Genomic DNA, 72,089 nt, shown 5'->3' on the forward strand with positions numbered 1-72,089 from the left:
ATTATGTAGACAAGCACATAGAACCCATTATATATGTGTTTTCAAGATAAGTATAACAAGTAAGAGGACTTGATGGCATCATGAAAGATGAAATAAAATGAGTTGCTTATGTCAGTGAGTTTTAGAATGGAGCCTAGGGACCATTAAAGAATTGAGTCTTATGCATGTCCTCGCCCCGTGAACTGTGGACTTTTGGACAGGGCCAAACCACAAGTATTTTCAAGAGCTCTGCAAAAGTACCTTGCTCCATGAACAGACTTTTGCTTAGTGATATTTAGCGACCAAACACGTTTAGCCAACAGTAGCTTTCTGCCACCAATGCCAATCAAAATACTTTGAATTATGTAGATGTCCCCCTTTTTGCCTTTAAAAACTCCTGACTTTCACTTGCTTCAAATGAAACCTATTTGAGTTAGGTTTCTATGCAAATCTGGTGTACCTTGAACTGCAGTTCTTTGATCCCAAATAAATGCTTCGTCTTGAGTTTTGCCTCAGTGTTTTTATGTTGACAGCATTGTTTGTGGCACACAGTTTATCCTAACTGTACCTGATAATCGGGGTGACCATCTGTCACTTTGCTTATTGGCTTTATCTAGAGGAGAAGGCAATGGCAACCCACTGCAGTACTCTTGCCTGGCAAATCCTGTGGACGGAGGAGCCTGGTAGGCTGCAGTCTATGGGGTCGCACAGAGTCGGACACGATTGAGCGACTTCACTTTCACTTTTCACTTTCATGCATTGGAGAAGGAAATGGCAACCAACTCCAGTGTTCTTGCCTGGAGAATCCCAGGGACTGGGGAGGTCTGGTGGGCTGCCATCTATGGGGTCGCACAGAGTCGGACACAACTGAAGCGACGCAGCAGCAGCAGAGGAAACACAAACTATTCCTATCCCTGTGACAGGAATTTTTTTTTTTTTTTTTTTTTTAATTTGAGCGAGGCACCCACCAAAGTTAGGCTCTTACCCTCCCACAGAAACCTGGAGAGAGGCAAGCTAGCTGGCTCCCTTGATGTTTACATTTCCAAAAACTGGCTCTCAAGTTGTTTCCATTTTAAAGAAATGGTTCCTAGTTTTTAAGAAACTCATGAAAATGAAAAACAAAAAAGCCCAACTGACAAAAGTCCCATCTAGTCTTCAAAGTGATCCCTCTTGAAGAGATGAGGAAGTGCTTAGATTTAGCTCTAAGCTAAATGCTTTGACAAAAGGCAGGGAGAATCCCCACATTTCCTACAGGGAGAATTAAGCTCCTTATATTTCATTTGTTTTTCACACACCCAGAAACATGGAGTCTATTTAACATTCTAGCCACTGATGGATCTGCCTAAGAAAAGCCCTGAGAGTCTATGTGGTATTTGGAAGCCTATTCATAATGATTTCAGATTTATAAATTATATACATTGGATTTATGGGTCAACTAAGTTATTATTATTTCCACAAATCATTCTATTTCCTTAGTTCAGTGTCTGAACATGAAGTATCCTTCATTCTGTCCCAGACCCTCTATCTTTCCTGAATGTTCTCTCAGCTTCCCAATACCAACTTTTCTCTCTCACTGGAATACTCTGCCCAACCCTCAATATATAGTAAGTTTTTCTCAAGGTATCTTTTCTTGAGCCTTCAGACTAGGTCAAGTCCACTACTTGTATTTTTTCATAATCACCAAAACTTCACCTTTCAACATTTATAGTAATTTAGATTATGTAATAATTGGTAAGACTGTGCGCTGGCTCAACTGTCTTTTTGTTTTTTAAACCAAAGCTAAGATGCCACCAATTATAAAACAGACCATTCTTTTACAATGCGTGCGTGCTCAGTTGAGTCTGACTCTTTGTGACCCCACAGACTCCTCTGTCCATGGAATTTCCCAGGCAAGAACACTGCAGTGGGTTGCCATTTCCTTCTCCAGGGAATCTTCCCAACCCAGGCATCAAACCTGGGTCTCCTGTGGCTCCTGCATTGGCAGGAGAATTCTTTACAGTAAGCCACAGAAGCTGGGATTATGCTTTTAAATGCTCAAATGAATCCCTGCCTTTTCCTTCTTAAATTACAGCACCTACAACTACTAACATTTATAATTTTTATTCACCTTACGAAGAGGAAAATATTTTGAATTGCTGACCCTGGTTTTCCATATTGCCTATGACCCTCTCCAGCAGACCCAGAAATTCCCTTAGTCCGAGTCAGGGAGATGGTGTTTTGTTTTGAATTGTAGTTAAAAATATGTATCACATAACATTACTTTGCTATTTGTAAGTGGCATTAAGTACATCTGCATTCTTCTTGTGTTAAAACTATTAAATCAATCTTTAAAACAGCTCTAGTGGGAATTCCCTGGTGGTTCAGTGGTTAAGTTTCAACATTTTCCCCACCAGGACCCAGGTTCAATCCCTGGTCGGGGAACTAAGATCACACAAGCTGTGTAGCTCAGCATAAAAATAAAAAATAAAACACCCTGGTATCACAACTCAGTCACAGTTGGCACAAAGAGAGCACCCATCTTCATTCAGTGGTGCCATTTGTGGGGTTCAGTCATGTTTATTCATCTTCCTTTTCAGTGGGGAGGAGGGAGTGTGTGACATTCAGAAGTGTCTAGATGGTAGTGTAAATTCAAAACGACCTGCATATCAAATCAGCCATACACATTCAGAAGTCTTTCAGAGTCAGTCCCTTAGAGTCTGACCTTAGAGTCAGTCAGTCCCTTGTGGTGGAGTCCCAGTATCTATAACTAATCTCCATGTTTTTCTAACCTTCACTTTCCCTCTTTTTGCTTGATGGTCCAGTGACTAAGATTCCATGCTCCCAGTGCAGGAGCCCCAGGTTCCAGGTTCAATCCCTTGTCGGGGAACAGATCCCACATGCCACAAGTAAGACCTGACATGGCCAAGTAAATAAATAAAAAGAAATAGGTTTAAAAAAAAAAAAGAGAGAGAAGTGTTCTATTTTAAAGGGGGAATTCTGATGCTTACAGACAACTCACTGGTGTGGAATTATTGGTAGAAGAGTGGCAAAGGAGAAGGCTCTGAGTTTCTCCCTCTCTGGTTCTTGTTTGTGGGGAGTGGGGTTAGGCAAGGACTTGCAGCGGCAGAGGAGGGGGCATTCTGGACTCTCTAAATTTTACTGTGAACCTAAACTCTTTAAAAAATGCAACACAGAGTCGACCTTTTGTGAACACTTCTTTCAACACACATGCTTTCAGTATCTTCACCTAAAATCCCCATATCGCTCCCAACACTGCTCTCTCTTGCCATTGACACCAGCGACTTACTTGGTGAAGATCACAGTGCTCACTTGCCGTCTACCATTGTACTGGACTTCCTAACAGCTGCAGGGAAGGAACAATTCTCTCCCCTCTTAGTGTCTATGGCTGGGCCCAAAGTTGACGCTGACAAAAGGCAGGTTAACAGGAGGAGGGCGGGCATACACATTGTATTAAGTGCTTATGTGTCCACGGGAGCATTCATGAAAGAATGGGCCCTTTCTGGATGGGCCACAGGCTGAGCCGTGTCTGAATGGATTCCGCCACTCTGCACCTAGTGACTGTTCTAGACCCTGGAAGCGTTCCCTCAACCTGTATTTCCACATGATACAGACAACCCATTGCCCAGTCCTGTCCATTCTCCCTTCCATTTGTATCTCCAAACACTTCTAGTTCCTCAACAACCCCCTTGTGTTGTTGTTCAGTCACTAAGTTGTGTCCGGCTTCTGGCGGACAATATTGGGTGTAGCACTTAATACAGCAGCATCTTAGGATTTGCAATAGCTCACCTGGAATTCCGTCACCTCCACTAGCTTTGTTCCTAGTAATGCTTCCTAAGGCCCACTTGACTTCACAGCTACCCCTGCCACCAACTAATTTATTTAACTACTCATTCCTTGAAGGAATCCATGTTTGTTTCCAGTTTGGCACTCTGATGAACAAGAGGTGCTAAGGCCAGGCAAGTTCAAGATTTTGGGAGACTATAAATGTTATTTGTTGAGGAGGGATTGAGGGGACTCCTCCAGACCACCCTCTTGTTTGATGCCTCACTCCCTAGGAGAACTCACATGATCCCACAAAGCTGACTTCTTTCCTGCAGGCGAAATTGCTACCCCATGGCCCATGGCCCAAGGCCCTGCAAGTTATTAACCTCAACTATACAAGAACCCTCATCAGGTATTCCAAGGGCTTCCTGGGTGCCAGGCAAGGCCAGACGTTTGTTTGGAATGTGCCCAGGTTTTGAACATTGTAGACCTGCTGAGTCAATCATTTACTACACGGTCTATTTTAATTTTTCTGGGGTTGAGTTTCTGGATTTTATGATACTTGGAAAGTTTTTTGTTGTTTGTGTTTGTAAGCCAACACTGTTTTCCACAGTGGCTGTTCCGCTTTACATCACCACTCAGATGAATGACTGGATTTTCCCTTGACCTCCTCATCATTTTGCTACTGTTCTCTATTTTCTTTGAGGCGTTCTGAGGGATCTGCCTAGATATATCCCTACGATTTTCATTTGCATTCCCAGGAAATGCCTCATATCTTTTCATATGCTTATTTGCCATTTAATGGTATCTCCTTCTCTTGGGTAAAATATATTGTGTATTTTGTCTATTGTATATTTGGATTTTTTTAAGGATAATACCATGATGTTTTGAGAATTTTTCATATTTGTATCTGACGTGTGGTTTGCACATATTTTCTCTCCTGGCCTCTGTCCTTGGTCCTTTCATCCTCTTCACAAGGTGCTTCAAAGTGTAGGTTTTTTATTTTGACAGCTTTCAGTGTCTCCATTTCTTTTTATGGATCACACTTCTGGTGTCAAATTTTAAAATCACTGTACCTGACCCTGGGCTTCTCCGGTGGCCCAGTGGTAAAGAATCCGCCTGTGATGCAGGAGTCTGTCCCTGGGTCAGGAAGATCCCCTCAAGGAGGAAATGGCAACCCACTCCAGTATTCTTGCCTGGAGAATCCTATGGACAGAGGAGCCTGGTGGGCTACATTCTATAGGGCTGCAAAGACTTGGACATGACTGAAGTGACAGCACGCATGCACAGCTGACCCTAGAGCCCCAGTTTTTCTCTTGGGATTTTTTTTTCCTCTAAAGTGGAAAACTACAACTAGAGAAGCCTGTGTGCAGCAAGGAAAACCAGCACAACCAAAAAAACAGAAAACCTCTGCTCAAAATGATAGAATTCAAACATTCACCAGGAGATCCCCGGTAGTTCAGTGGTTAGGATGCGGTGCTTTTACTGCTGAAGACATGGATTCAGTTCCTGGTTGGGAAACGAAGATCCTGCAAGTCACGTGGCTCTGCCAAAGTAAACAAACCTCACCTTCCCACAAATGAAACCATTAATTCATTGTTTTCTGTGCATCCTTATATGCTTTTTTAAAAAATCAGGATCTATTTCTTTATTTTTATTTTACTTTTTGGCTGTGATGGAACTTAGTTACCCTTCATGCTAGAGTGAGGGCTTCTCAATGCTGTGGCTTCTCTTGTTGCAGAGCATGAGCTCCAGCCCAGGGGGCTTCCGTAGTTGCAGCACATCTGGTCAGTAGCTGGTGCCTCATTGTGCTTAGTTGCCCTGTGGTGTCTTCCTGGACGAGGAGTCCAAGCCTTGTTCTCTGCACTGGCAGGCAGACTCTATCACTAGACCACCAGGGAAGCCCCCTTGGAAGCTGTTAGCTGTACACTGCCTGCGGCAGAGTTTATTTAAGCCCTTTGGGGAGCCTGGGAACTCTCTGGTCCCACTCTGGGCAGCCCGCCTGAGGGTCCAGGGCTGAGGTGGGCCCGGAGGAGGCCAGGGATCCCCAGTGCCCGCGGTGCGCCCCCACTGCGCCAGGACCTGGGTCTGTCCCATTGACGTTCCTGCCGGTTGTCGGGCGCCACCTGACAGCCTCTTTCATATCGTCCCTTCCCTCTACAGCAGCGGTCCCCAGCCTTCGTGGCACCAGGGACCGGTTCTATGGAAGAGAATTTTCCCATGGAAAAGGTGGGGCTGGGGGTGGTTCAGGCGGTGGGTCCCAGGTAAGCATTCGAGATTCACTCCCTGCGGACTGAAACTCAAGATGAGACTAGCCGGACAACTTAGGGAGGAGGCTGGGCCCTGCCCAGACCACAGATTTCTCAGGAGGCCTGACCACATGTGCACAGAAAGTCTCCTTGGAAGTCAAGGGGAGTGACGTTAACTAATGCCAGGCTGCCCACCGGCCTCTTGGCTGGAACCGGTCCTGGCTGAGCGCGCACATCCGGGAGAATCCTGAGATGCACCCACTGCGGCCTGTGAAGCAGGCAAATCAAAAAGACCCGCCGAAGGAAACCCGGAAGCCACGCCCCAGTTCAGTCAGCCAAACTGCCACGAGGGTCCGACTCAGCGACTGCGTTTCCCTCAGTCGGCCGGAGTGTTTGTCCGCGCGCCCGGTCCTCTCTCCTCTTAGTAAATACTCGCTTCCTTCTGTCTTCTCTGCGAAGCGGCAGGGTTGGGCCCCTCGTCGCCGAGCGCTGGTCTGCGCCGTGGCCGGTGCTTTCACCGCGGCGGCCGCCCTGTCTCTGGCTGGGGCCGACGCCCGCAGGACGCCGGGGCGGGCGAATCGGCTGGCTGTTGCTGGGCGGCGGGCCTCCTCCCCTCTCCGAGGCTGTGCCGGCAGCTTCCCGGGGCGGAGGCCGAGACCGGCCCCTCAGTCCAGGCCTGGGTGTGGAGCCGCCCGCCGATCGACCAGCCTCCACCGGAGCCGCTCCAGACGCCGCAGGGAGCGGGAGAGGGTTTCCCGGGAGCAGAGGTGGGAACCAGGCCAGGCCTGGCTGGAGGCCCGCGGCGAGCCGGGCTGCAGACTCGCCGGTCCCGGTCCGTGGACTCCGTCCCCCGCAGCCACGACTCCGGGCGCTGGGCCTCCTGGGCCCCGCGCCTCCGGGGAGGCAGTGACCCCCTGGAGCCCGGGGGGCTGTTTGGTTCGCTCCTGAGACGGTGCGGCCCACGGGGTTTCAAACCTTGTGACGGCTCAGAGCTGGGCCTCTTTGCATGTTGGCATCCGCTGGGGATGTGCCAGTGAGGGGGTCCTCCGCCCACAGAATTTGTCTTGGTATTTGGCGAGGGGACTTCCGGTGCATGGATGAGGAAGGCAACTCACTGCGTGGGCTCTAGGGCGTGCCCCTCCCCTGGCGGTGTGTCCACACCTACCGCGAAGGGGCTGGGGCTTACCTGTGGCCTGGCGACACCTCTGCACTGCCCTGAGACTTTCCCCCCAAGTATTGAAAGTGTACTCTGGCCTCAGACGTTTCAGTGGTGTTTCCTCTCATCCCCTAAATCTCATGCCTGCCCTTTCGTCACATCTAGACTGGAGTATGCTCTTACCCGTTTTTAGTTTATATAACTTATAACCCACACCCCTGCACTATTTATTACACTTAACTACCCTTTCTCCTTGGAAATTTCCATCCTATTCTTTTCTTCATTCTCTGTCTTCCTGACTCCCCGCCCCCCACCTCAGGGTTTGCACAGACTTCACTGTGACAAAGGAGGCCCTATAGGGCAGGGCCAACGCATGTGATCCAAAGATGTCACTGTGGAGAAAAACCGAGGTCATGATGGCAGGTGACTGAAGGACATGATCCAGAGGAGGCCGGCCAGCCAGGGACACAGCAGGCACAGTAAGCAAAGGCCAAGGGGGCCAGGGTACACGGTGGCCAGGTCATGGGGCGAGGGAGGCCAGTGCCCATCCCTCCTGCTTCTTGCAGCTCCCCAGGTGTAAAGGGACCCAGCCTCGTGGCAGGAGGAAGCACAGGAAGCCAAGTGAGCCCAGTGAGGACACCCCATTGGCTGGAGCTGCTCCCTGGAAGCATGGAATGGACATGGGGACGCAGCGCTGGGAGCTGCCAGCCTGGCCTCCCAAGCCTCCCAGTAGCAGCAGGGACACAGTCGCACGGAGCGGACTGCAGGACGCAGGCAGCTGGAGCCCAAGGTTGTGAGGTCAGAGTCCTCCCTCACCTATTAACCACAGAGGCCTCCTTGTTTTTCTGTCTTCTGCACACCACACGCTTGGACTAATGTGTGGCACACAGTGGTGACTGTAGTGTGTGCTAAGTCACTTCAGTAGTGTCTGATTCTTTGCAAATTCATGTATTGTGTAGCACACCAGTCTCCTCTGTCCATGGGATTCTCCAGCAAATACTGCAGTGGGTTGCCTTGCCCTCCTACAGGGGATCTTTGTGACCCAGGGATCGAAGCTGCATCTCTTACGTCTCCTTTGTTGTCTAGTGCCACCTGGGAAGCCCGGTGATTCTAATAGATGTGTTCAAAAGCAACAAATGCATTCTCTAATGTTCCAACTGCTGTTTTGGCTGGTTTTAAGTTGGCTTTTTTTTTTTTTTTCCCTGTTGTGGAAGTTGATAAGTTTTGAGAGGGGACTTCCCAGTGGTCCACTGGCTAAGACCTCATGCTCCCAATGCAGAGGGCCAGGGTTTGATATCTGGTCAGGGAACTAAGATCCCACATGCTGCAACTAAAGATCCTGCATGCCACAGCGAAGACTGAAGATTCCCCCTGTGCTGCAATTGACACCTGGTGCAGCTCAAGAAAGTTAAGTCCCCAGGCCACTTAAAAGCGTAAGTGTTTTCTTCCCAAATCCCCTTCCTTCCCATTTAAGTACTTTGCTGGAGTTAAGCTCTGTCTTATTTCTGTATCCTTCCCAAATTGTTGTGATGTGCAAAGGATTAATTCTTAATTTCGTTTTCAAAATTCCAACTTTCCCAAACAAGTGACTTACTTCAGTAGAGTCCATAAGCAGTTTTTCCATTCTTAGGCGGGATTCTCATTATAAGGAAGTCCACCTTACTACTAGAGTGACCTTAAAAGTCTTGCCAAAATCAGCACTCAACTCTCTTTCCCTTGGTGTTTCACTTAGTATGTCTGGCAAAAAATGACAAGTTTTGACTTTTTCCTGTGATAATGTGCAGGGACATCATCCAAGTCTTAATTCACATTGTAATTACAGTGATTATTTACAGCGAAGTAACTTTTGGTACTTTTTAACACCACACGAAAATGATACCCGGATTTTTCTCTCTCTACTCCTTTGAAGAGCTAGTAATATTGAATTGGCACAAAACTTTGTTTAGGTTTTGCTATGACGATGTTATGCGGAAGCCTGAATGAACTTTTTGGACAGCTCACTATGTGCTGTGGGTCCCAGCCGCTGGTAGCAGTGATGGATGCTCTCGGCTGGGATGCCCAGGCACTCACTCCAAGACCTTATCATTTCATTGAGTCCTACTGCCACCCCCCTGCACCAGGTGCAGTACCTGTGGTTCTTACTATAGGAAGAACTTACTACAGTTCTTACTGTAAGAAGAACTTCAACAAAATCTGATTGGAAACTTGAGGAACAAGACATTATTGAGAGACTGTGGAGGGTGTCCTGGGGGCCTGCCACAGCGAGGTGGTGAAGGGAAAGGAAGGGAACAGACTTGAAGCTCTGTCTTTATTAGTTTCCAAGGGTGGTGTTTCTAGGGTTTCATGGTTTTCACTTGTCCTGAGTAGGTTTACAGAACTCAAGGGTGTACTAGGGTGCAGGAAACTGGAAGGGAGGGTTTCTTACACTGGGGCACATACAAGTACTTGAATGCTTTCCACGCTATGCTGAGTGGGGGATAGTAAAACGGATAAATCATCAGCAACTTCCAAAACACCTAGCTTACAAGCATGGGGCCTGGGTGCAGTCAGTATGTTTAAACAGCTTCAGAGAGACCAAATGAACCACATCTAGAACGTGGTAAATTCTACTGGAATGATGGAGGAAACTTATGAAACATAGAAGCTTTTATTTAAAGATGTATTTTGCAAGCAGCTTGGGATACCTCAGCACTGTATTTTGTGTGAAAGTTACTTGGAGCAATGAAGATTCTTTGTCTTAGAGTGGTCCTGAGATGTTAGGTGTTACAATCCACTATTACAGTGGGCCTAGTGGAGCTAGGTGAAAGCTTCAGAAAGCTGAAGCTCCCGTCACCCATTCCAAAGATGTAACAGCCAAAACTGGGAACAAGCCAATGTCCAATTAGGTGGGGAAGCAAACTGGGGTACATCTATAGAGGAATACTCAGCTGTGAAATGGTCACTTGCATAAGCAACATTGTGAACTGCATGGGGAAGAAAGCACAATATCATTTTAAAAGTGAACAGTTTAATGATTCCAACAATATAAAATTTTATAAAACAAGCTAATTTACTGTGAAAGAGTAAAATCAATAGTGGCTATAAGGGCAGAAGGGAGAGTTTTTAAAAGGGTACAAGTGAGTATCCTGGTAGCTTAGAGGCTAGAATCCTGGGCTTCACTGCCACAGCCCCAGATCAGCCTCTGGTTGAGTTGAGATATCCCAGAAGCTATGCAGTGTGGCTTAAAAAAAAAAAAAAAGGGAACAAGTAAACTATTTGTTGTAGATATGTTTTTTAATAGTTTTATGGGTGTACAAGTAAACAGTATCATATTGTACAATTTTAATCAATTATATTTCAATAAAACTTTGTAGAAATTTGTTTTACATAGAAATTTTCCTAATTTTTTTTTCATAACCAGAGCTTTAGAAACCTGTCTTTCCCTGGCAGGCCCTCCATCAGGGAAAAAATATACTGGTAAAGACTGTTTTTGAGTCAGCAGGAAACTGGTCACAAAAGCTATATCCCTGGGCTCCAGCATCTCGCTTCACCCCCGTCTGTCACTGTCTGTGCAGCATGAGGCTCAGGGTGAAGAGTCCAGAGGTTAAGAGAATAAGCAAAGCTTTATTTGCTCTGACACTGACCTCAACTAAAGGAAGAACACATAATGGGAGTGTCCACACTCATCTAACACATCACAGCCACCGGGACATTTGCGGAGGTGCCTTTACAACAGGCACTTCCTTTCATTGCCAGAGCCTCCTCCAGTGCATATAACCACATCCAGCATTTCCGTGTGAAGTTTCTGGCTTCACCCTTGAAACTGCTCAGTAACACCAAAAAACCCAGCTTGAGACCTGAAGGCACATGATTTTTGCAGTACCTGGAGCTTCTCCACAACAGTGCTCAGGATTATGTGTAATACTGGGGAAAAGGGAACTGATTTCTATGCTTCTCACAGAAGCACCAGAGGTGCTTCTTACAGGTGACCTCTGGGTCCACCAAATTCCTTGCATCCAGGCCATAAATTAGGACCCTTTACTAAAGCCTTCTTTCCTAGGAGACTTTTGGCAGCTATGCAAGCTGGACCTCTAGTGGAAGGTGGTAAGCCTACTGCTGCCAATGTTACCCACACTTTACTAAAATTGGATTGAGCCCTAATTTGTCAGAGGGGAAGGAATATGAGGTAACCCTGAAAATTATTCATACTGTTCTGTAAAGAATGGGACAGAGATGAGACATCTCCCTCCCCTGATCAAACTGCCAGGACTGATACAAAGTGTTGGAACCTGGAAACTACTGGCTGGTTAGGGATGAGGCTTCTGCCACAGAAACCAGAAGGGATGTAACTGAGGAAACAGAGCCAGCAGTGAAATATGCAGAAAGGTTCCTAAAAGCTCCCCACCAACCTACAAACTCAAAGGGAATGTTTCTGCTGTGTATGTTCAGCTGTATAATGCTCAACTTCTAGAAGATGGCCCCTTCACAAAGAAACCCATGTTCCCTGTTGGGCTTAGACCTTTAAGATGGTTTCTCCAAATCTGCTGCATAATTTTCTAGTTGAATATAGACATTGGCTGTGACTGGTATTCTCACAGTCATTGCATTTGTGAGGTTATCTGGTGTGCAGTTTTCTGTGTTGAATGATGTGGGAGCTTTGACTGAAGGATTTCCCACATTCCCCACATTCATAAGGCTTTTCTCCTGTGTGAACTCTCCGGTGCTGAATGAGATTGGACTTTTGGCTGAAGGATTTCTCACATTCATCACACTTGTAAGGTCTGGCTCCAGTGTGAATTCTCTGGTGTTGATTGAGGGTGGAGCTGTGGCTAAAGGATTTCCCACATTCTCCACACTCATAAGGCCTCTCTCCAGTGTGAATGCGCAGGTGCTGCACAAGTTTACATTTGTAGCTGAAGGATTTTCCACATTCAGTGCATTTATAAGGCCTTGCCCCACTGTGGATCTTCTGGTGTTGAATGAGATTGGAGCTTTGGCTAAAGGAATTCCCGCACTCACCACACTTATAAGGCCTGGCTCCAGTGTGAACTCTCTGGTGTTTAATGAGAGTAGAGCTGTAGCTGAAGGATTTCCCACACTCGCCACACTCATAAGGCCTCACTTTACTGTGAATCTGTAGGTGCTGCACAAGTCTTAATTTGTAGCTAAAGGCTTTCCCACATTCATTGCACTTATAAGGCCGTGCTGCAGTGTGACTTCTGTGGTGCTGAATGAGTCTGTAGCTTTGGCTAAAGGACTTCCCACATTCGCTGCACTCGTAAGGCCTTGCTCCTGTGTTATCAGGTCTCTGGCAATTGATAAGGAGGGAACTTTGGTTAAAAGGTTTCTCACAGTCATCACAGTCCTGGTAGTTTTTTCTAGTGAGAATCTGCTGATCCTGAAAAAGTGTGTATTCACAGCTAAACAGTTTCTCATACTCACTGCACTTGTACTGACTTTTTCCATCAAAAAAGGGCTCTGCACACTGAAAGCTGCTCTGTGGCTTTGTCCCTTTGAGTGTGGCCTGATGCTGGAGGAGGTTCAGCATAGCCAGGAAATCCTTGCCCACTTCCTCACAAGTGAAGGGCTTTGCTGATACGTGAAATCTGTAACTTCTCACACGGGCCTTGTCTGTGTCCCTTCTGGATGGCTTCTCGTTGCTGGGCTCTGGGTGGAGGCCAGGGCTAAACCTTGGTTGCTTCTCATACTCATCACAGGGCTGTGAGTTTTGCTCAAGATGCAGGCCTTGGTGCTCAGGCAGCTGTAGACCGTCTCTCCTGGCCCTGACACACCCCTCACAGGGCTGTGTCTTCTCAACGGATGGGTATGGAACTACAGTCTTGCCCCGTGATGTTTGTTCTACGGGAACACTCTCCACAGAAAATGCCACTGCCTCCTCCATTCCATACCAACAACCTGAAAGCACAGACGTGCGGGTGAGATGCCTGTCGTCTGTGGTGGAGGGGGCAGCCTCTACACAATTCTGTGTAAGACTCAGCACAGCCCATTGGACTGCTCTCAATATGAGGTTGATATGCAGTACTGGGGCTCTGAAAGTCTTAAGAATTAGGAAGGCCTCATAAGATAAAGAATGTAAAGGAGAGGGGTGCAGAAAAGAAAGAAACATCTGGTTCAAGTTCTCTGCCAACACCCTTCATGAGAGCCTTGGCTGAGTGACATTTCAGTGCTATGCATGAGTTTTATGAACAGCAGCGTGGGACAGTGGTTGGATTTTTTGGCAGCACAGTTAGAGGTGGCAGGCTCATGAAGAGGTAGCTTAGCCCAGCCCTGTTGACCTTAGTAGCTACTAGCCAGGCAATTGGGGAAAGGAGGCAGAACCTGTGTCTGAAGTGAGCAGAGTTGAGTACAAGGTACTGGGGTGGGTGTGAGGGCCTTACCCAGTGAGGTCACGAGCGCAAAGTTCTCCAGCATCACATCGTGGTACAGGCATCTCTGATTCTCATCCAGGAGACCCCACTCCTCCCAGGAGAAGTACACAACCACATCTTCAAAGGTCACACTTCCCTGCCATGATGGGGAAAAGATGAAATCACAAACTCTCCCAAAGACCACAACCCATCACTGACACATATACCCATGCCCACCCTCTCTCTAATTCAGGGGAGATGAAACCAGACCACTGTCTGCAAATGGCCCCACTGATCACTGGGGCCAGAAGTCATCAAGAGGAGGCACATAGACAAAAAGATATGGTACAGCTCTCAGACAATGTCCCTGACTTGTGGACAAATCACGTATGTCTCACACTGGGGCCCTGAGCCTTACTCCTTCTGCAAATGCACACCCTTCTTAATATAGGACATCCCTCACACCTCCAGACACCACAGCCACATGTCTCAGGCCACCATCTGGCCACCCTATAGCGTAAGTGCCTCTTTGGCGTCCCTATAAATTATGGTAGTTCAATCATCTCCTACTTTATCCCAGTGGGGAGGATGAGATCATGTCCTATGGTTATAGAGATGACCAAACACAGGAGACCTGAGACCTAATGTTGGTCAGATGAGATCAACAGCAATTTATTAATCATCTACTCAGTCTGGGAGATGAGGAAACCACACACTCACAGAGCCAGAGTGGAGCTACATGAATGAAAAGAGTGAACAATGATCCTCCAGGGGCAGGCAGGGATCTGAAGCCACCTGAGAAGGGATGAGCAGAAAGTCCATTTAATCCCTGTGAGAAAGAAGACTGTTGGGTTAGGAGACCTTATGTGTAGAAGCAGAGTGAGAAGAACCAGCACTCAGGCCATCTGAAGTCCTCATGGTTTCACAACACAGCACTTAAACACAGGTTTTAATCTTTAATTTTAGGCTTATACCACAACCAGGCAAAAAACATCCAGAGTATGCTTTGCCAATTCAAACAGGATTCAAACACTCCTAGGGACTTCTCATGACTTCCTGAGCTGCAGCAGCCCCAGATCTTTCTCTGGAGGCCTCATTACGTAGGGGCAGGTCCTTGCCTCAGACTCTGCATTCAGAACATGTCTGCTCTTAGACACACATGGCCGTCTCCACTTCTGGGCTGCACTCTCAGCCATCACAACCTTCTTCTGTTCACCCAAGCCACATTCAAAGCTCAGCGCCATGTAGTGGACCACCCCAGGCCTTATGACTCACAAATGACCACATTTGCCCAGGACCTTGGTGCCACTAATATCAGTCTCTCTTCAGGTCCCAGGAATCACTGTATCGTCCTCAGCTGTAAAAGGCAAGTGGGCCAATAGATATCATCTAAGTGCAAGGCCCCACTGGGGGCGCCTAACCCCTGCCAGCCAGGCCCCATCCCTGGGGAACCCAGAGGGTACCTCCCAGATACAATCACATGGGCTCAACCTGTACTTGTCAGTCCAATGCTGAGGATGTGGAATCATCAGCTCCCATGATCTCTCCACATGCACATCTCTCATCTGCAGGCACAGGTGTCCCAACTGTCTCTCTGATTCATTACACAGCTTAAGAGGCCTTGATAAAGAGAACCCCCTACTGCTACAGCCCTGTGCAAGACCCAACCATCTGAAAGTGAAGTCACTCAGTCGTGTTTGTCTCTTTGTGACCCCACAGACTGTAGCCTACCAGGCTTCTCCGTCCATGGGATTTTCCAGACAAGAGTACTGGAGTGGGTTGCCATTTCCTTCTCCAGGGGATCTCCCCGACCCAGGGATCGAACCCGGGTCTCCCTCATTTTAGGCAGATGCTTTTACCGTCTGAGCCAGGAAGTCCAACCATCTGAGGCAGCCTAAAATCCAGCCCCCCTTGTCTGCCTCTGATCTGTGCTTCAGTCTCAGGCACCCAGAACCATGTGTGGATCTTAAGATATCCCATAGCCCTGTTCCTAATTTGTTTGCACTTGATGCTCCTTTGGGGATCCCTGGTGGCTCAGTGGTAAAGAACCTGCCTGCCAATGCAGGAGACATGGGTTTGATCCCTGGTCTGGTAAGAGCCCCTGGAGAAGGGAATGACTACCAACTGTAATATTGCCTGGGAAATCCTAAGGACAAAGGAACCTTGTAGTCTACAGTGGATGGGGTTGCAATGAGTCAGACACAACCGAGCATGCATGCACTGACGTCCCCTACTATCAGAGCCCTTCTCTTTCCTACTACCCTTATTGAAACATTTGCAGTCTCAATCTTTGGCTTATTAAGAATTAAAACTCACTGGTACTTTCCATGTGAGTTCCCATGGTCTTTCCTCTACACCTGAGTCCTAACTTCCTTATTACAAAGACACTAGTAGTTCGTGCTAATAACCTCACTGTAACTTAATTACCTCTTTAAAAATCTACCTCCAAATACAGTTCCATTCTGAGGTCCTGGGGGTTAACACTTCAACTTAAAAGCTTCAGGGGATGTAATTCTGCCCATTACATGGGCACAAATGTCCCCATTCACCTCTAAACTCATCTAGCAGTGTGAGTGAAATACATCGGGCTCCATGAAAACTCACCACAAAGTTCTTGTGAGTCAAGAAAATGTTGAACAAGAGCAGCTCCAGCCTCAGGGTCCCTTTGCCCCAATTATTCCTGGGCCTCTGCATTCACCACAGTCCACTCTTCCCTTGGGAGTCTTGGCCACTTGTTACACTGTCCCTTCCTCCCACAAATGCCACCTCCTCCAACCGGGTGCCCCAGAAAGAGATGCAGAATTAACACTCAACCTGTTCTTTCTGACCTGAGAGTAAAAATACCAAGGATGAGAATTCCCTTTCCTAAATGTGACACTGAGTTCCTTCCACTCAGTGGTCACCACCTATGTGGGTCTAATGCTGAACTGTCTCAGATTTCTACATTTTTATAACCTCCAACTAACTGGATACCTCCATTGTATATTTTCTGAAACACATCAGGCTCTTAAACATGGCCCAAAACAACACTCCCGCTATCCTAACTGGAAATTGTTCCCACTCCCTCCACTGACTGCTCCACCCTGTGAATGGAGACCCCCATGTTCAGCTATAAAGACAAAAACATCTGTGAAGAGGCCTTACAAATAAATAGCTGAGAAAAGAAGCAAAAGGCAAAGGAGAAAGGAAAGATTTACCCTACCGAATGCAGAACTCGAGAGAAACAGCAAGGAGAGATAAGAAAACCTTCAAAGAAACAGAGGCAAACAATAGAACGGGGAAGACTAGAGAGATCTCTTCAACAAAATTAGATATACCAAGGGAACAATTCATGCAAAGATGGGCACAATAAAGGACAGAAAACAGTATGGATCAAACAGAAGCAGAAGAGATTAAGACGTGGCAGGAATACACAGAAGAACTATACAAGAAAGACCCTAATGACCCAGATAACCACGATGGTTATCCTGCAATGCGAAGTCAAGTGGACCTTTGAGAGAAGCATGACTACAAACAAAGCTAGTGGGGGTGATGGAATTCCAGCTGGGCTGTTTCAAATCCTAAAAATGATGCTGTGAAAGTGCTGCACTCAATATTCCAGCAAATTTGTTTGGAAAAGTCAGCAGTGGCCACAGGATTGGAAAAGGTCAGTTTTCATTCCAATACCAAAGAAAGGTACTGCCAAAGAACATTCGAATACTGTACAATTTGCACTCACTGCAGTATGTGAACTGAGAGCTTCCAGATGTACAAGTTGGATTTAGAAAAGGCAGGGGAACCAAAGATCAAATTGCCAACATCTCTTAGATCACTAAAAAAGCAAGGGAATTAAAAAAAAAGAAAATCTACTTCTGCTTCATGGACTACACTAACACCTTTGTGTGGATCACAACAAACTGGAAAATTCTTCAAGAGATGGGAATACCAGACCCCCTTACCTGCCTCCTGAGAAATTTGTATTCAGGTCAAGAAGCAACAGTTTGAACCGGACATGGAACAACAGACTGGTTCAAAACTGGGAAAGGGGGACTTCCCTGATAGTCCAGAGGTTAAGAGTCTGCCTTGCAATGCAAAGGGTGCAGGGCTGACCCCTGGTCAGGAAACTAAGATCCCGTGTGCCAACATGCCTTGGAGCAACTAAGCCTGAACTGGTTCACTGCAACACCAAAGATCCCACATGTCCAACCAAGACCAGATGCAGCACAGCAAAGACCCCACATGTCCAAACCAAGAACAGATGCAGCCAAATAAAATTTTAAGACAACAACAACAAAAAAAACTGGGAAAGGAGTCAAGGTTGTATATTGTCACCCTGCTTATTTAACTTACATGCAGAATACATCATGCAAAGTGCTGGGCTGGATGAAGCACAACCTGGAATCAAGCTTGCCAGGAGAAATATCAGTAACCTCAGATATGCAGATGATACCACCCTTATGGCAGAAAGCAAAGAGGAACTGAAGAGCCTCCTGATGAAAGTGAAAGAGGAGAGTGAAAAAGCTGGCTTAAAACTCAACATTCAAGAAACAAAGATCATAGCATCTGGTCCCATCACTTTATGGCAAACAGATCGGGAAACAATAGAAAACAATAGAAACAGAGATTTTGTTTCAAAATCAATGCAGAGAGTGACTGCAGGCATGAAATCAAATGATGCTTGCTTGCTCCTTGGAGGAAAAGCTATGAAAAACCTAGGCAATATATGTAAAAAGAGAGACATCACTTTGCCAACAGACAGAGCTAAAGCTATGGTTTTTCCAGTAGTCGCTTGAGAATTGGACCATAAAGAAGGCTGAGTGGCAAAGAATTGATGCTTTCAAACTGGTGTTGGAGAAGACTCAAGAGTCCCTTGGACTGCAAGGAGATCAAACCAGTCCATCCTGGTTTGAAGGAACCAGGAAATCAGCCCTGAATACTCAATGGAAGGACTGATGCTGAAGCTGAAGCTCCAACACTTTGGCCTCTTCTGTGAAGAGTCAACTCATTAGAAAAGACCCTGAGGCTGGGAAAGGCAACAGGAAAAGGGGGTGACAGAGATGAGATGGTTGGACAGCATCACCGACTCCATGGACGTGAGTTTGAGCAAGCTCCAGGAGACAGTCAAGGACAGGGAAACAGTGTGTGCTGCAGTCATGGGGTTGCAAAGAGTCGGACATGATTCAGCAAGTGAACAAAGATCCAACAACTTCACCTCCACAATTGTGTCTTACACACATCCCACCTGAACTAGTGTGGCAGCCTCCTCTCACCCTCCCACCTAAGATGGAACATGCTGGGCAGGGTAAGGTAAGGTCACCTCCATCTTATGGTCCAAATCTCCCCTTATTCCTACCACCTCCAAAATCAATACCCATATTCCAGGTCTGAGTCCTACCTCCCTGCTCTATTCTCATCAGAAGGAGACTGACATTTCCCTGAATACTGCCAGGCTGGCTTCAACTTCAAGCATCTTGGACATACTGGTACGTGTGCCCGTGAACACTTCAGTTTACTGATCTCTGGAATTGGGAACACTTCTATATAGTAACCTCCAGCCTTGTCCTGATGTTTCTCCAGGGCCCTGATACCACACAGACAGGGTTGCAATCAGTGAGCCCTGGGAACCCTCCGCTTACTGTGAAGATTCCAAAAGTGCTTCAGCTGTGTGGGAACGACAAGGTAGAAGTGGAGGCAGGCAACCAGGGTGGAGCTTCACGGGCTCTGCTCTGCTCACACTGGAGCAGAGAGACCTCCAGCTGCCTAAACCCTGGGAGATTCAGTCCTCAGCCACAGGACTCAATCTCCCTGTGTTTCACTGTTATCAACCCTTTTAAGCTTGTTTTCCATCTAAAGAACCTCTTGGGAAACTTCACATTTCTCCTTCACCGAAATTCTCCAACAGTCCCCAGGGTTTTCAGAATGAAGAAATAACCCCTGAGCCTGCCAGTCCAGGTGCCATTTCATTTTAATTCCCTGTTCCCTAAAGAAACAGGTTTCCTGAATGCTCCCAGCTCAGTCCAACCTCCAAGCTGCTATACTTGCGGCTCCTTCTGCCCATCACCCTCTCCCACACGCCATCACTGTCTGTCAGACACAGGGCCTGACCTATGACTACCCCACAGCCTGGACCCCAGGGCTGCAGGCATGTGAGCAGGTGCCCCACACCCTGGGCTTTAGTGTCTGGTGGGGTGAGGGCCCAGAGGACGAGGGTTACCTGATGCGGGTCCCTCAGTGTGGCCGCCGCCATCGGACTCCGAGGTGCAGCAGCCTAGTGCTTCAGATCTGTCTCTGTGAAGCAGGCACAGTGACTTTTCTTGCTCACGTCTCCTTCTCAGTCTGGGTCACCTTGGAACCGACCCAGTGTTCTGGAACCTCTGAGTAGGAAACAGATCGCCACTAGGAGGATGCGGGAAGTCCTGTCCCAACACGATGGTACACACAGAAATGGCCCTCTCCTGGACCTTCATTGGTTCCACGCTCACGTGCCTTTGTTGGCTCGGGGTCCTCTGGGCACTGTGGTTCTCACAGCAGTGAATAAAACACTGAATTAAACAAATAAAACAGTGAGTTAAAACTCCTCTGCCTACATGTATAGACTCTGCCCGTAGTGCAGGAGATACAGAAGATGTGAGCTCAATCCCTGGGTTGAGAAGATCCCCTGGAGAAGGAAATGGCTTTCTTGCCTGGGAAATCCCATGGACAGAGAAGCTTAGTGGGCTACACTCTATGAGGTCACAAACGAGTCAGACACGACTTAGTGACGAAACAACAACAGTATTTTAACTCCTCACCGAATTTTTTTTTTTAAAATTATTTTTTTACTTTCGCTTGTGTAGGTCTTTGCTGCTGTGTATGGCCTTTCCCTAGTCGGAGAGAGCGGGGACTACTCTGTAGCTGCTCTGCATGGGTTTCTCATTGCACTGGCTTCTCTTGTTGCTGCGCATGGGCTTAGTGGCTCTAACAGCCTGTGGGATCTTCCTGAAGCAGAGACTGAACTTACATCCCGTGCATTGGCAGGTGGATTCTTACCCACTGTGCCACCAGGGAATGCCTATCTGCCTTTTTAGTAAGTGGTAATGCTGTCTCAGTGATTCAACCTCACTTCAAGAATCAAGAAGAAATATCTCAAAACAGCCAAACCTTACACCTAAAGAGACTAAAGAAAGAACAATCCCCCTCAAGTTAGCATAAAGAAAGAAATTATAGGGGCTTCCCAGGTGGCTCAGTGGTAAAGAATCTGCCTGCCAATTCAAGAGACACGGGAAGACCCCCCATGCTGCAGAGCAACAAAGCCTGTGTTCCACAACTGCTGGGCCTGTATGCTCAGGAGCCTGCAAGCCACAACTACTGAGCCCACGTGCTGCAACTACTGAAGCCTGCATGCCTAGAGCTCACACTCCACAACAGAAGAAACCACATCAATGAGAAGTCCCCACGATACAACTAGAGAGTAGCCCCTGCTTGCCACAACTAGAGAAAAAGTTCGTGCAGCAACAAAGACTCAGTACAGCCAAAAATTTTTAAAAATTAAAAAAAGAAATCATAAAGACCAAGGCAGAAATGTGTGAAATAGCAACGAAGAAAACAACAGCAAAGATTAATAAAACTAAAAGTTGATTGAAGATAAAATTGATAAACCTTTAGCCAGATTTACCAAAAAAAAACAAAAAAGAGGGGGTGTGTGTGGATAGGACTCAAATCAATAAAATTAGACATGAAACAAGAGAAATTAAAACTGACGCTGTAGGAATATGAAAGATCATAAAAACTACTGCAAGCAACTCTATGAGGACAAAATGGACAGCATGAAGAAATGGACAAATGCTTGGAAAGGTATAACTTTCTAAGATTGAATCAGAAAGAATTAGAGAATACGAACAGATCCCACCACATGTAATTCAATAGAAGGTGCAATTTAAAATCTTCCAACAAAGTCCAGGATCAGGTGGCTTCACAGGTAAATTCTATCAAACTCTTAACAAAAATTGCAGAGAGGGGAATACGCCCAAACTTGTCCTATGAAAGTCATCACTCTGATACCAAAACCAGACAAGAAAGCACATATAAAAAATTATAGACCAACATCATTAATGAACATAAATGCAAAAATTTTCAACAAAATACGAGCAAACAGAATCCAACAACACATTAAAAGGATCATACACCTTGACTGAGTGGGATTTATCCCAGGGATGCAAGGAAAAACTGGGATGCAATTGAAGAATATACACAAATCAATCAATGTATACACTATATTAATAAATTAAAAATCAGATGATCATCTCAGTAGATGCAGAAAAAGATTCTAACAAAATTCAACACCCAGTCATGGTTTAAAAAAAAAAAAAGCCTTTCCAGAAAATGGGCACAGAAGGAATCTACCTCAACATAATAAAGGCTGTATAAAGCAAACCCACAGCAAACATCATTTTCAAAGGTGAAAAGCTGAAAGCACTTCTGCTAAGAGTAGGAACAGGGCAATGATGTCCACTCTCACCACTACTACTCAGCACAGATTTGGAAGTCCTAGACACAGCACTCAAAAAGAAAAATAAAAGAAATACTAATTGGAAAAGAGGAAGTAAAAGTGTCACTTTTGTAACGATGTACTAGACACAGAAAATCCTACAGATGAAACCAGAAACTACTAGAGCTAATCAATGAATCTTCAAGTTGCAGGATACAAAATTAATGCACAGAAACCTCTTGCATTCCTATGCACTAACAACAAACGAGCAGAAAGAGAAATTAAGGAAATAACCTCGTTTACCATAGGAAGAAAAAAAATAAAATACCTAGGAATAAACATACCTTAGGAGGCAAAAGACCTATACTCAGAAATCTATAAAACACCGATGAAAGAAATCAAAGATGACACAAAGAGGTGGAGAGATACATCAAGTTCTTGGATGCGAAGAGTCAATATTGTGAAAATGACTAAAGTACACAAAGCAATCCACAGATTCAATGCAATCCCTATCACATGACCACCAGCATTTTTCACAAAATTCAGTTCAGTTCAGTCGCTCAGTTGTGTCTGACTCTTTGTGACCCCATGAATCGCAGCACACCAGGCCTCCCTGTTCATCACCAACTCCTGGAGTTCACTCAGACTCACGTCCATCGAGATGCCATCCAGCCATCTCATCCTCAGTCGTCCCCTTCTCCTCCTGCCCCAAATCCCTCCCAGCATCACAGTCTTTTCCAATGAGTCAACTCTTCGCATGAGGTGGCCAAAGTACTGGAGTTTCAGCTTTAGCATCATTCCTTCCAAAGAAATCCCAGGGCTGATCTCCTTCAGAATGGACTGGTTGGATCTCCTTGCAGTCCAAGGGACTCTCAAGAGTCTTCTCCAACACCACAGTTCGAAAGCATCAATTCTTCGGCGCTCAGCCTTCTTCACAGTCCAACTCTCACATCCATACATGACCATAGGAAAAACCATAGCCTTGACTAGACAGACCTTAGTCGGCAAAGTAATGCCTCTGCTTTTGAATATACTATCTAGGTTGGTCATAACTTTTCTTCCAAGGAGTAAGCGTCTTTTATTTCATGGCTGCAATGACCATCTGCAGTGATTTTGGAGCCCAAAAATATAAAGTCTGACACTGTTTCCACTGTTTCCCTATCTATTTCCCATGAAGTGATGGGACCGGATGCCATGATCTTCGTTTTCTGAATGTTGAGCTTTAAGTCAACTTTTTCGCTCTCCTCTTTCACTTTCATCAAGAGGCTTTTTAGTTCCTCTTCACTTTCCGGCATAAGGGTGGTGTCATCTGCATATCTGAGGTTATTGATATTTCTCCCGGCAAAATTAATTCACAAAATTAGAACAAAAAAATTTACCATTTGTATGGAAAGCAAAAAGACTCCCAAGAGCTACAGCAAAGTACAAAGAAAAATGGAGCTGTAAGAATCAGGCTCCCCGCCCTCAGACTATAGTACAAAGCTACAGTAACCAAGACAGTATCGCACTGAAACAAAAACAGAAACACAAATCAGTGGCACAGGACAGAAAGCCCAGTGATAACCCTACACATCTATGGGTCACCGAGTCTATGACAAGAGAGGCAAGAACATATACTGGAGAAAAGAAGTCTCTTCTATAAGTAGGGCTGGGAAAACCAGACAGAATGAAATTAAAACACTACCTTAAAAAAAAACAAGAAAAACACTACCTAACACGATACTCAAAAATAAACTTAAAATGGATTAAAGATCTAAAATGTAATACTAACTTGTAAAAGACTCTTAGAGGAAAACTTAGGGAAAACACTCTTTGACATAAATCACAGCAAGATCTTTTTTGAAGTACCTCACACAGTAATGAAAATAAAAACAAAAATTAATAAATGGGACCTAATTAAATTTACAAGCTTCTGCACAGTAAAGGAAACCACAAACAAGAAAAGATATCCCTCAGAATGGGAGAAAATACTTGCAAGCAAAGCAGCAAAGGACTAGTCTCCAAAATACACAAATAGGGCTTCCCTGATGGTCCAGTGGTTAAGAATCTGCCTTGCAATGGAGGGGACGTGGGTTCAATCCTCAGTGGGGGAACTAAGACCTCACATGCTGCAGAGCAACTAAGCCCACTGCCACAAGCACTAAGCCTACGTGCCACAAGCACTAAGCCCAGTGCCACAAGCGCTAAGCCCACGTGCCACATCAAAAGATGCAGCATGAAGCAATGAAGATCCCATGTGCTGCAACTAGGGCCCCTCATGAAGAAAGAAAAAGTTAGACCAAAATATATAAACACTCATGGAGCCCAACATCAAAAGGCAAACAAATGGGCAGAAGAACTAAATAGACACTTGTTGAAAGAAGACATACAGATGGCCAAGAGGCACATGAAAAAAATACTCCACATCACTAATTATTAGTGAAATGAAAATCAAAACTACAATGAGGTATCACTTCACATCAATCACAAAGGCCTTCATCAAGAAATCCTCAAACAATAAGTGCTGGAGAGAATGTGGAACCGTCCTGCACTGTTAGTGGGAGTGTAAACGGATACAGTCACTATGGAGAGCGGTATGGAGGTTCCTTGAAAAACTAAAAATAGAACTACCATTATGACCCAGCAATCCTGGGCATATGCTCTGAAAAAAACCTTAATGCAAAAAGATATATATGTGTGTGTGTGTGTAAGACAATGTTCACTGGAGCACTCTACAATCTTCAGACATGGAAACAACCTATAGATGTCCATCAACAGATGAATGGATAAAGGTGTTCTGTGTATATGCACACAATGGAGTATTTACTCAGCCATAAAAACGAACACAACTGGGTCATCTGTAGAGATGTAGGTGGACCTACAGTCTGTCATACTGAGTGAAGTCAGAAAGAGAAAGACAATTATCCTAAGTATGTGGAATCTAGAAAAATGGTACAGGTGAACCTACTGCCAGGGCACAAATAAGAGATGCAGACACAGAGTGGATGAGGGGAGGGGAAGGGGACAGAGGGCATGAATTGGGAGATTACATTTGACATGAATACACTACGTGCGTAAGACAGAGAGCTATTGGGAACCTGCTACACACCACAGAGAGCTCAGCTCGGGGCTCCATGACGACTTGGGGGAGTGGGGGACGTGTGTGTTCGTATGGCTGATTCACTTTGCTGTACAGCAGAACCATCATGACGCTGTAAAGCAGTCACCCTTCAATCACCAAAGATGCTGCAGTAGGTTCAGGGCTCCTTCCTCAATGATTAGAAAACTGGGGTATTCAAAAGGATTCAAAGCGGCACTGGATTTCAACCATCTAACCCCAAATCTGGAAAAGTCGTATGTTACTTGACTTCAGAGCGACATCTCTGAATGCTTACGCAACAGTTTTTGCTAGGGAACTGTCGACCAAAACCACCCATCTTGGCCAGGCCTGCTTACCTGAGTTGTCTCACAAGAGGAAATCTCAAAAAAGAGCATGTACTCAGGACAAAACTAACCCGAAAACTAACCGGGAGACGCAGGGAAGGGCAAAAGAGGGAGGAGGTGGCCAACCCTCCAAAGACCTTCTCACTGGAACCCACCTCAGCTGAGAGATGCTCGCGTCACCAGGAAGGCCCCCGAGTCAGGCTATGGGCCAGGCGAGATGACTGGCCGGAGCCACACCAGAAGCTAACCGCACCACCAGAACACCTGAGACTGTGAGCCACGTGGCCGAGCAGTCCGCTTGGGTTTCCTTGCCCTCCTGCTCTCAGCCAGGATGCTCCTTCCCAATAGTCTTCTGCACATGTGTCTCCTCAGACAGTTCATTTCTGAGTGTCAGACAAGAGCCCACTCAAGCCATGGAAGGGGTCTCCCTTCCTGCAACAGATTCTTTTGTAGCCTACAACTACTGAATCACTTCAACTGTTATTCAACAGTGAATGTAAAATTCCCAACAGATTAACTGGAATAGTTCACAAGATTATAAACATAAAAGGAAAGTTTATTAAATACATGACTGAATATCCTACAGGGAACTTTCTGAGCCCACATCTTTGGAAAAAGATGTTCTCCCTACCCAGCACACAAAGCAGAACATAGACACAGCGGTCACTGCTAATCAGCACAAAGCGACAAGATGCTGAGAAACAAAGACACAAGAAAGGTTTTCATCGGCCAGTGGCCTGGGTTTATAACCAGAGTCATCCAAAGGACAAAGATAGAAGTGAATAAGTAAAAAAAAGCCACACATGCTTACCAGGATCAGGATGGTACGTGTGGCTCTGACTTCATAGGCAGGTCCAGAAGAAAGACTACTGCTGAGAATGTATTGGACTTACTGCCTGTACCTGTAAAGAACAAAGACAATGGAAGCATTAGCCCAGGTGACAAGGTCCAAACACACCACATCAATATCACAGACACTGACAACACTTCCTCTTAGTCTATCTGGAAAGTCCCAGGAACCAGGAAGATATACATACATACCCATGCCCCATATTTCTGTTTTTGCTCCTCACCACGCTAACAGGAATGTCAATCTACACCAGGAGTTTCAGGATCCAGTCTAGGAAACAGCAGAAGTCAGAGTACCAGTGGATGGAGCTAAGACTTTGATCTCAAAGAGGTGTGCATACAAAGCTTAATGGCCTAGAAACTACTCAGGAGGCAAGTCATGTTGGGGGAAAGTCCCATATTCTTTCTGTGTAAATAGAAGACATGTTCACATTCAGCTTCATTCAATCCAAAAGCTGCCACCAGATGATCCCTTTAGAGAAAGGACCAACTTGTCAGCAAAGACCAAGTGATCCAAAGAGGTCTCATCTCATGCCCAAATTGGAATTACAAAGTTATAAAGAGTGAGGAATTTCCAAGGATCCCAACCCAGTCTGAGTGAAGATAATACCCCAATTAAAGTTAGGAGAAATTACTCCATCAATTTAGAAAGTATGTTAGAAACTGATTTTATTTGAATCAGAGGAATCTGGTGACAAAGATAGTGGATAATTCTAATACCAGAAAATTAACTTGGTCACTTAACAAATCATTTTAATTTAATAATAAGAGCAATCTTTTGTAATAACAAAGCTATTTGGTATAGACTGTTTTATAGTAACAAAGAATAATCAACCTGGTATCTATCACTGAAAGACTAAATAAATCATGCCGCATTCTCATAGTAAGCATTAGGTAGTTGTGGACATAATCAATAAGTGTTCTCTACTGCTGAGCCTTCAGATCATAATTTACAGTCCAGAAAAAGTAAGAATACCATATTCAGAATATCTTAAGATAGATGTCTTAATAAGAATATCTAATACATATTCTTACCTACTCTTACAAGTAAGAATATCATATTGAGAATATCAACAGTAAAAATATGTACATTCTTACTATATATTTAAGAATATCATATAGCAACACTACAAAGAACATTTATTAGTAAAGAGAAGAAGTGAGCACCAGGATTAAAGGCAGAAAAGGATAGGTTAATTCTACCACCCACCAAAAAAATATGTCCTTTTCATCATAGGGGACTGGAATACAAAAGTGGGAAGTCAAGAGAAACATGGAGTAACAGGCAAGTTTGGCCTTGGAGTATAAAATGAAGCAGGGCAAAGGCTAACAGAGTTTTGCCAAGAGAAGGCACTGGTCATCGCAAACACCCTCTTCCAACAACACAAGAGAAGATTCTACACAGGGACATCACCAGATGGTCAATACCAAAATCATATTGATTATATTCTTTGCAGGCAAAGATGGAGAAGCTCTATATAGTCAGCAAAAACAAGACCAAGAGCTGACTGTGGCTCAGATCATGAACTCCTTATTACCAAATTCAGACTTAAATCGAAGAAAGTAGGGAAAACCACTAGACCATTCAGGTATGACCTAAATCAAATCCCTTACGATTATACAGTGGAAGTGAGAAATAGATTCAAAGGATTAGATCTGATAGATGGAGTACCTGAAGAACTATGGACAGAGGCAGTGATCAAGGCCATCTCCAAGAAAAAGAAACGCAAAAAGGCAAAATGGTTGTCTGACAAGGTCTTACAAATAGCTGGGAAAAGATGAGAAGCAAAAGGCAAAGGAGAAGAGCAAAAATATACCCAACTGAATGCAGAGTTCCAAAAAATAGCAAGGAGAGATAAGAAAGACTTCCTTAGCGATCAATGCAAAGCAACAGAGGAAAACAACAGAATGGGAAAGACTAGAGATCTCTTCAAGAAAATTACAGATACCAAGGGAACATTTCAACAAAGATGAGCACAATAAAGGACAGAAATGGTATGGACCTAACAGAAGCAGAAGATATTAAGAGGTGGCAAGAATACACAGAAGAACTGTACAGAAAAGACCTTCATGACCCAGACAATCACAATGGTGTGATCACTCATCTAGAGCCAGACATCCTGGAATGCGAAGTCAAGTGGGCCTTAGGCAGCATCAGTATGAACAAAGCTAGTAGGGCTGATGGAATTCCAGTTGGGCTATTTCAAATCCTAAAAGATGACACTGTGAAAGTGCCATACTCAATATGCCAGCAAATTTAGAAAATTCAGCAGTGGCCACAGGACTGGAAAAGGTCAGTTTTCATTCCAATCCCAAAGAAAGTTAATGCCAAAGAATGTTCAAACTACTGCACAATTGCACTTAGCTCACAGAATAGCAAAGTAATGCTCAAAAGTCTCCAAGCCATGCTTTAACGGTACGTGAAATGAGAACTTCCTGATGTTCAAGGTAGATTTAGAAAAGGTAGAGGAACCAGAGACCAAATTGCCAACATCTGTTGTATCACAGAAAAAACAAGAGTTCCAGAAAAACATCTATTTCTGCTTCATCGACTACGCCAAACCCTCTGACCATGTTGTACAAATGCAGTCTGGTTGATAATCAGGACTCCCCTGATTACAAAGCTGCTAACCCGTGGGAAAAGATAAACATGTCTTTGGATATACAAGAAGGCCTAGACAAGAACCATTTTTCTGAATTTGTCCCATTGCTGCTTTGTCTCTGAAATCAGTATCTTGCAAATAAGGGACTGCCTTTTACGGTTCTTGTAAGGCCCATTACATTCAGCCCTCTACGGAAAGATTATCAGTGCTACGATGGACGAGGATTCTGATCAAGAAATCACCATAGAAGTCAGGAAGGATTATGCTACTTAACATGCTCTTATTATAGAAAAAGCTGTGAAAGCCATAAAGTCTGAAACAATAAATTCCTACTGGAGAAGAACGTGTCCAGATGACTTCATAGGATTTAAAACAAAGGCAGTCAAGAAAATCATGAAAGAGACTGTATATACGGTGGCTGGGGGAGGTGGGCAGGTGGGAAGGTGAAGGGTCTCAGGATATGGATCCTGGAGAAATTCCAGAGCTAACTGGCCCCATAGCAGAGGAATGAGCAGAAGACAACATGATGGGGATGAGTGCTTCCGAGCCCGCGCTGGGGGAAGCTGATGCCGACATTCCAGTGCCAGGAAACAAAACGGCCTTAGACAGTCCGGCAGAAGGGTTCTGATTATTCAAGACTGCTTTTGACTTCTTTTAAAAGATGGAGACTTGTATGATATGGGCACTGAAACTAGAGCAAACACAAACAGCGGAAGAATTGGCGCCCTACAGAAACTTTTTTGAGAAATGAAAAAATTTAAAAAGTCAGACAGAAATTGCCTGATCCACGTTGATGTATGGCAGAAACGAACACAATATTGTAAAGCAATTATCCTCCAATTACAAATAAATTTGAAAAAGAAAATGAAATGAAGAAAACAGAATAAGCCCTTTAGTCATAATACCTGCTACAAAAAAGGGCAATTCAGACATTTTCAATGTTAGGAATTGCCATGTCTTTATAAATAGTTCCCATTTCTGAACTGGAATGGTCCGCAACAAAAACTAGCAACCACAACATAAGCAGAGTAACTACTTAAATAGGACATCATGATAAAATGTTTTCTGAATAAATGATCACATGAAGGAATACGTCTCTGTTACCCAATGCAGCCATAAATAAAAATGTTAATGAGGTAAAAGTGGTCATGATGACAATAAAACAATATCAAATTAAAAAGTTTTTATTAAGCTTAATTCATTTTAACATATTTTGACAAAAAAATCTCAAATCCATTGCAGCAAATCTTATTAATTAAACCAGAAATCTATTACCATTTATTAATCCTATGCTTTAATTTGTACATGCTCACCCTTAATTTAAGGATAACCATGAATAAAACATGAAAATCAGTAAAAAGTCTTATAATCAACCATTCATTAGTGTATAAGCTAGGCTACCATGGACCAATCATATTGCTGCTTCATTACTGATATATGAATATGTGTAAATATGAATTTTTTCACATCTTATTTTTAATTAAGGTAGAGTTGATTTACAACATTATATAAGTTTCAGGTGTACAACATAGAGATTGCCACTTTTTAAAGTTTACACTTGATTTACAGTTATAACATATCGACTATACCCTTTGTGTAGAATATATGCTTGTACTTATTTTACACCTAGTAGTTTGTACCTCTAAGTATGCTACTTCTATCATCTCCCTTTTCCTGGCTAGTAACCACTTGTTTGTTCTCTATATTGTGAGTCTGTTTGTTTTGTTCTCTTCACCGGTCTCTCCGTTTAGATTCCACACACAAGTGACGTCATGCAGTATCTGTCTTCCTCTTTGAACTATCTCACTAAGCATGATACCCTCCAAGCCCACCCATGTTGCAAGTGGAAAAATTACATTCTTTTGATGGCTGCGTAGTATTTTATTCCATTAAATATATGCAAACAGCATATATAATAAATATATAAAAGACATATGCAGTTATAGATATCCCACATCTTTATTCATTCATCTGTTGATCATCATAGGTTCCTCCCATATATTTCTTGGCTATTGTAAATAATGCTGTTATGAACATTGGGGGGCATGTATCTTTTCAAATCAGTGGGTTTTGTTTGTTTTTTTTTTAATAGATACCCAGGGGTGGAAATGCTGAATCCTCTGGTAGTTCTAGTTTTAGCTCTTTTAAGGAACCTCCATATTCCTATTCACAGGCTGTACCAATTTACAATCCCGCTAACTGTGTAGGAGGGCGGGCTCTCGTTTTTCACATCTTTGTTATTTGTGGTATTTTTGATGACAGCCATCTGACAGCGGTGAAATGATATCACTGTGGTTTTGATTTGCATTTCTCTAATTAACAGTGTTGAGCATCTTTTCATGTGCCTGGTGGCTATGCATTACAATACTGTAAATGTATTTTCTTTTCCTTATGATTTTCTCAAGAGCGTTTTCTTTTCTCTAACCTGTAAGTATAAAATACATATAAAATAGAATATATATGCTGGTCAACAGTAGACTATTAGTAATCGGGTTTGGGAGAATCAAAAGTTATACGCAAATCTGTGATTTTGTAGGGGGTTGGCAGTTTAAGGGTCAACTGTGTCTACAAAGCAAAAATCTGTAAAACTCCTTTACATGTATTATTACTACTATTATGAAAAAACCCCCAAACCTCATTTTGGAGAGAGGCAAAGGACCGGATCATCACCCTGGGAAAGGAGGAATAAGAAACAAGATATTTTGAACTTCTTCTCCCGTAACTTCCCTATTTGTAAAAAGCCCATTCCACCTAATAGGGGAAAAGGGGGAGTAGAACCATCACCCATATTGACGGTACCAGCAAGAATCACCATCGGCAGGACTTACCTGGCGGTTCAGAGGCCAAGACTCCATGCTTGAGCCTCAGGTTCAATCCCTAGTCAAGGAACTAGATCCCACATGCCACAAGACCCAGTGAAGACAAATAAATATTTTTTAAAAAAAAATCTAGAGACTTCCCTGGTGGTCCAGTAGTTAAAAATATGCCTTCTTTAAAAAAAAGGAAAAAGACTACCTTCCCAAACAGGGAACGTAGGTTTGAGGAAACGAAGAACCCGCGTGCCTCAGGGGAAGTAAGCCTAGGAGCTGCATCTACTGAGCCCTCGCACCGCAGCTAAAGAAAAGCCTGTGATGAACAGCCTGCACGCTGCAACCAAGGCCCGTCACAGCCAAAGCGGAATAGAGAAGTGACATAAATATTAGAAATAAAATACCCAGGAAAATTGGAACACTGTTTGGTACTGCATAACATGGAGAAACTGTTTATAGTTACATATGATAAAGATACTACAACTAAACAAACAGCAAAAAGTCCTAGCCTACTACAGACACTTACGTGCTTTTTTTCTTTTTGGCCATACCTCATGGCTTGTAGGATCTTAGCTCCCTGACCAAGGACTGAACCCACACCCTCAGCAGTGAAATCATGGAGTCCTAACCCCTGGCCCACCAGGGAATTCCCTTATTTGAACTTTTATAGATGTAATGACATGGCTTTTAGAGTTTGCCTTAAGATAAGCAATTGCTGAGGGAAATAGACCAGGATTATAAATGAAATTATTTTGGCTGTGCGTCAGTTCACTTGTAACTATATGATGACTTCTTGTGGGTTTTTTCTTTTTGCCTATTATCGTGCCCACTTTTCTATGATTTTTTAAGAGTCTGTATTGCACTCATCTCACACGCTAGTAAAATAATGCTCAAAATTCTCCAAGCCAGGCTTCAGCAATACGTGAACCGTGAACTTCCTGATGTTCAAGCTGGTTTTAGAAAAGGCAGAGGAACCAGACATCAAATTGCCAACATCTGCTGGATCATGGAAAAAGGAAGAGAGTTCCAGAAAAACATCTATTTCTGCTTTATTGACTATGCCAAAGCCTTTGACTGTGTGGATCACAATCAACTGTGGAAAATTCTGAAAGAGATGGGAATACCAGACCACCTGACCTGCCTCTTGAGAAATCTGTATGCAGGTCAGGAAGCAACAGTTAGAACTGGACATGGAAGAACAGACTGGTTCCAAATAGGAAAAGGAGTACGTCAAGGCTGTATATTGTCACCCTGCTTATTTAACTTATATGCAGAGCACATCATGAGAAACGCTGGGCTGGAAGAAGCACAAGCTGGAATCAAGATTGGCAGAAATATCAATAACCTCAGATATGCAGATGATACCATCCTTAAGGCAGAAAGTGAAGAGGAACTAAAAAGCCTCTTGATGAAAATGAAAGAGGAGAGTGAAAAAGTTGGCTTAAAGCTCAATATTCAGAAAATGAAGATCATGGCATCTGGTCCCATCACTTCATGGGAAATGGACGGGGAAACAATGGAAACAGTGTCAGATTTTATTTTTGGGGCTCCAAAATTACTGAGGATGGTGATTGCAGCCATGAAATTAAAAGATGCTTAGTCCTGGGAAGGAAAATTTTGAGCAACCTAGATAGTATATTCAAAGGCAGAGACATTACTTTGCTAACAAAGGTCCGTCTAGTCAACGCTATGGTTTTTCCAGTGGTCATGTATGGATGTGAAAGTTGGGACTATGAAGAAAGCTGAGCACCGAAGAATTGATGCTTTTGAACTGTGGTGTTGGAGAAGACTCTTGAGAGTCCCTTGGACTGCAAAGAGATCCAACCAGTCCATTCTAAAGGAGATCAGTCCTGGGTGTTCTTTGGAAGGACTGATGCTGAAGCTGAAATTCCAATACTTTGGCCACCTCATGCGAAGAGTTGACTCATTGGAAAAGACTCTGATGCTGGGAGGGATAGGGGGCAGGAAGAGAAGGGGATGACAAGAGAATGAGATGGTTGGATGGCATCACCAACTCGATGCACGTTAGTTTGAGTGAACTCCGGGATTCGATGATGGACAGGGAGGCCTGGTGTGCTGCGATTCATGGGGTTGCAAAGAGTCGGACACGACTGAGCGACTGAACTGAACTGAATATTAGTTACAAAATTTTTATATTAATGATCAAACATGTTGAGCATGTTTTCCATTTGCTACATGCTACCCTTTCATTCTGAAGTGTATCATATCTCAAAACCTGTCTTGTTCAGATACCAGTATCATACTGTGCTTAGTTAACTACTTCAGTCGTGTGTGACTCTTTGTGACACTATGGACTGTAGCTGGGCAGGCTCCTCTGTCCATGAGATTCTCCAGACAAGAACACTGGAGTGGGTTGCCGTGCTCTCCTCTGGGGGATCTTCCCGACCCATGGATCAAACCCGCATCTCCTGTGTCTCTTGCACTGCAGGCAGATTCTTAACCCACTGAGCTATCTGGGATGTCCCAATATTATTCTACTGTCCATCAGTTTTCCTTAGGAAAGTTAAAGATACTAAATCCCTTCAACCTCAGGAGAGATAAGACAGAGAAATATAGTCAGTTGTGCCAGCAGAGGTGCAAAGTAGGGAAGAGAAGACCCAACTATGTGGATTATTTCATAGTTCTCACCAAGTTTTCACTTGTATTACCATCAGGTCAGACTGTTATTGAAGCCTCCTACACTGTTGGTGGGAATGTATATGTTAGCCAAAAAGTTTGTCTGGGTTTTCTCTAAGATCTTACAGCAAAACCCCAATGAACTTTTTGCCAACCTGGTAAGATTGGTACAGCCACTCTGGGAAACAGTATGGAGGTTCCTTACAATATGACCCAGCAGTCCCACTCCTGGGCGTCTACCTGGAGAAAACCGGGGTTCTAAAGGCTACATGTACCCCAATACCTGTCATGGTATTTCCATGTCATATGAATAGCACTTCAATAAAGCATTATTACTTAAAAAATATATATATGCATGGGACTTCCCTGGTGGTCCAGTGGTTAAGAATCCACCTTGCAATGGAGGGGACACTGGTTCGACCCCTGGTCTGGGAAGATCGCTCATGCCATGGAACAACTAAGCCTGTGCACCACGACACGAGAAGCCGCTGCAACAAGACATCTGTGAACTGCAATTAGAGAAAGCCCGCAGCAATGAAGGTCCAGCATAGTCAAAAAGAATAAAAATGTCACCTGCGGCAAACACTTCTGAGAGGAAATGTAAACAAGATCTTAAACTTACCATTGGATTTCGGACTTTGTTAGTGACAACGGAGCTGTGAGGCTAATACACGAAACTTGAAAACGCAGAGCTATATTGTCGACATAATCAGGAAAGAGAAGAAAACAACGCTCTTTTAAGAGTTCAGTTCTAGGGGTTTCCTGGTGGTCCAGTGGCTAAGACTACACGCTCCCAATGCAGGGAATCCGGGTTCAATCCTGATCCGGAAACTGGATCCCACAGGCTGGAACTGAGAGTTTTCATGCCAAAACTAAGACCAGACACAGAAGAATAAATTAAATGTTAAAAATAAATGTAAAAGTTCAGTTGTAAAAGATGACAAAGACAGTAGAACACGAAATGCACTGGATCACTGAGAGGAAAAACTATTTCTGGAAGGAAGAAGTGTTTATAAAGTTACTTTAAAAAGAGACTGAAGGAGAGCACAGTAATAGGTCACCAGTCATGAGATCTGATCAAGAACCAGTCCACAGACAAATTAAGACATGAGGGCATGGCCCTTAGCTGGCACCTGAGTTAAACTGATTTGTTTTAGGTTAGGAAGCAGAAACTGTTTTCACATGGCGAGCTCTGCTCTAATTGTGGGTGGCAGGAGCTGACCATCAACAGAGAAGGGAGTCACACCAGGGAACTTAACAAAGCAACAATTAAGATTTGCTGGCCCTGCTGAAAGTTTAAGAGATTGAGCCAAGAACTGCAATCCGGAGAGGAGAACAGGAAATGGAAAAGCTGCTGGTCCAGGGGCAACATGTGCACAGGAGTTCAGGTGAACGGGGTTTGGGAAGTTTTAAATGACGGATGTGAGCTCTCTTACCTCAACGTACTGCAATATGTATAATTACTAAGACAGTTCAGGGGAAGATGTCCTAGATTTTCTGAATGTTCCTCAACTAAGTGAAGGTGGTAAGGCCGAAAAGGAAATCGCCATGTGGAATCCTGTTAGCCAAGACAAGCGACATCTTAGAGCAGTGATGATCAACCCAGGACTGCGCGTCTCTAAAGAGCAGAGAACCTAGCTGACACCCTAGCCAGTCATTCTGAAAATCTTCTAAGCCAGCATATGCTACAGCCAGTGAGCGACAAGCGCATGAAGCTGCGCCTACAGTCACTGGGCTAGGATCCAATTCCACTCCCCTGATTGGTGGTTGTGGTATAAGGAGAGTTTCACTTACAAATAAGAATTCCAACATCTGCTGCAAACTGCTATGATACACCATGGAGATGATACTGCATCCATCTAAAACTCAACTGTAGTTTGTGTTCAAGAAAAATGAAATATCTCCAACAGTCCTAACATTGTGGATGTCAAATCTAAAGATTGTAAATTTGGGAAAACTACTTCTGTTTCACAAAATGTATTCTCCTTAAAGTTGTTTAAAACACCCACTCCTGGACATATTAACAGGAGAAAACTGTAATTTGAAAAGATACATGCCACTTAAGAAAGTTCCTTAAGTGGCCTAGTGGTTATGATTTTGGGCTTTACAGCTCTGGGCCCGGTTCAATTCCTGGAGGGAACTGAAATCCTGCAAGCCGGGGAGAGTGGAAGGGAGGACGGTAGGGAGGAAGGAAGAGAAAGCAAGCAAGAAAAATACACGCACCCATGCGCCCCAGTGTTTACTGCAGCACTATTTACAGCAGCCAAGCACAGAAGCAACTTAAATATCCATCGGCAGAGGAATGGATAAAAAAGAAGCGGCACGTATACACACATACACGCCGCACACACACAGAGACACAGACATATACATACATACAACAGAATATTAGCCATAAAAGAGTGAAATAAGAGAGATTACCATACTAAGCGAAGTAAGACAAATATGGTGTCACTTATGTGCAGAAACTTAAAAAGATGATACAAATCTTTACAAAGAAACTTATTTATAAAATAGAAACAGATTAGACTTTGAAAAGGATCATGATTATCAAAGGGAAAGGTGGTGGGTAGATAAATTCGGAGTTTGGAATTAACATATCCACTACTATAAATAAATGGAGAATGCAATGGCAACCCACTCCAGTATTCTTGCCTGGAAAATTCCATGGACAGAGGAGCCTGGTGGGCTACAGTCCATAGGGTCACAAAGAGTCAGACACAACTGAGTGCACACACACACACACACACACACACAGAGTCCATAGGGTCACAAAGAGTCAGACACAACTGAGCACACACACACACACACACACACACACAGTCCATAGGGTCACAAAGAGACACAACTGAGCACACACACACACACACACACACACACACACACACTAAATAAAACAGATAACCAACCAACAAGGACCTACCGTATTGCACAAGAGCTCTACTCAATATTCTGTAATAATGTATAAGGGATAAGAATCTGAAAAAGAGTGGATACATATATATGTATAACTGAGCCACTCTGCTGTACACCTGACAGTAATACAACATTTTTTATCAATTATACCTCAATCTAAAATAAAAATTTAAAGAATTGTTAAAAAAAAAAAAAAGGAGACAACTGGCCCAAAATGGAGTCACTTGAACTGAGCTTTACTGACCAAACCAACACTACCTAAGTTCAGTTTCAGCCTTCCCCAGAAACCAAATCTTAAATCGGTCAACCTGGCATTTCCTGGTCAACAGTAGTGAGATAATCTGCCTGACAGTTCCCTGACTAGGGCCCTGGCATTGGGAGCTCAGGAGCTTAGCCACTTGACCACTTGGTCTAACATCTTTTTTATTTTTAAGATTTATTTATTTGGCTGCATCAGGTCGTAGTTGAGGTATGTGGGCTGTTCATTGCATCACGCAGGCCTCTCTGGTTGTGGCATGTGGGCATACTTGTTCTGGGGCAGACGGAATCTTAGTTCCCTTGCCAGGGATCAAAGCTGCATTCCCTGCATTGGAAGATGGATTCTTAACCACTAGATCACCAGTCCTAATGTCTTTTTATTAGAGTCCTTTCATGACCACTCGATTTAAAATAATAAAAGTCTCTGGGATTTGTCTTAATTTTCTATAGTATATACTGTAAAATGTCCTCGGTCTAATGTACAATTCTGCATATTTTGACAGCACATATAATCATAAATACATCACCGAAATATACAGAACTTGGGAGTGCCCTGGCAGTCCAGTGGTTAGGACTCAGTGCTTTCTCAGCTGTGACCCGGGTTTAATTTGTAGTCAGGGAACTAAGACCCGAGAGCTACTCAATGTGCCCAGGACCAAAAAAAGCAACAAGGGAAAAGCAGTAAGTATATACAAAGGAATTCCCATAAGGTTATCAGCTGATTTTCCAGCAGAAACTCGGCAAGGCAGAAAAGCTATAAACCTCCAATAAAGAATACTCTACTCAGCAAGGCTCTCGTTCAGATTCAACCAAGAAGTCAAAAGCTTTACAAACAAGCAAAAGCTAAGAGAATTCAGCACCACCAAACCAGCTTTAGCACAAAGGAACTTCTCTTGAAGGAAAAGGCCACAGCTAGAAACAAGAAAATTACAAATGGGAAAGCTCACTGGTAAAAGCTCACATACAGTCAAGGTAGGAAATCACCCACACACAAACATGGTACCAAAACCAGCAATTATGAGAAGTGGAGAGTACAAATGCAGGGTATTGGAAACTCATTTGACATGAAGAACCCAGCAACTTGAAACATATAACACATATATTTTCATGTTATATGTATGTATATACATACATATATAAAAACTGCATGGGAGGGACTTCCCTGGCAGCCCAATGGTTAAGAATCTGCCTGGCAGTGCAAGGCACCCGGGTTCGATCCCTTGGTGGGAAACTAGAATCCCACATGCTGCAGAGCAGCTAGGCCTGCAAGCAGCAACTACGGAAGCCAGCACGCGCCGAAGCCGAGCACCACAGCGAGGCTCTGCATCGCATCAAACACGCCTTCACGACACAACAGAGACCACACGCAGACAAACAAACAAGCCTCATGGCGACTGCAAAGCAGACTTCCAGTTATGAGACACATAAGTCAAGGATGCAAGCAGGGAGTCCCCCACCTTTCTGACACCAGGGACTGGTCTTATGGAGGACAATTTTTCACAGACCAGGGGAGGATGGTTTCGGGCTGATTTATGCACATTATATTTATTGTGCACTTTATTTCTAATCTAATGATGCTGCAGATCTGACAAGAGGTAACAGTCCGCAGCCCACAGGCTGGGGACTCCTGAGTACAGCGCAGGGAATCTAGTCGATAATACTGTAGTAACTCTGTATGGTCAAAGGTAAGGAGCAGCGGCTGCGCTTTGCTGGAGCAGCCGAGAAGAGATACCCCACGCTCAAGGTAAGAGAAACCCAAGTAAGATGGTAGGTGTTGCAAGAGGGCATCAGAGGGCAGACACACTGAAACCATACTCACAGAAAACTAGTCAATCTAATCACACTAGGACCACAGCCTTGTTTAACTCAATGATGACAACTCAATGTCTAACTAAGCGATGCCCACGGGGCAACCAAAGACGGGCAGGTCATGGTGGAGAGGTCTGACAGAGCGTGGTCCACTGGAGAAGGGAATGGTAAGCCACTTCAGTATTCTTGTCTTGAGAACCCCATGAACAGTATGGAAAGGCAAAATGATAGGATACTGAAAGAGGAACTCCCCAGGTCAGTAGGTGCCCAATATGCTACTGCAGATCAGTGGAGAAATAACTCCAGAAAGAATGAAGGGATGGAGCCAAAGCAAAAACAATACCCAGCTGTGGATGTGACTGGTGATAGAAGCAAGGTCCGATGCTGTGAAGAGCAATATTGCATAGGAAGCTGGAATGAATCAAGGCAAATGGGAAGTGGTCAAACAGGAGATGGCAAGGGTGAATGTCGACCTTCTAGGAATCAGTGAATTAAAATGGACCAGATGGGTTAATTTAACTTAGATGACCATTATATCTACTACTGTGGACAGGAATACCTCACAAGAAATGGAGTAGCCATCATGGTCAACAAAAGAGTCTGAAATGCAGTACTTGGATGCAATCTCAAAAACGACAGAATGATCTCTGTTCGTCTCCAAGGCAAACCATTCAATAGCACCGTAATCCAAGTCTATGCCTCAACCAGTAACGCTGAAGAAGCTAAAGTTGAACGGTTCTATGAAGACCTACAAGACCTTTTAGAACTAACACCCAAAAAAGATGTCCTCTTCACTATAGGGGACTGGAATGCAAAAGTAGGTCAAGAAACACCTGGAGTAACAGGCAAATTTGGCCTTGGAATGCAGAATGAAGCAGGGCAAAGACTAATAGAGTTTTGCCAAGAAAATGCACTGGTCATAGCAAACACCCTCTTCCAACAACACAAGAGAAGGCTCTACACATGGACATCACCAGATGGTCAACACTGAAATCAGATTGATTATATTCTTTGCAGCCAAGATGGAGAAGCTCTATACAGTCAATAAAAACAAGACCGGGAGCTGACTGTGGCTCAGATCATGAACTCCTTATTGCCAAATTCAGACTCAAATTGAAGAAAGTAGGGAAAAATCACTAGACCATTCAGGTATGACCCAAATCAAATCCCTTATGATTATACAGTGGAAGTGAGAAATAGATTTAAGGGCCTAGATCTGATAGACAGAGTGCCTGATGAACTATGGAATGAGGTTCGTGACATTGTACAGGAGACAGGGATCAAGACCATCCCCATGGAAAAGAAATGCAAAAAAGCAAAATGGCTGTCTGGGGAGGCATTACAAATAGCTGTGAAAAGAAGAGAAGCAAAAAGCAAAGGAGAAAAGGAAAGATATAAGCATCTGAATGCAGAGTTCCAAAGTATAGCAAGAAGAGATAAGAATGCCTTCTTCAACGATCAATGCAAAGAAATAGAGGAAAAGAACAGAATGGGAAAGACTAGAGATCTCTTCAAGAAAATTAGAGACACCAAGGGAACATTTCATGCAAAGATGGGCTCGATAAAAGGACAGAAATGGTCTGGACCTAACACAAGCAGAAGATATTAAGAAGAGGTGCCAAGAATACACAGAAGAACTGTACAAAAAAGATCTTCACGACCCAGGTAATCACGATGGTGTGATCACTCACCTAGAGCCAGACATCCTGGAATGTGAAGTCAAGTGGGCCTTAGAAAGCATCACTACGAACAAAGCTAGTGGAGGTGATGGAATTCCAGTTGAGCTATTTCAAATCCTGAAAGATGATGCTGTGAAAGTGCTGCACTCAATATGCCAGCAACTTTGGAACTCAGCAGTGGCCACAGCACTGGAAAAGGTCAGTTTTCATTCCAATCCCAAAGAAAGGCAATGCCAAAGAATGCTCAAACTGCTGCACAATTGCACTCATCTCACATGCTAGGAAAGTAATGCTCAAAATTCTCCAAGCCAGGCTTCAGCAATACGTGAACCATGAACTTCCTGATGTTCAAGGTGGTTTTGGAAAAGGCAGAGGAACCAGAGATCAAATTGCCAACATCCACTGGATCACGGAAAAAGCAAGAGAGTTCCAGAAAAACATCTATTTCTGCTTTATTGACTATGCCAAAGCCTTTGACTGTGTGGATCACAATCAACTGTGGAAAATTCTGACAGAGATGGGAATACCAGACCACCTGACCTGCCTCTTGAGAAATCTGTATGCAGGTCAGGAAGCAACAGTTAGAACTGGACATGGAAGAACACACTGGTTCCAAATAGGAGAAGGAGTACGTCAAGGCTGTATATTGTCACCCTGCTTATTTCACTTCTATGCAGAGTACATCATGAGAAACGCTGGACTGGAAGAAACACAAGCTGGAATCAAGATTCCCGGGAGAAATCTCAATCACCTCAGATATGCAGATGACACCACCCTTATGGCAGAAAGTGAAGAGGAACTAAAAAGCCTCTTGATGAAAGTGAAAGAGGAGAGTGAAAAAGTTGGCTTAAAGCTCAACATTCAGAAAACGAAGATCATGGCATCCGGTCCCATCACTTCATGGGAAATAGATGGGGAAACAGTGGAAACAATGTCAGACTTTATTTTTGGGGCTCCAAAATTACTGCAGATGGCGATTGCAGCCATGAAATTAAAAGACGCTTACTCCTTGGAAGGAAAGTTATGACCAACCTAGATAGTATATTCAAAAGCAGAGATATTACTTTGCCGACTAAGGTCCGCCTAGTCAAGGCTATGGTTTTTCCTGTGGTCATGTATGGATGTGAGAGTTGGACTGTGAAGAAGGCTGAGCGCCGAAGAATTGATGCATTTGAACTGTGGTGTTGGAGAAGACTCTTGAGAGTCCCTTGGACTGCAAGGAGATCCAACCAGTCCATTCTGAAGGAGATCAGCGCTGGGACTTCTTTGGAAGGACTGATGCTAAAGCTGAAACTCCAGTACTCTGGTCACCTCATGCGAAGAGTTGATTCATTGGAAAAGACTCTGATGCTGGGAGGGGCTGGGGGCAGGAGAAGGGGACGACCGAGGATGAGATGGCTGGATGGCATCACGGACTTGATGGACATGATTCTGAGTGAACTCGAGTTGGTGATGGACAGGGAGGCCTGGCGTGCTGCGATTCATGGGGTCGCAAAGAGTCGGACATGACTGAGCGACTGAATTGAACTGAACTCTGTACGGTAACACACAGTAACGGAATGTTTCCCATCATTTTGTAATGTATATAAATATCTAATTATTATATTGTACAACTGAAGCTAATGTAATTCAATCACACAAATATGTTAAAAAAAAAAAAAAAGACCACCTAGGTTCATCTGTTTCACTCTCTCACTGTTAGAGAGTGAATGTTCATGTCCTCCCAGAATTCATAGTTGACACAGAACCTCCCAATTTTATGGTATTAGGAGCGAGAACCTTTGGGAGTAAATTAGATGAGACCATGAAGGTAGGCCCCACAAGGAGAGACTGTCACCCTTATAAAATTCAGGAGAGCCTGATCCTCTCTGCTCACCACATAAGGACACGGAACACGGCTTCTAGGAACCAGGAAGCAGGCCCTCACCAGACATAGAACCTCAGCATGCAGGCACCCTGATCTTGGACTTCCAGCCTCCAGGGAAAAAACTCCTGGTATTTATAAGTCATCTACTTTATGGTACTTTGTCATAACCACCCATGCAGAGAAAGACACTTTCCTTCCTCATTGGAAAATCCAGTTATCTCATAATAAAAACATCCAGAATCGAGCCACTTCTAAGCTACCACTCTGCTCCATAAACCCTCCAGTGGACTACTGCCGGAGCCTCCACACTGGCTTTCCTTTCTCTTCCCTCAGTCTCACAGTCTGCTCTCCACTGTGCAGCCCTACGGACACTGCCAAGAGCTGGGTGAGGGCTCTCCTGGAGGCCGTGTTAAAGAGCCCACCTGCCAGTGCAGGAGTCACGGGTTCAATCGCTGATTCAGGAGGATTCCACGTGCTGCAGACCAACTGCAAGCCCGGAGGCACAGCTGTTGAGCCCACGCGCCACAACTACTGAAGCCCACTCGCACCAGAGCCCACGCTCTGCCACAAGAAGCCACTGCAATGAGACGCACCCCCCCTCCCCCCAATAAATGAATGAATGGACCTGCTGCTGCTAGGTCGCTTCAGTCGTGTCCGACTCTGTGCGACCCCACAGACATCAGCCCACCAGGCTCCCCTGTCCCTGGGATTCTCCAGGCGAGAACACTTAAGTGGGTTGCCATTTCCTTCTCCTATGAATGGAGCTAGGCAAGGTCGTTCCCCTCTTCTGATTCAAACTTCCTAACACCTCCAGAACAGATACCCAATTTCTTAGGCAGCCGTTCCAGTACTGAATTCTGTTCTCTTGCTCCTTCTTCCCACCTAATGGAAAGATCTTAATGATCCCACCTCAGCTCTACCTCTAAGCACTTTCACATCCTGGTACTTGGATAACATTTCCACATCCATTTACATTAGCTGCCAGAAATGGAAACACTTCTATACAATCTCTGGTAGACTCAGGACCCTAGGCTTAGGTCCTAAAAGAATCCCACAGCAGGAGCCTGCCAAAGCAGTGGACACAGATTCGATCCCCGGTCAGGGAAGATTCACAAGCTGCGAGAGTAACTAAGACAATGCACCACAGCTACTGAACCCATGCTCCACAAGAGAAATCACAATGAAAAAGCCCATACACCTCGCAGAGAGTAGCCCCCAGTCACGGCAGCTAGAGAAATGCCTGCGCAGCAAGGAAGACCCAGCACCGCCATAAATAAACAATGTATAAAAAGAATTCCCGGGTCACCACAATACAGAGAATATGTGGGCTGGGGAAGGCAACAGCAGCAGTCTGGGACGCATTACACATACTACACAGGTCCCACAAGCGTTTCCGCAGTCCTGCTTTAAGACACACGCTATAGATGAATGAATATAACGGCAGGTTTCACGGGGTTCAGGCCGCTATGAGCGCACGCCTGGCCCTTGGGCTGAATGCCTAACTTCTGTGCCTCAGTGTCTCATCTTACTAGCTCTGCGTGCTTCAACAAAGATCCAGCCTCCTGGTGCTCCAGCGTCTTCATCCTTCTCCTTCGGTCTGCTTATCCAAAGGCTGTTAAACAGCTTTTGGAAGACTTTTGAAAACCTAACGTAGTGTGGTTTAAAATATCCCACGGTTCTTAGAATCCTGAGAATATATGCAGAGCCCTCAGCCTGCTATTCCAGGAGTAACTCCGCCTCAAACTTTGTTCCTCGCCGGGCACAACGGAGCCCAGAGTTCCCGAATCCCCAGAGCTCAGTCGCAGCTCCAGGCCTTCGTACATCCCGGTTCCTCTGCCTGTATCCCTCTCCCTCATCTAATCAAAACACCCCAGATGGTAAGACTAAACTGGAAAACTGGAATGTTAAGTTTATTCACAACCACTGTCAGAAACAAGAGCACGTGTACTAACGCCTCACCGTCCCGGACACCGGGGGCTGGGCTGCAGGGACGAGGGCACTCCGGACGTCAGTGTCTGACAGCGTGAGGGCAGGGAGGGCCCGAGGACAAGCACTTACCTGCGGCGGGTCCCTCCGATCGGCCGCGGCCACCCAGGCCTTTGGGCGGAGTGGGTGCGGGAGCGGGCCGGCGGGTCTTAAACCGGCCCTGGTGCGAATCATCTCGCGCGGTGCTGCGGCCGAACCTCAGACTCGCTTCTGTGCAGCGGGACTCCTCTGGCGCTCTGTCGGTCCTGTTCTGTCGGCCCCGGCTCACGGCTCCGGAACTTCTGCCCGGACGCACACACCCGAGCAGCCAAAATGACCGCCCGGAGGAGGACGCCGGAAGCCCCGCCCCTCGCTAGGAGCCACGCACGGAAACGCCCGTTCGGAGCCTTCATTGGCTCAGCAAGGCTGCTCAGCAGAGTACTCTGGGTTATGTAGTTCTCACGCTAGGGGGTAACTCACCCCACCCCTTTGCACTCTGACAAGTTTAGACCCCAGGGGCGCTGGTAACTGGAGTTCACCAGTCCAAGGACTTAGAAGCCTCTTGTTCGTTCTTAAAGGGGCAGATCTCAGGACTTCTGGGGGATGCTGTGTTGTCTGAAGACATTCACCCAAGATTGGAGATGTGTTAGTTCAGTTTCTGTGAACTTCATCATGCTGCCTGAGGCTACCTGTATTATTTCTGAAGTTCTCAAAGGACACAGAGCCAAGTACACATATCATTCCTAGTCCTTCAGATACAAAATGTGTCCGCTGGTAGCAGAAGCTGATAAACATTTCATGGGGGAGAGGCAAAATAGGGCTATGGGCCTAAGAGACTCAAACTGCTGTTACCAAACCAAACTTGGGCCAGTCACCTGATGCACAGAAAAGCCAAACCATTGATATTCCCTTGTGGTGAAAGGTAAGTACAGGGTTTACTGCAAGAACAGGCAGCTCATGCTCGAAAGACCTGAAGTCCCCAATGACTTTCAAAGGGATTTTAAAGACACCATGAGGAAGAGGGTAGCAGGATGTGTGTCAGCCTGAGCACAATTCTCTGGTTGATGAGATAATGGTGATATTTTCAGAATATTAATTATCAGTTTTCTAACTCCAACTGGTCTGGGAGGCTACATGCTGGTTGTCAGCATGCAGTTAACTTCTTCCACCTGGTAGGGGTTTTAGTAACTGCAAAATAGCTCAAGGATATGGCTCAGGATATTATCCATAGCCCCTGAGGAGGAACTATAAAGGTCCTTCACTTTGTTTTATGGCTAAACTATTATGATGTTGTCACACTCGACTGCCTTCCTCTGTTTCTGCATCTTCTCACTTTTCTGATTTTGCTTTTTGGAATTCCAGGAAAGCCAAAGAGGATAAAATTTTCCATAAACAAGAGTCAGGACAGGAATTCCCTGGCGGTCAAAGGGTTAGGACTCCATGCTCTCATTGCTCAGGGCCCGCGTTCAGTCCCTGGTCAGGGAACTAAGATCCCGCAAGCTGTGCAGCACACCCAGTGGGTCAAGTGGGAGTCAGGGGACATGAGCTTGGGGATGTCTCTCCCATGAAAGTCCCACAGGGTTCTGCTCAGTTTCACTATGTATAAAAAGATAAGAACAAGGATATGTTGTACAGCACAGGAAAATATAGCTTTTGTTTTTAATAACTTTTTAAAGATTTCTTTGTTTTTGGTCACGCTGGGTCTTTGCTGCTGTGCGTGGGCTTTCTCTGTTTGAGGCGAGAAGGGGCTGCGCTTCGTTGCGGTGCTCAAGCTTCTCATTGCACTGGCTTCTTCTGCTGCAGAGCACAGGTTCTACGGCACAGCGCTTAGCTGCCCTGTGGCACACGGGGTCTCCCCAGAGCAGGGACCGACCTCGTGTCCCCTGCATTGGCAGGCTGCTGCGAAGTCTCTTCAGTCATGTCCGACTCTCTGCTACCCCAGAGACGGCAGCCCACCAGGCTCCCCCGTCCCTGGGATTCTCCAGGTAAGAACATTGGAGTGGGTTGCCATTTCCTTCTCCAATGCATGAAACTGAAAAGTGAAAGGGAAGTCGCTCAATCGTGTCCGGACTTCTAGCGACCCCATGGACTGCAGCCTACCAGGCTCCTCCACCCATGGGATTTGCCAGGGAAGAGTACTGCAGTGGGTTGCCATTGTCTTCTAGGATTCTTAATCACTAGACCACCAAGGAAGCCTTGTCTTTAATAAATTTAAATGGAGTATAATCTATAAAAATACTGAATCACTATGTTATATACCTGAATTAGCTCCAGGTGTAAAACAACTATACTTCAATAAAAATAAACTAATAATGAAAAATAAACAGTTCAGTTGAGTTGCTCAGTCATGTCTGACTCTTTGGGACCGCATGAATCGCAGCACACCAGGCCTCCCTGTCCATCACCAACTCCCGGAGTTCACTCAGATTCACGTCCATCAAGTCCGTGATGCCATCCAGCCATCTCATCCTCGGTCGTCCCCTTCTCCTCCTGCCCCCAATCCCTCCCAGCATCACAGTCTTTTCCAATGAGTCAACTCTTCGCATGAGGTGGCCAAAGTACTGGAGTTGCAGTTTTAGCATCATTCCTTCCAAAGATCCCAGGGCTGATCTCCTTCAGAATGGACTGGTTGGATCTCCTTGCAGTCCGAGGGACTCTTAAGAGTCTTCTCCACCACCACAGTTCAAATGCATCAATTCTTCGGCGGTCAGCCTTCTTCACAGTCCAACTCTCACATCCATACATGACCACAGGAAAAACCATAGCCTTGACTAGACGGACCTCAGTTGGCAAAGTAATGTCTCTGCTTTTGAATATGCTATCTAGGTTGGTCATAACTTTTCTTCCAAGAAGTAAGCGTCTTTTAAATTTCATGGCTGCAGTTACCATCTGCAGTAATTTTGGAGCCCCAAAAAATAAAGTCTGACACTGTTTCCACTGTTTCCCCATCTATTTCCCATGAAGTGATGGGACCGGATGCCATGATCTTCGTTTTCTGAATGTTGAGCTTTAAGCCAACTTTTTCACTCTCCTCTTTCACTTTCATCAAGAGGCTTTTTAGTTCCTCTTCACTTTCTGCCATAAGGGTGGTGTCATCTGCATATCTGAGGTGATTGAGATTTCTCCCGGGAATCTTGATTTCAGCTTGTGTTTCTTCCAGTCCAGCGTTTCTCATGATGTACTCTGCATAGAAGTGAAATAAGCAGGGTGACAATATACAGCCTTGACGTACTCCTTCTCCTATTTGGAACCAGTGTGTTCTTCCATGTCCAGTTCTAACTGTTGCTTCCTGACCTGCATACAGATTTCTCAAGAGGCAGGTCAGGTGGTCTGGTATTCCCATCTCTGTCAGAATTTTCCACAGTTTATTGTGATCCACACAGTCAAAGGCTTTGGCATAGTCACTAAAGCAGAAATAGATGTTTTTCTGGAACTCTCTTGCTTTTTCCGTGATCCAGTGGATGTTGGCAATTTGATCTCTGGTTCCTCTGCCTTTTCTAAAACCAGCTTGAACATCAGGAAGTTCATGGTTCACATATTAAACATTACCATGTTCCAATTAAATCTCTACACTATGAATTGTTAGAATCAGTTTGATCAGTCTCTGTATGTTTGGTCAGGAAGAAGAGAAAAAATACTCCAGGTGGGTCAGCAGGAGTACAAAGGTTCAGAAAATACTTTTAACAGCAAAGTAAGTTATTCTGTCCAATTTAGCAAGCATATAATATTTTTATCATTTAGTTTCTTTTTGGATAGCCTGATAGTTATTTCTCAAAAACAGAACAATGAAAGACATGCAGATTTCATACAGATTAACAGGTGTGGTATTCACAGATCAAGGATGTGTGAAAAAGGTGTTTGAACCCCAAACTGCACGGAGTAACTGAAACTATGATCTCATCACTGGAAAGTCGTTATCATTTCCCCTGGATTACAGAGAGTGCTCTGCATGAGGAACTATTACCTGAGAAAACGTTATAAAATTACAGAAAGCTATTCATGACTATGTAGCGATTCAGAGATCATGTCTGAAATGTCTCAGCAGAGTATCCAAATATGGTTTAAAATGTGAAAATCTTAGAGAAGTTTTAGCAGTGATGTCTGAGAGGAGATACAATTAAGCTGAGCATGTGACCAGAATAATTATTCTGAAGACACTGTCTTCAAAGTGTGATTCTTCTTTATGCTTTAAGTCATTATGCAGTATCAGCATTCAGGAAAAGATGAAGGGGGCAGCGAGAGCAGGCAGAGTGCAAAGAATAGAGAAGAGAGAGACAGAAGCACTGTAAGCTCTGCTCATTCCTATAATGAAGTATTGAGGCTGAGGCTTAAGTGTATTGAGAACAGTCAGATGCAAGAAGTGAAAGAAAGTGCTTAATTTTTTTCTGATGTCTTTTACATCTATTAAGACATAGAACCATAAAACAATTTTTAAGAATGAATCATACCAAAGATCATATTCAGTCCCTGCAATAATGAATTTTGACATTGATTTGTTAATTTGCATATAGTTAAGTGAGTACAAGTTTCTTACTGTAAAAACCACGTGGAGTTGTGGAAACAGGAGAGGATGAGGTTCCTCACAGATCACTGCACTGTCATAAGCATAAAAAAGTTCACTCGGTATTTATGCTTTTGAAAAATGTGATAAGTGAACAAGAGATAATCCTGAGGATCTTAAATTAGGACAGATTTCAAAGTCACTGAACAAGTACTAAAAACTTTTGAGTCTGTAAATAATAGGGAACCATCAAATTAAAATCTTGAAAAAGAAATCCATGCAGTATTAATTTACTACAGGAATATAAATGAATGTTGAAAAGAAAAACTCATTATGGGAGGTATTGTTGCTATGACGTTTTATTAGTAGCAATAAATGTAACTTATTTCAGCAAGATTTATCATTAATGACAACCATATTACCTAAATATTCTGGATTGAAATGATATTTAAATAATTAAATTATGCGCTTCATATCTGAACACATTAAAAAGCATTTACATGATTAAATACTAAAAGACAAAAACAATTTTTTCAATCAATTTTAAGTGAAGCAGACATCACAGAGCTGAAGAATTACACATTTCGCCACAGGTAAGACTATTTCTCAATGACCAAGTATTGTTTATAAGTTAGTCATGTGTGCTCACTCACTCAGTCATATCCGACTCTTTGCAACCCCATGGATTGTAGCCCTCCAGGTTCCTCTGTCCATGGGACTTCCCAGGCAAGAATACTGGAGTCGGTTGCCCTTTCCTTCTCCAGGGGATCTTCCTGACCTAGGGATCGAACCCATGCCTCCTGCATTGGCAAGCACATTCTTTACCACTGCACCATGTTACTTATAATAAATGGCAAGTTATTATCAAATATGGACAATAAAGACTACATGAAAATGTAGGTATTGGAATGTTGTTTTTAGGTGCTAATGGCTGTTGAATTTTGTTAAACTTTTACTTATATTAAAAATACTTATTTAATACTTAAAACTAAAAGGGTTAAAAATAATTTTTAATAAAATCAATTTGTTTTAATTGAATTTTTAAAGGAATCTTATCATTTCTCCTACATGAATAAACACTCAGTGACACATCATGTCTCTTCTGGAAAATCTCTCTCCTTTGGTGTTTCCATCAAAAGTTATCACATGCTGTCCTGGCTTTATCTGACTTACACACACCCACACACAGAATTCTTGACATCCCTTCAGTTCTTCCAGTCTTCTAAAGCTTCCAGAAGTCAGTAAATTTTTAGGACTTTTTCCTCTCCATTTGAAAGTAACTTCACCCAGCCAATATGCTTAGAAAATGCAAATAAATTTTTTGGAGATCAGCTTAAAGTTCAAATTAACAGTGAATTTTGTAACAGCAAACACAAATTTAAAAAAAGAAAAATAAATCCTCCGAGGCTAAAAAGGAGAGTTTCATCACCACATCCACTTTTTCTTAAGGCATTTACTTCAGAAAACTTTTCTTCCTTTGCCCATTACGATATATTTTTTAAAGCTATATAAGCCTTTTGCGAGATGTGCATTCTGGAAACCTTTAGCTCCGGGACCTGAGAGATTGCTCTTTTAAATTCAATCATTACGTAAGAGTGTGCCCTTATCTTCCAGTTTCTGCAGGAGAGAAGGAACCTAACTTCAGCAGGTGCCAGGCTCTAATTTATAAAACTACCTCCTGTCATAAAGGTATAAGACATATATTTTTCCTTTAGATAAAGACACTTGGCAGACACCAATAGTCATTCCAATTAGAAGGTAAATTTAGCATGAATGATATGAAAAATGGTACTGTCAAATCCTCTTACTGGAGAACCAGTTCTCATTTATCTCAAGAACATGTATGTAACACATTGTACTGCACGGTCACATAAAAGGGTGAGGTTCCTTACTGACTTCATGATCTCCTTACTAGATTGCCTGTAATGCCTATCACATTCTGCCTCAACGCTTCTTCAACAGGAAAAAAAAAATGTTTCCTCTCTCTTCTTTTTATGTGAAGAAGTCTTCTGGGTTAGCAGGACATTTTATCTAAAATTATGTTTCCACAACAGTTCCTACCTTAGAATACCAAAACACTGAACAGTAAGTAATCATGCTATACAGTTATAAACTTGGCTGTTGTATATGTGTATGCCTTTGTGTGAAAATCTAAAACATCACTGCCTAAGTATTCATCATGTAGAATACTGGGTAGATAGTAGGCTTATGTGATAGATCTGTCCAAATGAGGCCCGTCAGGAGGGCAGAAGTAACACCTATACACAAAGGCAGCATCAGTATCAATTCTTCACAGACTCAGAGAGTAAGCCCCCAAGTTAATATCATGAGAAGAGCAAAAGATTAGTCTACAAAATCAAAGTAAATAAGCAAAATAAAGACTTTACTCAAAATGATGCACTTAATTTCAAATAAACAATGGTAGAGATAATCAGATGTACTTAGAAGCAAACTACTGCTTAATCTAAGCACTGTATTGAACATGTGAAACCTGGAATTATGGATATTTATCCCATGGCTGAGATGTGTGGATTTATATATATAAAAATAATTTCAGACTTACAGTTGAGAAGATAAAAATATGAAATGTGCTACAAAATACTAGAAGTGAATTAGGAAAAGAGACTATGCCTGGCAGTTTTGATGGCTGTGGCTCTGACCCTTGGAGTTACTCCCCTGAGCACGTTATGTTACAAGATAGAAGAATTTTGCAGATGTAATTAGAGTAGCTAATTGTTTGACTTGAAAACAGAGATTATTCAGGCTGGCCTAATGTAATCACATGAGTTCTCAATGCGGAGAACTTGTTCTGGCTGAAACAGAAGTGGAAGTCAGGCAGATCTGAAGAAGGGATTCAGAAGTGGGAGAAGAAATTCTCTACTTGACAATCTCCTGCTGTGGCTAGAGTATAGAGGAATTCAGAGGGAAACTATGAGAAGGAAATTAACTGTACTTTGTGAGTGTGAAAGTGGACCTAGAGCTCCAGATGTACAGAAATAAATGAATCCATTATTATATTTGGGAGACTTCAACATCCCTCTACCAGAAATGGACAGTTCCAGCAGGCAGAAAATCAGTTAAGGACATATTTAAACTCAAAGCACCTTCAGTCAACTTAATATAATTGATATCTACAAGACTACTTCATCAAACAAGAGCAGACTGCATATTCTTCTCAAGCTCACATGGAACATTCACTACCACCTTTTCTGGGCTATAAAATAGACCTTAACAAACTTAAAGGAATAGAATCACACATTGTCTGCTCTCAGACCACAATGGAATTAAAGTAGAAATTAAAAAGATAAAGATAGCTGGAAAATCCCAAAATACATGGAGAGGAAAAAACATAGTTTTAAATAATTCAAGGACACTTATGAGCCTGGAGAAATCTCAAGAGAAATTTCAAACTGCTTGAAACTAAATGAAAACAATTTACCAAAACTTGTGGGTTGCAGAGAAAGCAGTGCCTAGAGGAAAATTTACAGCATAAAAAGAAGAAATATACAAAATCATTAGTCTGAATTTCCATCCTAGAAAATTGTAAAAGGAAATGCAAATTAAATCCAAAACAGAAAAAGAAATAAAAATTAGAATAGAAATCAATGAAATGGAAAACAGGAGAGCATGGGTGTTAGATTTTCTCAAATGCTTTTACAGCATTTATTAATTTCTTTAAACGATACAGGCCTATTCAGATTGTCTATTCTTACTTTCTAGTGAAGAACTGCATCAATAATTACTATCCTTCCAAAGCAGAAGGCACCAGGCCCAAAGAGATTTACTAGTGAATTTTACCAAATATTTAAGGAAGACATTACACCAGTTATCTACAATCTCTTCCAGATGAAAAGTGCAGAGGAAATACTCCCTAACTCATGCTATGAGGCCAACATCATTCTAATACCAAAACCAGACAATGACATTACAGGGAAACTATGGACCAATCTCTCTCATGAGCACAGAAGCAAATCCAACAATGTGTAAAAAGAATTATTCACCACAACCAAATGGAATTATCCTAAGTATGCAAGGCTAGTTTAATATTCAAATACAAATTAACTTTGGCCACCTGATGTAAAGAGCTGACTCATTAGAAAAGACCCTGATGCTGGGAAAGATTGAAGGTAGGCAAAGGGGATGACAGAGGACGAGATGATTGGATGGCATCACTGACTTGATGGACATGAGTTTGAGCAACCTCTGGGAGATGGTGAAGGAGAGGGAAGCCTGGTGTGCTGCAGTCCATGGGGCCACAAAGAGTCGGACACAACTGAGCGGCGGAACAACAAGAATCACATCAACAGGCTAAAAGAAGAAAAAATCACATGATCATATCATAGATGCAGAAAAAACATTTGAGAAAATCCAACATTTGAAGAAAATCTACAAAAATATAATAAATAGACATAATAAACATAGCATAGTAAGTATCAGGTTGTGAAATAAAGACCTTACTCAAAATGATGCATTTAACTTCAAATAAACAAAAGCAGAGATGATCAGATATACTTAAAAGCAACGGATGCTTAATCTTACTTGTGAGAAGTTCAAAGCTTTTCCACGAAAATCAGGAACAAGGCAAGTATGTCTTGCTACCCACTGCTTTTCAGCATTGTCCTGGAAGTCCTAGCTAATTCAGTAAGACAAGAAAATAAAATGAAAAGGTATAGATTGGGAAGGAAGAAATAAAACTGTCTCTGTAAACAAGTGATAAGAAAGTCTCTATGTATAATACCTGAAAGAATCAACACCAACAAAAATTCTCGATCCAGTAAGAAATTATAGCAAGGTTGTTGCTATATGCCAGCAGTGAATGAATGGAATTTAAAATTTTAAATATATTACCATTTACATTAGCATCCTCCAAAATTAAATACTCAGGTACAAATCTAACAAAACATATACAAGAGCTATATGGAGAAAACTACTGAATTCTGATAAAAAATATCAAAGAAAAACTAAATAAATGGAAGAGACATCTCATATTCATGAAAAGGAAGGTGCAACATTGTCATTCAAGTGTACGCTGAATCTAAGCAGAGTTAGGATATAAGCTCGTAATTCTAGAAGGACGGTGTGAGAGAGCTCTAGTCACATTCAGATCCACAGGGCATAGCCCTGCCTTCTCTTCTGTACAGTAACAGAACGTCAGATATCCTGATGGAGGGAGAGGGCCAGTTTGATAGCCCACATGGACTGGGATTCATAGAGTCACAGAGTAACACCCCAACCTGGAACACAGCAGCGTCAGGCTGTTCCTGTTGCTGCTGTTTTTGAAGAAACTTTCCTCTCTTTATGAATCCACTCTGCTTGCAAACACCGCTTCTATCAATTCTCTTGACAGCAGGGCAGACAGTTTGTTGACTTAGCAAAATAAACCTTTATTAGAGTTCTATTTTGATTATTCTCCTTTGAAAACTATCTCATTTCAAATGTGTTAGAAAATGTATTTTCCCTCACTTATTTTCAGTTATGTCAATTTTTAATTTTTATTGTTGAAGACTTATCATACCTTCCCATCTGTCTAAGAATCTGGATTTTCATGAGTCTAGACCATAGTTTCACTCTTTATAGCTTGCTTCTTATCCTTTCTAATGAACTGCTTCTCATTCTCTATACCTTGAAGAATTAATTGACCTAAAATATTATACATTAGTGTTTCCCATGTTCAAAAACTATAGAACTCTTTTACCAGTCTCTTATTTCAGAACTGCGCCACTTCCGGATATTTATGTGTCATTTCTACCATAATTCATCTCTCTCACTTCCCCTCTCTGTCCCTCTTCTCTTTCCTTTGTTTTACCCCATGTGTCTGTTCCCTTTCTCTGATCCAAGATCACACCTGGTCAGAAATAATGTACTAACTGTATGCAGTGACCTGGTACTCAGGGTCCACGAAAAGGGAACACAGGAAAATGATGAGCCATCTAGAGTGGCTTCCCAGACTTGGAATCTTCTCCATATGGATTTACTCCTGGCAAAATGAGGAAATGTAACTGAGCTGAAGTCAAGACAGGTCCTAGATGTCAGACATGCTCTCTCTCTCTGTTCTTCACACTATTTAGTGGACTCCAGAAGAATGGATGTGTGTTTAGACACAGTTATGAAACTTAAAATTTATAATGCCATTGTATTTCTGTTTTATGATCTGCCTTCTGAAAACCTCTGTGGCCTCTTCACATTGCAGAGCCATGTACATCTCTATAATGCACCCTTGTAGATGATGCTAGATAACACAGTACATGGTCGGAGAGGGCCCCTGAACACAACTCAGGATAAGTCCATGGGATTGTCCGCAGGACCAGGGAGGTGACGCAGGCTAAAGATCAGGCCGTTTTGCCGTACTGGGAAATAAAGAGCACAGAATGGGGAAGGCCTCGTAAGGTGAAGGACATAGCTATGGGACGGGATATCTGGAGGAGAACAGGGCCAGAACCAGTTTATCTGTAAGTAATTTCCAGAGGGCTCCTGTTTGCTGGTGACACGTGACCACTAGAGTAGAAGGCTAAGTCCAGGACCAAGAATATCCAACTGCAACAGAACAGTCTGTGTGCAAGGACTATTCACAGATAGTGCACACCTCGTGACACAAGACGTAACAGTCAACACTGGAGAGCACTGCAGAAGGAGCAGTAAGAAGAGCAGGTGAGCGTCCAGAGAGGCGAGGATTAGTCGTGTATGGAAGAGTAGAACAGACGAGTCATCAAAATGTCAAGAATGGGGAAGCAGCACCAGAAATGAGGTGTAGCTGCTAGAAACGGCACAAAATACTAATCACACACAGGAAGCTTCTCCTATAATGTGAACACAGCCTTGATGTCATGCCCTCCCCCAGGTGCCATTTAAGACCAGGAGCCTCCTGATGCATTTTGCTGTGACTGGATTAACAGTCATTTGTGAACCACTGAATGCACTCCATCCTACTCCCGAGATGAGCAAATACACATGGCAACCATGTGATGCAATTACTTAGAGAAAGACATTACAAAGTGTAGCCAGTACCAGGCCAGAATAACTCAGCACACAGCAGTACACAGGAAAGAAAACTGTTACAGAAAACTTCAGAGAGTCTTGCAAGGAAAGACCATGGTCCACGTAATTAGTAAACATGTCAATGATGGCAAATCCTGGCACAGGCAGGCAGGAGGAAATGTCAGCTAGAAGAGAGATATGGGATCTAGGGTACTAGAGTGCTTTAGATCTGGACAAAGTCACCAGGTCAGGCAGAGGGCAAGCAAAACAGAATCCATTACAGTGACCAGTAGATGGCTGACCCTGAATCATTCTTTGTGAGGCTTCATGAAAGCAGAAGTTGGGACTTTTCAAGGAGAGAAGGCGGCAGTGCACACACCTTATCCAACCAACCCCAGCACCTACTTAGGGACTTGGGGAAGGACGCACTGTCCGTGGTTCTGATGTAGGAAGGGCAGGCCAGGCTCTAGGGTGAAGACAGCAAGGAATACAGTAGGGCACAGAGGTGGGTGTGAGGACCTCACCCAGGGAGGTTTTAAGTTCAAGGGTCTCCAGCATCAAGGTACAAGCGTCCCTGAACCTCATCCATTTGGCCCCACTCCTCTCAGAAGACGTATAACTGAACAAGGGCTCAGCCGTTGCAGCTCATGGCTCTAGAACATGGGCTCGTAGCTGTGGCACACCCGCTTAACTGCCTTGTGGCATGTGGGATCCTCCCGGACCAGGGATCGACCCTGCGTCCCCTGCATTGGCAGGTGGATTCTTAACCACCTGACCACCAGGGAAGTCCTTCATTTAAGTTCTTAACATACAACTTTGCAGAAAGCACCCAGGTTTGCTCAGCAAATTCAGACAGGATTCAATACTAGCTTAGACCTCCCACAGCACCCACTGAGGGTGGGAACATCGAAGCCTTCTATGGCCTCTCTTCCTGTATGGCTGCTCCTTGCCTAAGACTAAGCCACACAAACCCACCAGTCAATCTTGGACGCCCATGGCCCTCTTCCATTTCTGTGCAGCTCTCGCTGTCCTTCAGCAATGACAGCCTTCTCTGTCCAGCTAACCCTCATTCAAGTCACCCCAATCCCACTAATTATCATAAATGACCATATCTGCCTCTGTCCATATCCACCAGGCTGAATGAATCATTCCAGGCCCCATTAAAGTCCTCACAAAATCTTGGTGAGTCCCTAGTGAATTGAATAAGCAATAGCTCCAGTCTGTATGCCATCCTGCCTCAATCACTGCTATCCCTTGGCATCCAACTCATACCTACTCTTCTCTTGGAAGCCTTGGCCACTTACCAGGCTCTCATGTCTGATACACCCTACCTTTATGGCCACATACCTCCCTCAACTGCCTTTGAAAGGTGAAAGCGATAGTCACTCAGTTGTGTCTGACTCTGGAACCCTATGTACTGTAGCCTGCCAGGCTCCTGTCCATGCAATTCTCCAGGTGAGGATACTGGAGTGGGTTGCCATTCCCTTCTCCAGGGGATCTTCCTGATCCAGGGGTCAAACCTAGGTCTTCTGCACTGCAGATTCTTTACCATCTGAGCCACCAAGAAACCCAATACCATCACTCAGGTACTCAAGCAAGAGCCCCAGTGCTCAGCCTCTATCCTCTACTTCTTGCTCCCTGAACAGCGTTAGGACAGTAACATGAAGATTATACCTCCTAAATGTGACCACAGGTCACTCACTTGGGTCCACATAGTAGCTGCCACATTTTGGATATCTCCACTTGAATCCCTCTTTCGATTTTCCAATTTGTGAGTCCAGCTGCCAATTTGACGCCTCCACTTACGGGTCCCTGAAATACCTCAGACTCTTAATATGGTAAAAAAAAAAAAAAAAAAAGCTTCTGATAAACCCAGTGATTATTACTCACACTATCAACTTCCTCATCTCAGTTGGAGCTTCCATCCTTACAGCTGCTAAGATCAAACACCCTGGGGTTATCTCTGGTTTCTCTGTTTCACTTCTCACCATCCAAACTAGAAAACCTAGTTACCCCTTTTTAGAACATGCATCCAGACTTCAACCTCATCTACTAAATCACAACTCTGGCCCATTAACTCTCAGCTAGAGTATGTCAGTAGACTCTACCAGGATTTGCCTCACTCCTCTCACTCCCACAGTCTGTTTCCCACTCTACCTACAGTCAGAGATAGCTTTTTAAGACCTTGATAATATCACCTCCCTCCTCTGATTGAAACCACCCAATACCTCCAGAATAGATGCTCAATTTCTCAGGTATTCATCCTATATTTCGTGCTCATTCCAGATAAGGATACCTGTGCTTCCTCAACACTCCCACCTTCATTTTAATAATAAGTATTCGCACATGGTGGTACCAGCTCCTGGGGTAACTTTCCACACTACCTTACGATGGTTGCCAGAAATGGAAATATAACCATATAACCTCTAATATGGACTTAAGACTCATGGGGTTTCTCGAGGGTGCCCAGAGCCAAGGATTAGGAAGACGGCACCTAAGAGTTCCCGGATTCCACGAACCAGAAAACATCTGAGTGAGGGTTAGAGCCAGAAAGGAACTAGGGCACCCTCCACATACCCGTTTTGTTTCTGTAAGTACTTCTGCAGCCTTGGGACTCTGTGAAAAGAGACAGACCTTAGAACAATGTAACAGTGGGGACAGAAAGGTTGAGGCTCATGCCACCCCATATGCATCCATGCCGAGACCAAGCCAGGTGACCTCAACTTGGCTGTCTGACCTCTATGCCTCGGTGCGCTTTGTCACTCCTTACCAGCAGTGTCACCTTGAACAAAGATTCAACCTCCTAGTGCCTCAGCGTTCTCATCACTCCCCTCAAATCTGTTTTTCCTTTGAATAGCCTTGGGAAACATTTTAAAAGCAAATGTAAATCCTGTTCCCCTTTTTGTTCAAAACTCTCCACACCTTCTTGCTGCTGCTGCTGCTAAGTTGCTTCAGTCGTGTCTGACTCTGTGCGACCCCACAGAAGGCAGCCCACCAGGCTCCTGTCCCTGGGATTCTCCAGGCAAGAACACTGGAGCGGGTTGCCATGTCCTTCTCCCCACAACTTCTTAGGTCCCGACAGTAAAGACACAACCTTCAGCCTGACAGTCTGGTCATGACTCCGCTTCACACTGTCTGGGTCCTGAAGACATCAGATGGACCCAGGTTTCCTGAATCCTCCAGCCACAGTCCGACCTCCAAGCCTCTGCAGCTGCCGGTCCCTCCGCCCGTCACCCTGTCCCACGCGCCATCACACAGTCCGTCACACACAGGGACCACCCCGACCGCCTCGCCGTCCTGGAGCCCGGGGCCTGGGCTGCGGGCACGTGGGCAGGAGCCTCGCTCTCGGGGCTTTCGTGTCGGGTGGGGTGAGGGCAGTGCGCGCCCGGAGGACGCCATTTACCTGAGGCTGGTCCCTCAGCGCCGCCGCCTCCAGCGGCTCTGGGCGGAGCGGGGCCAGGAACGGCGGGGAGGCTCGGGCAAGGCGGTCCCCGGGCGGCGTCGCCGAAGCGCAGACCCCTCTCTGTGCAGCGACGACAGGCCCTCCCATCGAATGTTCTCGGTCCCATCGCCCAGCCCTAACAGGCCTCCGGACCTGAACGGACCCACAGCAGTTAAAACGGCCGCCTGAGGGAGGAGGCCGGAAGTCCCGCCCCAACGAGCTGTGCTTTAAACGGAAATTGCCTGTTTCCCGGTAATTCATTCGTCCCCCACGCTGCCCTTTGCTCTGAACAGCCCGGGTAATGTAGCTCGAACACACGAGCAAGTCACGGGCAAAGGCTCTCCCTACGAGACTTTCAGGAGAAAGAGAAAAGGCTAAGCTCCCCAGTGAGCGTCGCTGGAAAACGATGCCTCCAGTTCTAAGGACAGAGACGCGGCTTTTCTTCTAAAGGAGCCATACTAGAATCTGTGGGACCAGTCTGCCATGGATCACCGAAGTGCTTGTGTTACTAAACGGAACAGTCCACTGGCTCCACAAAGCCGATCTAGTGCCACCTGGTGGCGATGAAAGAAAGTACAAAATTTACTGCAGGGCACCCAGCAAGAGAGTGGGGGACAAGACTCAAATCCACTCCCGCGGGGTCTCTGAGTTAGGAGTGTTTTTAAAATATTTATGTATTTGACTGTGTCTGACGCAGCATGTTGGCTGTTCAGTTGCAATGCGTGGGCTTGCCCGGAAGCACATGAGATCTTAGATCCTCTACCAGCATGGAACCCGGGGCTCCTGCACGGTCAAGTCCCAGTCTCTTTATTGACTCTCACGAAGAACAAGTTAAATGCTATCATTTGCCTGCAAATCCAGTCAGGAACTGAGCCTGAAGGAGCTCCAGTAAGCCACCTGAAGATTCTCAGGTGGAAAACGCATGCTGACACCCTAGTGTCCCATAGCACTGGCCACCCGAAGCGTGGCTTCATGGCGTCAGCTTGGACTGTGAGCGTCAGGAGGGGCGCAGGGTGGCTGGGCTCAGTGTGTCACCACTGCCACACCCTCCTAATGGGGAACGGGTGACATGGCTCTTCAGCTCCTCTGAAGACCAGGGGACAGGATCTCTCCTTATCCCTGTTTACAGGGGGTCAGGGAGGGTAGAGGGCGGGTGACTGTCATTTCTCTGTGAGTCAAGGCAATGGGATCCAGGATGTGAACCCAACAACTAGGCTGCAAACCCAGGCTGCCTGACCCAGGCTTGCAGAGACTGACCCCTGCCCTCCTATTTCCCTCCACACTGGGCTTTTGAGATGTACTGTCCATCCTGATGGCACTTAATCCATCTAACAGTCCTGCTCCAACCCACCATCCGTCATAATGGAGCAGGAAAATGGCCAAACACTACAAAGCAAGGGTTTATTATCCAGTCTGGACTTTAGAAACGGACGAACGACATATTAGGGCGGATTAGTCTTTATTTTCCCCCGCTTGGGCCATGTGGCATGAGGCTTGTGAGATCTTAGTTCCCCAACTAGGGACTGAACCTGGGCCTCAGACAGTGAAAGAGCAAAGTCCTAACTGCTAGACCGTCAGGAAATTCCCAGGGGATATTAATCTGTAAAATGTATGGTACATGTGTCCCACTACACTGTGCATAACAAAAACTGAAAAAGCTCAGGACACATTCTTCCAGCACTGAAAGCAAATCTTAACAATCACATTATTCAACAAGTGAAGATGGATGACTCTTCAATGTACATCTTTGTCCTACTTGTTAAAAAAAAAGAAAATAACCAAAGTTCATAAAGTAGGCAGAAGATAAAAGTGAGTATTTTATAAGATAGAGCAAATGAAAACAGAGACCAAACATCTGAAAAAAAAAACAAAAAAAAACCCTGCTAATCATGAATTCTTAGAGGGAAAAAAAAAAAAAAACCCAGTGAGACAGCATGATAAACTTACTGAAAAGGCTAAAATTAGTAACGACTGACCAAATATTCACTAGGAGGTGGAGAAACTGGAACCCTCATACAGTGCTGGAAAGAATGTAAAAAAAAACAATTATTAGGTCACAAATTGTTAGTTTCTTCAAAAGCTAGTCACAGGCCTCATGATTCAGACACAGCAATATACTTTGACCAAAAAATAAAATAAATAAATATCCTTATAAAAACTATATACCAATGTTTGCACCAATTTATTTTCTACTGTCAAAATCTGGAAATATCCAAAATGCACATAAACAAGTGAATGTTTTTGTTCCTTTCAGTCACTTAGTTGTGTCTGACTCTTTGTGACTCCATGGACTGCAGCATGCCAACTCCCAGAGCTTGCTCAAACTCATGTTCATTAAGTCAGTGATGCCATCCAACCATCTCATCCCCTGTTGTCCCCTTCTCTTCCTGCCTTCAATCTTTCCCAGCATCAGAGTCTTTTCCAGTCAGTCAGTTCTTCGCATCAGGTGACCAAAGTATTGGAGTTTCAGTATCGGTCCTTCCAATGAATATTCAGGACTGATTTCCTTTAGGAGTGACTGGTTTGATGTCCTTGCAGTCCAAGGGACTCTCAAGAATCTTCTCCAACACCACAGTTCAAAAGCATCAATTCTTCAGCACTCAGCTTTCTTTATGGTCCGACTCTCACATCGATTCATAACTACTGGAAAAACCATAGCTTTGACTAAACGGATCTTTGTTGGCAAAGTAATGTCTCTGCCTTTTAATATGCTACCTAGGTTTGTCATGAACAAGTGAATGGTTAAATAGCAGTATATCTAAAGAGGACTGAACCAAGAAAAAGGAGGGAAATGAACCATTCATATAACATCTATATTACAAATGTCACATAAAATAATTACAGGAAAAAAAGCAACACTTAAGGATTCCATCATATAAATTATAGAAAATGTAAAGGTATCTATTACAAAGAAAAGTAAATAGTAGTTGTGGTGTACAGGCTCAGTTGCCTCAAGGCATGTGAAATCTTGCTGGACCAGGGATTGAACCTGTGTCCCCTGAATTGGCATGTGGGTTTTTATCCACTGTACCACCAGGAAAGTCTCAATATTTCATTTTAAATATGCACACTTTACTACATGTAAATTCTACCTATATAAAGCTTTGGAAAAAAAACACTGAGATGTACATCCTCCTTTTTTGAAAACAGATTTGGCAACCCTATACTGAAGGAAAGTTAGATGGCTCAAAATAGCCTGGAGTTAAAACTCACCTCCGGGTCCTCCGATCATTCTATGCAAAACAAAGAACTCTCTCATCTGAAGAAAAAAATGGGCATTAAGGTTGATTGCCAGGCTCCCAGTGGTCCCAGCCTCTGGCTGATCTCCAGAATTCCTTGACCCAGCCATTTAAGAGATAACTACTCTGAACATCCTTGGAGAAGAACAGGCCCCCTTAAGACAGTAGATTTCCACATAAATACCTATATATATTTACTCTTTTCTTGGGTTAGTGCTGCTGCTAAGTCACTTCAGTTGTGTCCGACTCTGCGCAACTCCAGAGACAGCAGGCCACCAGGCTCCCCCGTCCCTGGTATTCTCCAGGCAAGAACACTGGAGTGGGTTGCCATTTCCTTCTCCAATGCATGAAAGTGAAAAGTGAAAGTGAAGTCACTCAGTTGTGTCCGACTCTTAGCAACCCCATAGATTGCAGCCTACCAGGCTCCTCTGTCCATGGGATTTTCCAGGCAAGAGTACTGGAGTGGGGTGCCATAGCTCACTAATCTGATTGCTGCCCCTTCTCGCCTCATTAAATGTGATCTGTTCCTGTAAAGTGCTAGTCTGGTTCTTTTTCATTGGGAGGTTGAGGTTTCTTCTAGTTTTCCACCTCTTCAGAGCATGGAAGCCTGCCGAGCTGACTTTCCCACCCAGGCTTTCAAGACCTCCTCGAGAGGACGCCCTGCACCTTCGTGAGTGGTACAAGTTCTGTCTAAGGGATTTATTGGTTTTCCACATACCCCAAGGAATATTGGCCTCTCTCTGTTCCTCTTTTCTCTACACTTTCTTTTCCACGAGAATGACCAACTCCAGGACAGAGGCCTTTTGCCATTCGACCTCCCTCCATCCACCATAAATCCTTGCCTGACCCAGTAGCCCAGGGAAGCTCGGACGGTACTCTAGGGCGCCATTGACTATCGTCCTTTCCAGGTTCCCGGGGAACCCTCCAGCCAAAAGGCCCTCTAGAGGAGGTACCTGGGGGACGCCCCCCACTTCTCTCTCTTTGCCAGGTCAAAAAATTAGGTGACAACCTTTTCTCTCGATCAGACAGTTGCTAGCCATTTGCTATGGGGTCAAGCCAATCCGTCCTGCGGCACTCTCCCTTGGCCTGCGTAAAACGAAACCTCAAACCTCTACTCTTGACGGATCTCAAGGTTCATAAACTCGAGTCACTTTGCACTCAAATTTGGCCTTAAGACAAACTGGATAACCAAAACCACTGGCCTGAGTTCAGGACTTTTGATTTCAATATTTTATCAGATCTCACAAACTTCCTCAAACAGAATGGCAAATGGTCGGAGGTCCCCTATATTCAAGCTTTCTGGGACCTTAAAAGCCGTCCTTCTCTCTGCAATGACTGTCCTACCTATCAAATCCTCCTCTGCTCTCTCTCCCACTCCACTAAAAGAGAATCCAAATCTAAATCCCCTAAAAGGCCCACTAAACCCTCAGCCTCCGATTTTGACCCAGCAGATGAGCCTCCTTCCTACCACCCTGGAGATGAGGCTTCCGGACACGAGACCCCACATTCTAGCCCTTCCTCCTCCAAAACAGGAAGCGATGACTCCGAAACCCCAAAATAGATTTCCACCCCCAACCCCCACCCCCATTGGCCAGGACCCAAAGCAAACAGGTTTCCTCTCAGAGAGGTAGCGGGACTGGAGGGCCCTACACGGGTTCATGTGCCTTTCTCAATTTCTTAGATAAGCCAAACTGAAGAAAAATTGGGATCCTTTTCAGAAAATCCTACTAGATATAGGAAGGAATTCCCTGGCCTTGGCCAAGTACATCATTTAACCTGGAAGGCTCTTTATTACATTCTAAATGCCACTTTGACTCTGATGAAAAGGAACAGATCTGGCAGGCAGCCCGGACTCATGCTGATCAGCTCCACAACCAAGATAGGACTAACCCAGCGGCTGCTGATGCAGTCCCTTTAACTGAGCCCCGGTGGACACATCAGCAGGCGATGCCGGCATCCTGCGCCTGCATCACATGATCGCCTATTTACTAGCAGGAATGCTAAAAAGCTCTCACATTCATGCTAACTACGATAAGATTAGGGAAGTGACTCAAGAAAATGATGAAAATCCTGCCCCTTTTCTTTCACAGCTTAGTGAGGTGAGGCAGCCCAAAAATGCACTAATCTAGATATTTCCACCCCTGCTGGACTTCTGTACCTACACATCCAGTTCATAAGCCAGTCAGCCCGATATTCGCCGAAAACTATGCCAGTTAGAGAAGGGCCCCAAAACTCCTCAGTGAGATCTCCTAGAAACAGCCTTTTAAGTTTTCAACGATGGGGAGGAAGAAGTGAAAAAAGAAAAAGAAAAGGAAAGAAAGGTCGAATATGCTTTATTCGCTGCCGCTAGCCAAGAAAAAAATTCAACCTCTTTGGCCCATCAACCTCAGCCCAGCCGTATAGGACCTAACCCTCCAGGCCCCTGCTTCAGATGTAACCAAATGGGACACTGGGCTAAGTCCTGCCCCAACCCCCGGCCACCCACCAAACCCTGCCCCACCTGCAAACAATGGGGCCACTGGAAAACGGACTGTCCTCAGACAATACCCAACAAATCTCGGGGTCCACCCAGGCCCAACAACAACGGGCTGGGAACCAGACTCTGGGGGGCCCTGAACCCCAGACCATGGTTCCTCAGATGAAGTGAGAGATGATCCAATTGTGCCTGAGTTATTCCAGCGACGAGCCCAAGCTCCAGACCCCAAGTGCGCCCCGTACAGACAGACTTGGAGCTTCGGGTAATTGGCATGGTGGCTGGACACAAAGTCTCATTCCTAACAGACACTGGAGTGGCCTTTTCACTTTTAACCTCCTTTAAGGGCCCTCTCCAACCTTCAGAAGTGGCCATCAAAGGGGTCTCAGGCATTCCTTTTTATCCCCAAATAACCCCTCCTCTCCTTTGTTCCTTTGGCAAAACAACACTAACACATTCTTTCATAGGTGCTCCTCAATGCCCAATGGCATTGATGGGACATGATCTTCTGGCTAAACTACAAACTTCTATAAACCTCCCATTCTTAGATCCCGTAACAGTTCTTTGCATCCAAATGGCACCCGAACCTGTGGCCAGCCTTCACTCCCAAAACCTGCCCCCTGACCTTCCCCCAATAGATCCTGAGGTCTGGGACAGTGAAGCCCCATCGGTAGCCCGACACCATTCCCCCGTACAGGTTTTTCTTAAAAATCCCTCTCAGGTCATAACCCAAACATACCCTGCCCACAGAATCCCAACAAGGACTTAAACCAAAAATCTCCCAACTGCTCAAAGCCAGCCTTTTGCAGCCTATCTGTTCTCTTTGTAATACTCCTAAACTGGCAGCCAAAGAGGGACCCCACTCCTGGCATCTAGTTCAAGATCTTTGCAAGATTCATGAGGCCATAATACCGCACACCCCGTGGCCACGAACCCCTACACCCTTCTCTCTCATATTCCGCCTGGCACGCTCTGCTTCGCCGTACTGGGCCTCAAGGGTGCTTTCTCTACGATGCCTCTACACCGCTCCTCGCAGCCCCTATCTGCCCTCTCCTGGACGGACCCAGACACATATCAATCTCAACAGTTAACTCGGACTGTTTTACCACAAAGGTTGAGAGATAGCCCTCATTTTTTTCGGTCAAGCCCTCCAAAGAGACCTACAAACTTCAGCCTTAGGCTCCACTGCCTTCCTCCAGCGTGTAGATGATTTACTCTTGTGGAGTTCCTCTCTCTGTAACTGCCTAGTCCACACTGCGGCAGTATTAAATGCCCCAGGCAACCGGGCCAGACAGGCTCACTCTCCAAAGCACAAACTGCTCCACCACCGTCAGTTACATGGGACTGCCTCTCACTCCCACGTCCAAAGTAGCCCCAGCTTAGAGACTTCATGTTTTGACACAGACCCCCAGGCCCCAAACCAAGGGGGAACTTCTTTCTCTATTCAGTCTATTAAACTTCTTCCAAACATGGATCCCAAATTTTGCCCTCCACGCAAAACCTCTCTACCAAGCTACTCGAGGAAACTTAGATGAACCCTTACTGGCCCCCACCTCTCTCCACACCCCCATACAGACTCTTATCAAACATTCACTGCAGGCCCCTTCTCTTTCCTTACCTGATTACACCAGGCCTTTTTTCCTTTTTGTACATTCTTGACAAGAACACGCCTCAGGGATTCGGTGCCAAAAAAGCAGGGGCATATGGGGCCCTCTAGCTCACTTATCTAAACAACTCGATCCCGTCACGCTCGGATGGCCACCTTGTCTCCAGGCCTTAGCTGCAACCACCCTCTTAATACCGGAAGCCCAAAACCTAACCCGAAATGCTCCTCTAAATGTATGCTCACCTCATTCCTTCAAAGATTTGCTCTCTCATCAGGCTTTCCTTTCTCTGCTCCCTGCTCGACTACAGATCCTCCACGTACACCTCCTCAACCTGTCCCTTTCTCTTATGCCTCGTAAACCTCTTAATCCTGCTAGCTTACTCCCTACACCAGATCCAGAAGCAGAACACCTGTCTCATGACTGTGTTCAGATCTTATGACTCCAAAATGACTTCTCCAGGGATAAGTGAGGACAGAGTTTTGGCTAAAGAAATTCCCACATTTGCTGCACTTGTACTGCCTTGCCCCAGTATGAATTCTTTGATGCAGATTGAGGGTTGAGGTTCGCCTGAATGATTTCCCACATTCACCACACACATGGAGTCTTTTTCTAGCGTGGACTCTCTGGTGCACACAAATAAGGATTGGTATTTGAACGTTCTGCTACATTCACTGCACACAAAACAATGTCTTCCAATGTGGACACTCTCGTCTTGAACAAGTGTGTGTTTGGGGTTCAGGGCTTCCTTGTGTTCTCCCAGGTTGTAAGGACTTTCTCTGCTTTGTAAAGTTGGCTCACACTAGACAATATTATCTGGCTTCTCCCTGGTGTGAGTGGACTGTTGCTGGAGATGTCCTGAGGTGGCCAGAAAGTCTCTTAACTTTCTCACAGGAAGAGGGCTTTTCTGACATACGGAGTTTGCAGCGCTTCACAAACAAGGCCCTGTCTACATCATTTCCAAAGTATTTCTTTTCCATGCACTGCTTCTGGTGTTTTTGGAGGTGTGCACCAAAATGAAATTGTTTCATGTGTATTTTATACCCAATCACTTTCTGGCTGTGTTGTGTTTCTTCATGCTCTGACAAGTGAAAAATACTTCCCAAGACCAGACTCCACTTCTCACAGATGTGATTCTTCTGGGAAAATGAAAGTGCCTTAGGAGTCCTGGCCTGTGACATGCCTATAGAAATGTTATGTTTAAAGGGTGCCTCTGAATCCTCTCCTCCACAGCAGCAACCTGAAAACACACACACACACACACACACACACAAACTGTGATGAAATAAATGCAAATAAACTTGTCGACTTTCTGAGGAGGGAGCAATATCTTCATAAAGGTAATGAGTCATATCCAGGGGTGAGTCTACAGGATGGTTTTCCAGAAAGATCTGTAATTCCACTGGCATTCCACTACTTGGCATGACTGTGCCTCTAAGGCAAAAGAATGGTATCCTTAACCAGGGGAAGGACATAAAAACAGGGTGCAGCACAAAGTTGAGCAGCCCACTGCAGAGCTTGCTCATGCGCCAGAGGATTCCTGCAGGACCTATTCTGCAATGACATGAGACCGTGTAAAAGCAAATGTCCAAACCCAGGAGAAACCCAGCTGCTGTTCCCGGCCAATTTAAGGATGAGCGGACACCTCATAGCACATGTGAACCAAAGCTGCAGAGCAAGAGAGGAGGAAGTGTGAGAGAAAGGACCGAGATATGAAATCCAGAGGGAGGAGGTTTATACCTGGGCTGGAAGTCAGAGTAGACGTAACAGTGAAGTAAAACTGGCTAGTCAGCCAAGTACTAACAACAGGACAAGAAAGACAGACAAGGGGTGTGACACTAGCAGAAACTGAAAAATCCCGATTAGATGAGAAACATTCCTTATGCGACCTGAACACAGTGCTGATGTCACACCCTCCCCAGATTTCCCAGAAACGGTACTTAGGAGTTCATCTCGCAGCCTTGTCTACTCAGAACCCCTGCAATCTTTGGTGGCCCTGACCACAGCTGACAAAGGTGCAGAGCCATTATATGGCCAGTCCCTCCTGACAGCCGAAACTGGCACACCCACCTAGCCAGTGGTCTTTTCTCACCAAAACCAGTCTGAAAATCTAGATGTGACTCGTCCATCAGATGCAAAAAGATGACCAAAAGGCTAGAAGAAACATGAAATATCAAGGAAACATGACATCACCAACGGAGCATCACTTTCCAGCAAGTGAGCCCCCCAAAATGCAGATCTATAAGTAACTAGACAAGAATTCCAAGTAAATACTTGGAGGAAACTCAGCCAGCTCCAAGAGAACTCAGACAGAAACTCAGTGAAAGCAGGAAAACAAAACACAAGCAAATGAACAGATTTGGAATTCCTGGGCTGTCCAATGGTTAGGGCTTTCTGCTTCCACTGCAGGAGGTACGGGTTTGACCCCTGGTCAAGAAATTAAGATTCGCATGTGATGTGGTGTGGCAAAAAAAAAAAAAGAGAGAGAGAGAGAGAGAGAGATCTGAAATAGAAAGAAAATAATGGAATTAAACTCTGTAGCTGAAGAATACAATAAATGAAATGAAAAATACAATAGGGAACAGTCAAGTTGATCAAGCAGGAGAAATATCTGTGACTTTGAATCAGGTGACTTCAAACCATCCAAGCACAGGGAAGAAAGACTGAAGAAAGCCTACTGAAGTGAATTATGGGATGTTATCCAGGACAATAATATTCACATTGTGGAAGTACCACAAGAAGTGACAAAGAAATGAGCCAAAGGTTTTTTTAAAAAGAAATGGTTGAATATTAGTAGTGAGAATGGGCACCCTTGTTTTGTTCCTGAAGAAACAATAATTGAAAAGGACACATGTATCCCAATGTTTATTGCAGCACAATTTACAATAGCTAGGACATGGAAGCAAACCTAGATGTCCATCAACAGATGAACAGATAAAGAAGCGGTGGCACATATATACAATGGAGTATTACTCAGCCATAGAAAGCAACACCTTTGAGTCAGTTCTAATGAGGCAGATGAACCTAGAACCTATTGTACAAAGTGAAGTCATTAAGAGAACAATATCATATATTAACACATACACACAGATTCTAGAAAGATGACACTGATGAGCCTATTTGAGAGCAGCAGTGGAGACACAGACGTAGGAAGCAACTTGTGGACACAGTAGGGGAAGGAGCAGGAGGGATGAACTGAAAGAGCAACACTGAAAAATATACACTGGCATGTATAAAACAGAGGCCCTGTGGGACTGGCTGTATGACACAGGGAACGGGGTTCCGTGATAACCTAGAGGGATAGGATGGGGTGAGAGGTGGGAGGGAGGTTCAAAAGGGTGGGGGCATATGTATACCTATGGCTGATTCATGTCGATGTAGGCAGAAACTAACAATATTATAAAGCAAGTATCCTCCAAAAAAACATTTAAAAAAGAAGAAGAAGAAATGGTGGAAATACCAAAGGAACTACAAATCAGTCATACAAAAATTAATGAGTTGGCAATTGTAAAGTCCTGACAAAATTTTCTCCATTCTCTCTTTTGTGCTTTTTGGTTTGTCTGCTTTTTAATTCTTGGTCACACTATATGCACACTCTTAGTTCCCTGACTAGGGGTAGAACCTGCACCCCCTGCAGTGGACGTTCAGGACTGCCAGGCAAGTCCTCTCCATTCAAAAGACACGGTGGCTGGCGATAAAGCCCTCAAGAGACTCATTTCAGCCCATGCTCCACAATAAGAGAAGTCGCTGCAATGAGAAGCCCGTTCACCAAAAAGTAGTCCAGTTCACTGCAGCTAGCAAAAGCTCAGCTGCAGCCACACAGAGCTGGCAAAGTACAAAATACAGAAGTTTTAAAAGACACACAGTGCCTGAGGGTAAAGGCTTCAAGAGACTTACTTCAGCTTTAAGAACACAAATAGGCTGAAAGAGAAAATATTGAAGAAGAAGAAAAAAACCTCCACACAAATGGAAACAAAACACTAGCTTATATTTATAATCCACACTTAAGCCAAATAAAATAAACTTTAAGTCAAAACCTATCACAATAGACAAAAAAAAAATCATTAAGTAACGATAAAGGTGTTGACTCATCAAGAGAGCAGAACATATTATAAGTAATATGTATCTAACATCAGAGCATTTAAATGTATAAGGCAAATATTAAGAAACTGGAAGGCAGAAAAGACAACAATGAAATAACATTAGCAGACTTTAATACCCATCTTTCAAGAGTGGGTAGATTAACCAAATAGAAAATGGATAAGGAAATATTTAATGACACTTTAGCTCAAGCACTGACAAAATACTGAATGACTCTTTAGACCACCTGAGCCTAACAAACACACAGAATATTCCAATCAACTACAACAGAATACATTCTTCTCAATGGACACAGAACACCCTCTTTAAGAGAGATCATATATTAGGTCACAAAACAAGTCTTAACACATTTAAGAAGACTTAAATCATGTCAAGAATTTTATCCATCCATAAGGGTTGGAAACTAAAAATCAGTAACATAACGTGCTCAGTTGCTCGGTCATGTCTGACTATTTGTGACTCTATAGACTGTAGCCCACCAGACTTCTCTGTCCATGGAATTTTTCAGGCAAGAACACTAAGAGAAGGTTACCATTTCCTACTCCATGGGATCCTCCCAACACAGGGATCAAATCCACATCTCTTTAATCTCCTGCATTGGCAGATAGATTCTTTACCACTGCACCACCTGGAAGTCCCCAATAACATATCATTGTGAATGCTGGAAAGCTCAAAAATATACGGACGTTAAAAAAGACACATGGCCATTAAGAATACATTCCTGAATGTGTTCAAGGGAAAAAAATAAGAAAACAAGATTATCTTAAGACAAAATAAAATGGGATCAAAATATGCCAAAACTTAAACACAATTAAGCTCAAATCTAGAAGGAAGGAAATAACAAATATTAGAGCAGAAATAAATAAAATACAGACTAAAAATACAATGGGAAGATTAACAAAGCTAAGAGTTGGTTTTTGAAAAGAATCAAAATGGACAAACCTTTAGCTGCACGAAAAGAAAAGATCAAGTAAATGAAATCAGAAACAAAAAAGCAGG

General features: G+C 44.2%; 1 protein-coding gene and 1 long non-coding RNA gene across 6 annotated transcripts; one reads left to right on the forward strand and one right to left on the reverse strand.

The window, feature by feature from the left end:
• The first annotated feature begins 4,953 nt into the window (after positions 1-4,953).
• LOC138418331 (uncharacterized) lies at positions 4,954-10,511 on the forward strand. Its single transcript, XR_011248510.1, has 2 exons — positions 4,954-7,625; positions 7,713-10,511. It is a non-coding gene; the product is annotated as an uncharacterized lncRNA (long non-coding RNA).
• LOC138418330 (zinc finger protein 154-like) lies at positions 10,401-59,826 on the reverse strand. Of its 5 annotated transcripts, none has more exons than XM_069549532.1 (5): positions 59,635-59,826; positions 26,174-26,264; positions 19,687-20,014; positions 13,524-13,650; positions 10,401-13,041 (listed from the first exon to the last, which is right to left on the reverse strand). In XM_069549532.1, exons 3-5 carry the CDS (start codon positions 19,717-19,719, stop codon positions 11,741-11,743), a joined length of 1,461 nt encoding a protein of 486 aa, XP_069405633.1. In that variant the 5' UTR covers positions 19,720-20,014; positions 26,174-26,264; positions 59,635-59,826; the 3' UTR covers positions 10,401-11,740. The 5 variants fall into 5 exon arrangements, with proteins under 5 accessions (XP_069405633.1, XP_069405631.1, XP_069405632.1 ...); XM_069549530.1 differs by lacking the exon at positions 59,635-59,826 and adding an exon at positions 44,849-45,105; XM_069549531.1 differs by lacking the exon at positions 59,635-59,826 and adding an exon at positions 34,884-35,115.
• Between the last annotated feature and the right edge of the window lie 12,263 nt (positions 59,827-72,089).

The sequence above is a fragment of the Ovis canadensis genome, chromosome 14 (assembly GCF_042477335.2).
Source record: "Ovis canadensis isolate MfBH-ARS-UI-01 breed Bighorn chromosome 14, ARS-UI_OviCan_v2, whole genome shotgun sequence".
NCBI classification, from domain to species: Eukaryota; Metazoa; Chordata; class Mammalia; order Artiodactyla; family Bovidae; genus Ovis; species Ovis canadensis.

Excerpts from the sequence above, each read along its gene's own strand:
- LOC138418330 (XM_069549532.1), bottom strand. The coding sequence starts at position 19,719 with ATGGCGGCGGCCACACTGAGGGACCCGCATCAG. Across the intron at positions 13,651-19,686 it reads CACTGAGGGACCCGCATCAG|GGAAGTGTGACCTTTGAAGA; the intron begins GTAACCCTCGTC and ends CCATCATGGCAG. Across the intron at positions 13,042-13,523 it reads TGCGCTCGTGACCTCACTGG|GTTGTTGGTATGGAATGGAG; the intron begins GTAAGGCCCTCA and ends CTGTGCTTTCAG.